This window comes from Pinus tabuliformis, chromosome 4_1 (assembly GCF_031772625.1).
Source record: "Pinus tabuliformis cultivar Carrire ecotype Pingquan chromosome 4_1, CPIR1, whole genome shotgun sequence".
NCBI classification, from domain to species: Eukaryota; Viridiplantae; Streptophyta; class Pinopsida; order Pinales; family Pinaceae; genus Pinus; species Pinus tabuliformis.
In genome coordinates, this window is record NC_142303.1 from 900540725 (window position 1) to 900612813 (window position 72089).

Here is a 72089-nt window from a genome sequence, read left to right on the forward strand (position 1 = left end):
ACATTAGTGACACGGAACAGAGCTAATGATTTTAGTGGAGGTGAAAACAATCTGTGACAGATGATTCAGGGTGGCGATCATGGATGGATGAAGGATAATGTATGGCAGTGGATGGGACACGGTTGACTCTTTCTGAACAACATCTCTTGAACATATAACGACACTGATGCGATGGATCAGTAGCATTACCCCAAATGTGGATGGTTTGGAGAGACCATGGTGAGGAGACCGGTGAATGAAACAACCCAACCCGATGTGATACGAAGGAAAAGTGTCATGTTCAAGAGCGACTTGCTACCATTAAAGCTTTGAGGTTCTCCCAATTTTTCCCCAGTCATTTCTGACCAGTACCTCTTTATTTTTGTCAAGCTTGAGGAGGATAACATATGCTTGTTCTATAACCTGCCCTTTGGGCAAGCCCATCGCTATGTTTTAACGAGCTTAGCGATAGGGAAACTCGTTCTAGTCTAAAGACAAGTTTGTCGCTATTTAATCATTTTAACGAGTCTAACGACAAGGAAAACTCGGTCCTTTTCATTTTTAGAGAGTCTAAAAAGGTACAGAAAGTTAACTCCAAAATTCCTTTTTCGTCATCTAATCCCCTGAAAAAGTATAAAACAATACAGAAGGGATGAGTTTTCGATTTTAACGAGCCGAATAAAACAAGCGCTCGACCTTTTTGTGCAATAATCCCTCAGGTCCAAAAAGATTAAAATCTAGAGGAGGGATAGCTCTTCCGGTCCTTTTAACGAGCTAGAAGGCCAAAACTCGGCAAACTTTTCATATTTTACGAGTCAATTGAAAAGAGCTCAAAGAAGACTCGTCTTTTGAGGAACGTGTGATAAACAGGGATAGTAGCAGATTCCAGGTACAGGTTGGAATTTTCCAATCATGGCAGTGTCACAAGGATGGCTAGGTGAAATCACTCTTCGCAGCTGTTCCTCAAAATGGGTAAACAATCATATGGAGGTGAACGATCGGCCAAATGACGGTGGAGGTGGCAGGTGCAAACACGACCAAGGCTTTTATGGCTGATAGATTTACGATCACAGTGGTTATTTACCGGGATAGGTTCATTTTTTAATGAGCTTGAAAGCGCCAAAACACTGCTCAATCTTATGTTTATTTTTTAACGAGCATGAACTATGTGCTAAAACTGCTCGGATCTCGCTTTTCTATTTTTTAACGAGCATAAATTCCGCGGTAAAACTGCTCGATTCTCATGTTTATTTTTTAACGAGCATGAACTATGTGCTAAAACTACTCGATTATACCAGTCATAAGATAAGAATGTCTCCTGTGAGATAGCTATTTTTTATGGAGCTTTATCTCACGAAGCTATGCTCCTTCTCATCCTTTCTTTATGCAAGTTCGGAAACGGCTAATCCAAAAAGCAGATAAGTAACCGCTCCTAGCTTGCACTCCAAAAGGTTTGCATGCCCCCAGGTATAAAATACAATTTCAAGGCTGCCCCTCCTCCTTCCCACCTCTGTTTTTCTTTGGGTGTTCACAGCTACTTGTCATCTTGCCAGTCTAATGTTAATGATACTTGTCTTCTCGTTATTTTTTAACGGGTCTTATGCGATCAACTAGTCCGTAATACCTATGGGTTAAGATTTTGGAAAGACAATTTGATTCAATTCAATATCAACATATTTCCAGAAACTCAAACACATTAACTGACTCATTAGCAAACTATGTGTTAGATAGACATTTGCAACATTTATAAAAAGGATACATCATCAAATATTGTACATATGGATCATATAACTCAACCTAAATAAAACTCGAAAATCAAAATATATATAAGCTGTTTATAGTTCATACATAATGTTCTGTAACCAAGACAAAATTGGTCATATGACCTAAAACTCAAAAGATGCTAGGGGGCACCCTAGCCTAGTGGTGCTCATGATAGCACGTCACGGCCTGTGCAATCATGTGCAAGAGACGAGTCCATCGTCTAGGCACGCCAGTAGTGTGTCGCTGCAGCTGTAAAGGTAACTCATCAATCCTCACATCAGGAATGCCGAGAGTAAGGCTCTCAACCTCCTCCTGCACAGCTGTAAGGGTCCCAGTATCGTCAAGGTCGCGGAGGATAGCTCTCCTAGCAGGCTCCACTTCCGGGGCAGCAACTAGCGGTCTCGGACGAACTGCTGGACGAACAGGACCAACATCTGCATGCACCCAAGAGTATGATTAAAAGTCTTGACATAATAAAGCACAACAACATTATGAATAAAACAGTAAACAGTGATATGGTCAAAATTCTTACCAATAGCGCCCCACTGTTCGCCATCCGATAACACCAAATCTGGATCACCTCGGAAATCCATACCCACATATGGATACTCGGAGAAGACCATCTCCTGGCGCTCGAACCACCTGAAGAAGGCCTCAGTAAAAGTAATCTGAGGTTGACCAGCATGCCTAGACATGTGATCAACCCACCTCTGCATACGTGGCTCGGTCGAAGAAGGCAAGTCGAGTATGATGTACTCAGGCTGCATCAGTGGGATTTTCTCCAAGGCGAAGGCAGTCAGAATGAAACCAAATCCAAAGTTCTTCATCTTCCCGTCCTTTACCTTGGTCAATTGACTTTTCATCTGAACAAGTACTGCATCACACCAGTTGAATACTTTCGGTTGGAGACACTCCAAGGCGTGCTGCATATAAGATCTGTTGGCAACATGTAGAGCTGCGCTACCGGCCATCCTACCAATGGTATACAGAATGGACCTGAGAGACCTGTCAGTAATCTCACGGATAACAATCTTGCCATCTCTGCTCGACTGAGAACCTTCCTTGCAATACTGACGGACATAATCTCTGGTGGAATCGGTCCCCCGGGCCGTACCTGACAAGGAAATGGGGGCACCTTGTCTTGACAACCCTGTCAAGAAGTACATGTCCTCTATCGTCAAGGGGATGGACTTTCCCCTAATCTGGAATACTTGGTTAACAGGATCCCAAGCATCAAGCATATACTGCAGCAAAGTAATCTATGCTCTCATGCTAGAGATATGGAAAAACTTCAGCAGGCCACAGTTCCGTAGCGCGTTCACCGTGACCGGGTCATGGAGGGCAATCATGTCCTCCTCTTCATGTTCTCGTTCTTGCCATGTAAGGGACATTTTGTTCAAAGTTCCCTGCAAAGCAAACAAGAGAAGGAGTAAGTTCCTGATTTTGATGAAAAACTGGCGAAAATTCATCAAAAAATGAGCTGGAAACTCAGTTTTCTGAGCCCAACGCAGGCAGAGAGTGTCCCACCTGCGCTGAGGGTCAGGCTACCTTAAGGCAGCTTGACATTCAGCGCGGGTTTCGAATGGGGAACCTGCGTTGAAGTTAGGGCGCCCTGGAAAAACCCCTGAGGCTCAAAAAGACTGAAAAACAGGCGTAAAACTGGAAAAGGAAACCATGAAAAGAAAGAGCTAGGGTTTAGCTCCTACCTAGTCCAGACGGCGCCGAAAATCGTCCGCAGAATCTCCCGGAATCAGCTGGTGAAAATCAAGGGGAAAGAGGCACCTCCAGAGCTCCAACAAACCAAAGGTAAATGAAATGGTAAATGAGAGGTAAAAACACCTTTTAATGGCTTTTTACGTAGTTCAAAGTGAAATATTAGGGTTATAATCTCATTTTCATGCAAATATTATTCATTTCTAACAAAGTTTGTTGCAGCAATTGAAAATGCAGTACTATCCTTGAAAAGAGAAAAGCTAGTAATGGTAAAAAATCAAAATTTGACCATATATTCGAGCAGTTTTAGCATAAAGTTCATGCTCGTTAAAAAATAAACGCAAAATTCGAGCAGTTTTAACGCGGAATTTATGCTCGTTAAAAAATAGAAAAGCAATTGTGAGCAAGAGTTTCCTCCAGAGTTCAAGCTCATTAAAAAATGAACCTATCCTGGTAAATAACCACTGTCATCATAAATTTATTAGCCATAAAAGCCTTGGTCGTGTTTGCACCTGCCACCTCCATTCCATTTGGCCAATCGTTCACCTCCATATGATTGTTTACCCATTTTGAGGAACAGCTGCGAAGAGTGATTTCACCTAGCCATCCTTGTGACACTGCCGTGATTGGAAAATTCCAACCTGTACCTGGAATCTGCTGCTATCCCTGTTTATCACTCGTTCCTCAAAAGACGAGTCTTCTTTGAGCTCTTTTCATCTGACTCGTAAAATATGAAAAGTTTGCCGAGTTTTGGCCTTCCAGCTCGTTAAAGTGACCGGAAGAGCTATCCCTCCTCTAGATTTTAATCTTTTTGGACCTGAGGGATTATTGCACAAAAAGGTCGAGCGCTTGTTTTTTTCGGCTCGTTAAAGTTATCGAAAACTCATCGCTTCTGTATTTTTTTATACTTTTTCGGACTTAAGGGATTAGATGACGAAAAAGGAATTTTGGAGTTAACTTTGTGTACCTTTTCAGATTCTCTAAAAATGAAAAGGACCGAGTTTTCCTTGTCGTTAGACTCGTTAAAATGATTAAATAGCGACAAACTTGTCTTTAGACGAGAACGAGTTTCCCTATCGCTAGGCTCGTTAAAACATAGCGATGGGCTTGCCCGAAGGGCAGGTTATAGAACAAGCATATGTTATCCTCCTCAAGCTTGACAAAAATAAAGAGGTACTGGTCAGAAATGACTGGGGAAAAATTGGGAGAACCTCAAAGCTTTAATGGTAGCAAGTCGCTCTTGAACATGACACTTTTTCTCCGTATCACATCGGGTTGGGTTGTTTCATTCACCGATCTCATCACCATGGTCTCGCCAAACCATCCACATTTGGGGTAATGCTACCGATCCATCGCATCAGCGTCGTTATATGTTCAAGAGATGTTGTTCAGAAAGAGTCAACCGTGTCCCATCCACTGCCATACATTATCCTTCATCCATCCATGATCGCCACCCTGAATCATATGTCACAGATTGTTTTCACCTCCACTAAAATCATTAGCTCCGTTCCATGTCACTGATGTGGGATTCATTAAGGCCCTCCTTTGACGGATCGCTTCTTGTCGAATTCAACTCATTATCCAAGAAGTTGATCTAGGAACAACCCCCTCAGTACTTTGAAACTTACATGCCTCAATGGCAAGTTTCTCACTTCCGGCGACAGGTATACATCAATGACCTTCGACCAGAAGATTTTGCGTGGTGTTTGATGCCAAGCCCTTTTTCACACCACGCGAATTGTACTGCAGTACCTTGAGGGTCACTATCATTATCGGTGATTCCTGTCGCGCTTGTTAACGGTTTACATCATTGACCAGTAATCAAGCGATGTCTTTCCATGTTCGACTTCAGCGCAATTCTCACATGGATCGACTTGTACTTAGAGTGAAGATCGAACGAGTTTGAAGACCACAGATCTAGTTTCATCCATCCGGGCTACGTTATATATTCAGGAAATATAAAGACATTTGATATGTACATCATTGCAGCAGATGATCATCCTACTCAAAGGATGGTAATTTCAGCAGAGAATTATCAGTCTATCATCAGACGATCGTCTTTTCTATGTACCAAAATGAATTTATAAAGCTGAGCATGGGAATGCCCGCCTCAGCTAGATCATGAAAGCAGAATGAAAAATAATTTATTGTATTGTATTTTATTACAGGTCACCTCTCAGCGATTGAATGAACTTCGGATCCTCCTGATAAAGCATTTCACCCGATAAACGACCTCATACTTTAGGGGGCAATTGTTATAGACATTTTTGTGCCTTACAACATGAAGCATGAAATGTCCATAATCTGAGGGATCCAAATTCCCTAAAACATGTTGTTCCTGCCCCTAGAGGAACAAGGTCAGCAAACCACAGCATTAAATATCAGTTCTCCACCTGAAAACACTCAAAAACAAGCTAATTCTGGATCATGTCAATTGCTCCACTGAGCATCTGCGCTGAATGTCAACTGCTCCACTATGTACCTGCCTTGAATGTCAACTGCAATGAAGGCTACCTACGCTGGGCGAGTTGGGACAAGTGGCACAGTCATTCCTCAAGGTGTCAATGCCCAGGAAGCTTCCAAAATGACACTTGGATCAGGGAATTCGACTGGTGATGAGTAAGAGGGTCTAGATCTCCAAGTGGAAGCAAGAACCTCCAAGTGGACTCAAGGACTGAAGAATAACTGAAGTGGGAGAGGACACTAGTCAGCTTCATGCCAGCTACAAGATGACTCATCCTTTCTCCAAAACTCCTATATATAGAGCTCTCTCATGAGGTCTAAGGAGGTTGGAATCTTGTGAATGTAAGGAAGTGCTGTTGGTTTGAGTATAGAACTATTGGGTGATTTTCTTTGAAGGAGGTGAAGAGGAGATTTCTTTCTGCTGGGAGGTGATGCTGGATTGGGCCTTTTATGGTTGTATCACTTCTTGAACTTTACTTCTTCCATTAACAAAGCATTTGAGGTTCTTCTATATGCATGTGTCTCAATGGTGTATTGTTATACTTGTGTATTTGATTTATTCTAATCCTTGAATCAATTATGAATGTATGCTTCTTGTAGTTTCCCTCTCTTGCCATTTTGCAGGATCTTGGTGTAGCTGGGCCAGTGAAAGAGCAAGGAGCTGGGAGCAAGCAACAAGGAGAGAAGAGATATTTATGGCTATAGTCTCTTCAATATTGGATAGGTTTCGCTCGGAATCCACCGTGTTTACAGTATTTCTTAGGAATTCAAAAACTGAAGGGTGATAAAGATCACTTTGAGTATCTTCTTCATATTCTGGAAGAAGGGAACGATGGTGGTGATCATTCCATGGTGCCCCCTCAATCACCATTGATTGTAAGATTCCTTCGTCAATCCCATGTACTTTCGACCAAGGATCTAATGGGTTTCCATATTCTCTAGACCTATCTACCCAAACGCTTGACGAGCGTTGATTTGGGTTCGCCGCCCATGCTTGAAACATTGATTGCTACAATATTTCTAAAGGGCTTGGGGGCAAAACAATTGCCCGATCCATGTCGACCTTCGTGGAAGATATCATGTTGCAGGTTGCTACAAACGGTATATTTCCTATGTAAATAGGGGGTGGTAGCGCGAAAGTTCCCATCAATGTGGGGTCTTTCAATAATCCTACTCCAATATCTTGAATTGAATGGTTGCTCTCATGGATCATGGGAATGCTTCCTGTAACTTGTGAACCATTAGGGAGGAAATTCTGTTGGTCGACGACCGTAATCCCTCCTTCAAACGGGAATGCGATCTTCCTAAAATAAGTCGACACAACAGCTGCCATGGCATAAATCCATGGTCTACCCAGTAGGATGTTATAGTCAAGATTTCCATCAATGACCTCAACATCAATTTCTATTGTTTTTCCTCCTAGTTCAACTTTCAAGTTATTAAGGATACCGTATGGGGTATAAGTCCTTCCGTCGAAAGCTTTTAATGTTGTCGATGATCGCGACAAGGTTGGAGATCCTAAAGTTTTCCAGCAACTCATCGACATAATACATGTTGATGCTCCCTCATCAATAATCGTTCTGTGAACAGTTTTGTTAAGGGCTTTCACTTGAATAAGGAAAGCTAGTCGAGCTGGTAACTGAGGATCGTATCCCTTGTGATCAAAGGATACAAGATTGGAATCCTTAGGATCAACCCCACCAATTGCTGATAACAACTCCTGCCTTTGGGATGGACAATTTTGTAATACCTCAAGAGTCGACATAGCAGATGGCGATTGGGCCAAATCTTCCACTATGTTATAATGCTACGCCACTCTGGCGCGAGGATTAAATGTCGACTTATGTACTACACCCTTTGGCGGTTTTATTGTTAATTCAGGAATGATGGGTGGTACAACTTCTGTTTAAGTTGTTGTCGAACTACTTGGTTGATCTTTACCTTTTTCGTTCGACAGCTGAGGATTCCCATAATCTTTGTTCCTTGTCGAAATCAAAGCATCATTCTGCTGTTTTGAGACCAACAACATAAGTACTTGCGACGGGGAAGCATTTCCACTATCAACCAGATTTTGACCTGGGTTGGGAATGGATCAGTTAACACAGCTGAGGTTTGGGAACTTTTAAAGAACCTCTTTAACTCAGCTTTGAATGGGCAATTCTTTGTGTTATGATCTTTATCATCACATATTAGACATGGATAATTTTGTTTCCCTTTCCCAGGAGGGTTTGAAGAAATTTTTCCAGGGGATGACTCACCCTGTTTCTTCTTCATCCCTTTGTTTTGCTTTTTCTTGCTTCCTGGTTGATTGGTTTCTTTGCCCTTATCTGCTGATACGGCATTTACTTCCGAAGCAAGAATTTCTTCTTTTGCATTTTGATCCGAATTCTTACGGGCTTTCTTGGATGAAGCCTTTGTCGATTTCGTGTTTGTCGTGCCAATCACGCCATCACTGGCATGAGAGTCACTATTGGATTTAGGAGGGGGAGGAATTGAAAATTCCGGTCTAAGACCGTCAAGTCCGTAAAATATTTCTGGTGCTGAAGAAGTGGTTGTTTCGACAGCGACAATTGTTTGAGGAACAAAACTCTCTGGACCGGTTACTGATGGAACTGGTTCAGTTATACAAGTATTTGCCCCCAGACTAGGATCAGTATTACTGTCCTTCTGTAGTTGTTGAACTTCTTCTATAGAGGCAGGGTTTCCAGAAATGTTTGGAGTAACTAGAACCTCAGATGTAGTTGGAACACTTGTTCTAACTTTTATAGGAGATTTTGAACCGGTTAAATGAGTTTGCTTTGTCCGTACTGTTTTCGATTCCGGAGACAAAGATGGTTGACTCGTAAGCCTCCGCGAACGACGGGGTTTCAATTGACTTTCTTCCACGATTGCGGATTACTCGATCAACCAAAATATTAAAAGGGGAAATTTGTGTTTCCGAATTGAATGAATTTTATTAGACGCTCTTAGACACAACTTGCTTTTTCACTTTTTAAGAGTCGAGAAAAAGCTAAAGATGACTCTAGTCTCCTTCGATGTTTTAACGAGCCCGAAGTGACAAATGCTCGGATGGACTTTTTCAGTTATAGAGTTTGAAAAAGGCCAAAAGAAACTACTCTGGAGTTCTAGGCAGAGGGTGTGCCAAACTTTTTGCAAAACCACAGAATACGTTTTACGGTACGAGTGGTCGATCTTCGTGAATGCCGTGTTCACTGCATTGCGATCAGTAGGGCGGCTGACACGGCTTCCTATGGATAAAGGCTTTGTTCCTATAGGGGTCTCCCAATATATACGCGACGGTACGTGGGAGCACAAGTCCGTATTGATACTTATCGCTTCACCGTGGAGGAATCACCCAACCACTCAACGCTAAGATATCACGTTTAACGACGCCGGAACACTTCTCTAGCTTAGACCTCTATGTGTTTGCGTTATGTTTCAATGCGTTGTTATGTAAATTCAATTTATTTTAAGGTTGATCTTGTTTAGCATTTTTCCTTTATGGATCACCATGAGATGTATAGTAACACTGCTAAATGCAGTCTAAGATGATAAGCAAGCTTTTCAATCTTTCAACTTTGAAAATCTTAACTACTGAGGGAAAAGAAAGAGATCATCTTTTCACACAGATCATAGAGCACACACTAATGCACTTTTCCCTAAATCAACATGCAAAACTGTCACAATGCACATGCACAATGCAGGTATTTCTTTTCTCTTTCTTAATGTTGATGTAATACAAAAAGAAAGCTGTTGTATAACTTTGAATTCAATTTCAAGTGAAAGCAAACAAGCTTGTCCAAAATCAAAAGACACCTTAAGATTTACTTGTTTCGACACTAGAAATATATAAATTCAAACCATATGATGAAAGCAAAAGCTCAATCAGCTATGAACAGCAAACAAACTAACTCTTAAGATCAAAACGACACTTATCACAGGTCTAAATCTAAGAGGCCACAGAAAGACTAGTTCACTTTCGTTATGGGAAATTGCAAATGATATAAGAAATACACAAAGAACAAATATAGTTTCTTTATACAACCGAGGCGGAATAGTGGCAAGGAAAGTTGGTTTCAGATAGGTACATTGACTGATAACAGGCTGCAAAAACAAGGATGAAAACAGGGCAATAAACAGGAGGGAACCCCAGTAGCACTAGGCAAAACTGGTTCAGCGCAGGTAGTACACTGGAAGTTTGACCTTCAGCGCAGGTAGCCCCTTCGGGACTTGCGATGAAATGCAGACTGCCTTCACAGTGTCTGCAATGAAGAGATAAACTTTCGTTTTTCTCAGTTTCCGGGTCACAGATTGCTAAAAAATTCACAGTTTTTGGCCAAATCAGAAGCTATCAATCAAGTACACACTAAAGGGTAATTAGGAGGATGAAAATCTATCACTAAGAGCTGTTCAGAGTCCTTGTGGAACAGCTCTTCAAATCATAAACTTGCCCAGAAACTGAGCTAGAGTAGCTGCCCTCTACTTTGTATTTGAAAGATCCAAATGCAGTTCGATTCGGTACTCCCTGTGTTTAGGAAATGAATAGAAAAAACACAAACAACCAACAAGATACGATCCCCAGCGGAGTCGCCAATTTGTTGTTGGGAAAAGTATCCAATACGGAATGACCCTATCCCACTCTAAGGGTGATAGTACCTCAGCAACAATCAAAGCAAAGCTATTCGAGATTACTTCTTTATGAGATGTAAGAGAGGGAAGAAAGAGATCCACTAACCGATGTCTTCCGCTAATGATTGATCCAATATTCTCTCTTTGCTGCTTGCTCCCAGCTCCTTGCTCTTTCACTGGCCCAGCTACACCAAGATCCTGCAAAATGGCAAGAGAGGGAAACTACAAGAAGCATACATTCATAATTGATTCAAGGATTAGAATAAATCAAATACACAAGTATAACAATACACCATTGAAACACATGCATATAGGAGAACCTCAAATGCTTTATTAAGGGAAGAAGTAAAGTTCAGGAAGTGATACAACCATAAGAGGCCCAATCCAGCATCACCTCCCAGCAGAAAGAAATCTCCTCTTCACCTCCTTCAAAGCAAATCACCCAATAGTTCTATACTCAAACCAACAGCACTTCCTTACATTCACAAGATTCCAGCCTCCTTAGACCTCATGAGAGAGCTCTATATATAGGAGTTTTGGAGAAAGGATGAGTCAGCTTGTAGCTGGCATGAAGCTGACTAGTGTCCTCTCCCACTTCAGTTATTCTTCAGTCCTTGAGTCCACTTGGAGGTTCTTGCTTTCACTTGGAGATCTAGACCCTCTTACTCATCACCAGTCGAATTCCCTGATCCAAGTCTCATTTTGGAAGCTTCCTGGGCATTGACACCTTGAGGAATGACTGTGCCACTTGTCCCAACTCGCCCAGCGCAGGTAGCCTTCTTTGCAGTTGACATTCAGCGCGGGTACATAGTGGAGCAGTTGACATTCAGCGCAGATGCTCAGTGGAGCAGTTGACATGATCCAGAATTAGCTTGTTTTTAAGTGTTTTCAGGTGGAGAACTGATATTTAGTGATGTGGTTTGCTGACCTTGTTCCTCTAGGGGCAGGAACAACATGTTTTAGGGACTTTGGATCCCTCAGATTATGGACATTTCATGCTTCATGTTGTAAGGCACAAAAATGTCTATAACACATAGATAGTCATCTAAGCCAGGGAAGATGACTCTTCATGCGAAGAATCACCAGTCTGCAACAGCAGATGATTATCTATTCTATGTACATGAAAATGAATTTATAAAGTTGAGCATGGGAATTCCCACCTAAGCTAGATCATGAAATAATATGATGATGATGTATTGTATTGTATCTTATACAGGTCACCTTACAATAAGAATACCTCGGATCCTCATGAATAAAGGATTTCACCTGACATCAGAAGATTTACGACCTTATGCTTTAGGGGGCAGCTGTTATAGACATATTTGGGCACTGCAACCCCAAACTCATATGTACAGAAACTAAGGGCTCCTTAAGTACCTAAAAGTGTTGTTTCACACCCTAAAGGATCATGGTCAACTGATTACATCATTTCCCAGAAGTTCCACCTGAAAAACTACTAAGAACTGGCCAAAACTGGCCCATACAGATTACTCTGGGCAAGGTGCGATGCATACTGACTGCCTAACTGGCTAGCTGCGATGCATACTCAAATGGCTTTCTTTGGGGTGCGATGAGCAAGAATAGACAAATGGCAGAGACAGTTTGCAAGGTGGATGATCATGGAATCTTCCAAAAACTTCTCCTGTGACACTTGCCTCTCTGAATTCTACCAAGGATGAGTAAGAGATCATGAAATATCCAAGTGTAATGAAGAACTATCAGTGGAATGACACTAATCAAAAACCCAGAGCTGACTCACACCCTTGCAAGACATCTATAAATGGATCCCTCATCTGAGAGATCTAGAGGCTAGAATTTTGTATTTTGTAAGGAAGTGTTGTTGGTTTACTGGTGAGAAGAGACATTGCATTGTTGGGTGATTTTATTGTTCATGAGGTGAAGAGGGCTTCTACAATTGGCAGGATTATGCTGGGTCAGACAGCTAGGTTGTAATACTCTCTTACATTACTATTAATAAAGTTCTTCGATTTTTCCTCCGTATAATCTTGTGTTTGTGAATCTTGTTTATGAAGCAATTGTATGATCAATGTGTTTCTGATTCTGCATTGTTTATGATGTTTTAGATAGAGATGTTTTAATAGTTTTCTATTACTTTGACTCTATAGGTACTCTTTGAAGTGGAACAAGTAGGAGAGGAGTGGCAAATTCTATCAAGGAAAGGAGAAATCAAGATAGGATGAAAGCGGAAGATCTAGGTTGGTCCCCTTTTCTTATCTTCCATCTATCACACTTAAAGGAACTCTTGAAAATATTTCATTGTTTGTTCTAACATAGCTATCTATCACACTTAAATGAACTCTTGAAAATATTTCATTGTTTTTTCTAACATAGCTACCCATCTTAGTGGGACTAGCAGTTTGAAACGACACTAGTTTTCCCTGAAATACATGCTCCGTTTTATGGTTAGGTTAGGTCTACCAGATGTTAACCAGTTGATGAGCGACCCCATAAACCACGATGCTGGTTGGCACTTTATACCGACTAAGCTCCCCTCAGACATCCCAAATTTTTAGGGTATTGTTGGAGAGGATCCTACCAACCATGTTCGATCCTCCACATGTGGCGTCCGTCTAGCTCCATAATCGATGAGTCCATTCGTCTTCGGCTATTCCAGCGCGTGCTCACGGGAGACGGAGCAAAATGGTATGTAGACTAGCCCTCCACCTCTCATTCCTTTTTTGTGACACTTGCTAAAGTGTTCTTGTCCTATTTCCAGTTACCCCTCCAGTATGACACTAATACTGAGCTTTTGACCACATTCTGTTAATCCTCCGCTAATCGCCTTTCTGACCATGTTCAAGAGTGGCGTCGAAGAAGGAGCACATGTTGTGCCCCACCTTTCGAAGACCGTGTTAATCTAGATTGGTTTCTCAAGAGACTTTTATCCCCAATCACGAAAGATGTCGTGTCCCATTTTCCTCAGACCGAGGAAGAAGCTCTCCAGACTGCCTGGAGATATGATCTTATCTATGCTCAATCGGGTTATGCCTATACCATTATTCTAGACCTCCCTTGTCCTAGCAATGCTAATGCATAGGGGGCATCTCATGCCATCGACAGTATCGTTGGATACCTTTCACACTCTTCGCCATATTCTCAGTAGACCTATGGCTATCCGTAAGGGGGAACTAGTTCCTCCAACATTTATGCACCTCCTGCTAGCAACATGTTTCCATGGCCCCAACCCATTTACCAAATTGTTTCTTGTTCTTATGCATAGCCTGGTGCTCCAGCCCCTCAAGCATTAGCATTGTAGCTTCCCATGCATCCTCAACACCAGTAGCCACCAGCCTCCCAAGGTCAAGTATTTGCACAGTAAAGTGATACTAATCGCCAATATTTGAAGAAAAAGAATAAGGGGAAGGGTAACAAGGGTAACCAGGGTAACCAAGGTAACCAACCTAGAAAACCCTAGGGGAATCATCCTAACACCAACAACCAACAAGAGGGCGGCTAGTCCATGAAAAACAAGACTATTCATACAAATAAGCCTTGTGCATGTTGTGGAGTACATGGCCACTATATGCATGAGCGTCCCCTTTTACCCAAGATGTTCCAACTATGGGATGCTTAAACACATTCTCGAGGTCAACAATTGCCTCAATCCTACGCCACCTCAACTGATGGTACTCACAAATCCTTTCCCTCAACAAAGATTCGTTGCTACTCAACCTCATCCAGGTCAAGTAGCCCATCTCCCCCAACCTTATGGTCCTGATGAATACCATATCCTGGTGATGAACTCTGATAAGGTTAACCCCTCCAATATCAACCTCCAAACTCAATCGCGCCAATAAGACAAGCCCTCCACTTCGTCAGCTGCCGATCCAAAAACCAAAGTGTCCGCTGAGCCTCTTACAACACCAGATGGCCCTTTGGAGATCCCTCAACCCAAAGTTGAGGCCATTCCCAAGATCCCAAAGGAACCGTTACACCGTAATTCTTTTCTAACAGAGCTACCCATACATATAATATAGTAGACGACTTGGGGTAATCACCTACCACCATGTCCACACTGGAAGTCCTCCAACGATGACCTTCCAAAAGCAAGGCTCTACTAACTGCATTGGGTGTAGTGGACCCTTCTGACGATCGTTTGATTGTCTTCCCAGCTGATACATTAGAGCACCCCCCATTACCTTCATATGTTGCTTTCCAAATAACAGTTAGAGTTCGTAATGCCATCCTCTCCAGATGCATTATTGACGAAGGTGCATCAACGTGTGTGATGTTCGCTACTGTTTGGAAACAAATCAAGTCACCCGAGTTGTCCCCCTCCACCATCACCTTGTGTGCTTGGGATGGACACTCCTTTGAGCCCCTTGGCATGTACCACAACTATCTAGTGACCCCTGCGGGTGAGACTATACATGTCAATATCAAAGACATCGATGCCCCTTTGGATGACAACATCCTCTTAGGTCGTAGTTACACATATGCCATGTCAGCTTTCACATCTGTGGTGTTCCGTAAGATGTTCTTCCCCCATGAAGGGAGATCGTTACCATTGATCAACTGAATTACTATGAGCCATCGTCCGTAACCTCCCCCAAGTCCAGCATCTCATTAGTATCTGATAAACAGTCGTCCACTCCTTGTACCACTATCTCACCTAGAGTTTATAAATATTCCTCATTGTTAGGTGCCTTCCCTGTTCCTCCCCCTCCCATTCTTGAACCTACTTCAATGAGTGTTTTCATGTTGCAAGCATCACGGACTGCCTTAAGCAGTCTAATATAACTTATCAACAGCCAACTCCCCATCATCTTGTTGTTACTCTTCCAGATGAACCCTATGGACCCACTCCCCTGGGACCTCCTCTGTTTGTGGGTGCCTTTCCTATGTTCCCTATAGGAACTTTTCCTCCAAGTAGGTTAAATTTTAAGAACCCCCCCTAAATTTATATTTATAATAAAAGGGCAAATCTCCATGGTATATAGGAAAAATGGAAGGTGATTTTATCAATAATATAATATGTATATATAATTTTTTGGCGAATATCTCACCAGGCATGGCGAATATTTTACTCAATTATAAGATCTTGTAAGATCTTGGCGACTCTTTCACTAAATAATAAAACTTTGTAAATTCCTAGTGAATCTTAGCATTTTGAACCGTTAGAGAATTTTTTGAAAAAGTATAAAACCATTTATGACAAGAGCCACATGGTGGCAATATCATTGTTTTTTTTCAAATTTCCACGACATGGAACTTGTTTATTAAATTATAAAAAAGCCAACCAAGTCCCTTATAATATGTAGGTAAGCTTATAACAAAGTCTGATACCTCTACTCTGCTTATATTCATTCAAGTGTCATAGCTGCTATACTTAACACTATGAATCGCAACTCTCTTAGAACTCAACTCTATAGTGCAATTAAAACCTTTGGAAATTGAATCTGACAACTCTATAAAAAGGATTAGTGAAATAGAAGCTTTTGTGAATGAGCCCACTAACTATCACTACTAAACAATCAATCTAGACTATGAAGTCTTCCATCTTGATCACAATCGTTCTCACGATCAAGGTATTGCGACCACCTGGCCTGGCATAATGGCCATCATAGCTTCCAATAATCAACAACCACCTTGCAAGGACATCCTAGCTCATGTCTCATGAATTTTATTCATCAATATTAACTGATATAAATCTTATAAAGATAATATTAGAATCCTCTCCAGAGTCATTGTTAATACATGGGTAAAGGAAAATTTTCTAGCTCAAGGCACTAGCTAATACCAACTTTGGTGTTTGTGACCCCTTTGTGGGGATGCACCTATGCTTCCCCGTTGGGTTTCTGCCTTGTAACATAGTTCAAGGATCACAAGACTTTCCAATCTTCCTACTCCATTAGACACATTTTATATGCTATACATAGTGAATGGAAAAGAAGCATTATAGAACACACAATTTCACAGAAGGAAAAAAAATCTTAGCCAATTCAATATCAAAAACTTAACCACTGATTAATAAAGAATAACAAGTAGTGTAATGAATTGTTCCGAGTTATTTATTTACAAGATGCAAAGAATGTAGTGGAGTGGAAAATATTACTTAGGCAACCCTTCAATATTTTCTACTAATATGTTGGTGCATGTACATATGAAATTAAGAGCATTGTTGAATACAAAGTTTCCTTTTCTCTTGCCTCCATTTTGACAAATCAGTGTGAAATCAGTGTCACTTTGAATCTCCTTTCCTGTGTGGATGTTTTGACAAATCAATGTGAAATCAAAGTCACTTTGAATTTCCTTTCCTGTGAGGGATCACATCCATAGTTGATTAGTAAAAGATAACCTACTATATATTATGTTCAAGAAACTGACTGCAATCTACAATGGAAATGAGACCTCAATTATTATTATGAATTTGAGTATCTCAGGACAACATAAGAGATAAAAATGCATATGGCCTTAGTAGCTAGAAAGCAATCACTCCATCATTACAAGACCACCTAGATTTCGGCACTTAATCTAAATAATGGCACTAGTTACATTGCTTATTTGCATTAACACCATGGAAAAGCAACAACAATGTTTCAAAGCACACTTACTAGAAAGGTTGTAACGTTCCGAGAATATTTAATGATATCATCTGAACCTCGTAGCTATGGTGAGGAAACTAGGGAACCCAAATCTTGGAAGATATCTCATACCAAATCTGAGAAAAAAATAAAAAAGGGAAAAAATAAAAATCTATAAATCAAGCAATGAATTGTTTACAAATCAAATACAATTCCTTTAACTAACAGTTAAATTGTGGTGATATATTTAAATATTTAGTAAGAGGGGAACTTCAAACCATGGAATATTACCTTTGTCATTATTTTCATCCCTCAGTGATTGAGATTACAAATCAATACTTATGGAAAGATTGTAAGAAATTATGTGAAATAGGAAAGCATAACCTCTATTTTCAAGCAACAAAATCAAGACATTGTTACATCAAGGGCCATAATTGATACATAATCAATGAATCATGTCCTTGTATGGCACATCTTTGTTTCACAACCTCTATTTTCTCAATAACAAAAACAAGATATTGTATGTGGTTATTTCCAAAAGGAAACTGCATTCTAATTTGGAAGAGGATCTTACCAAAAGACATGGATTTATTCAAAGCTACAAAGCCTAATGGGTTACTGAGAAATAAGTTGGAATATCGGATCATGATACTTAAATTGAAAAAATATGCTTTCCTTTTAGAAACATTACAGTTATACAATGGTTTTTGAAAGCATTAGAATTTGAAATTGGGCCTTTCTATCAAGATAAATTTTCATTAACGGAATATACTTTCCTACCTGAAACGTTGTAGATATCCAAGAAAAATTTGAAAAGCATAATAGAACTTAGCATAATGTACTTTCTTTCCTTCCTTAACATTCTTAAAGAGTTGAGGTTCCCCAAGTCATCAGGTAACTTTCGAAGGAAATGATAGTTAGTAATAGTCCAATTCACAACTAAAGATGTGTCACAAATATGAGGGGGCATCTCCTCCAAATCACAAAAGTGCTCCAGGTTAAATCTAGCATTATTGGAGCTTAATGCTTGACTGGGCGTTATTGAACCTAGACATTTTTCCAATATTCACTAAAAGCTTAAAGATAACTTCTCTAATTTCTACATGACTTTACTATGCTCTTCAAGTGGGGGCACATGCAGCCTCTCCAAGTGAATAGTCTTAAACTAAGTGAAGATAAGGCTGATAGATCATTCAGTGTTGATCTCTTTAACCCATAATTGAATACTATGTCTCTCTTGAACCCATAATTGAATACTATTAGGACTTTCAAATTTTTCATGGAACTCAAAAATGTTGGAAGAAAGTATTTGCTTCCAGAAAAGAGTAAAACTAAAGCCTCTACTTGAGGATAATTGATGTCACACCACTAATACTTCTCCATGGAATCTGTATAGGTAAACCACAAATGCAGAATTCCATTAGAATATTTTGTTTATTGAATACACAAATGAAATCATTGAATTTCTTTAAAATATCTTTTGAAATCAAAATTACCGAAATTACATATCGATAACCTAGTGGGTGTAGGATAAAATTCACCCGTGTCATTCATAGAAAGCATGAGAGAAAACCTAATACTATATATAAAACCAAGAAAAATTCAAATTCATCACTTCTAGGGAATTCGTAACCACCTTGCCAATACGCAAGTATGTTCCTGTTTGCAGTTAGAAAAATTACCCAAATTACTACTCGTAGTGCTCAGGAGCAAGAGTATTTCAAAGATATAGGTTTTTTACCCTAACCCGTATATTGGCTGTGGGGATAAAAAGATTACTGGCCTATTGAAGCATAGCCTCCATCATCTCACTAGTGTGTTTCTCTTTGGAGACTGGTAAAATAGATGGAAACCTGTATAAGTAACATGATCAAGTATACCATGTTTAAAAAAAAAATTATTTTGCCAATTTTGCTAAGGATTTGCACCATTGGAGTAGCTGGATTGTGGTGGTTCTATTTCTTCAAAACTATTGAACAAAACTTTATTTGGAAATTAAGTTGTTTACAATTTTCAAATATGACTGATCATTTGAAATTCTTTGCCATCTATTGTTAGTAAACATCAATGTAAAAAAGAATAGATCCAAGCAAAAACAAGAGAGCACTTACCTTTTAAATCATTCCATCTGCCCACATCACTTCAATATCCAGAGTAAAGATGATCTATGCTGGTTTAAATCCCCCATTTAAATAGGCTACATTCCACGTGAATACCATGGGTCAATACCATGTGCCATTTTTATTTTTATTAATACTAATATTAGGGTTAATAATGTTTTTTTCATGGTATTAATAGTAATCTAGCCCATGGTTTTTGGCCCATAGTATTTTGCCCATAGGTTTCACCTAAATATAACGCATTTTTTGAGTGTTTGTAATAAAAGGTGACTTATGGAGTAAATATAAAAAAAATGTTTTATTTGTTTACCATACCTCTCATGTATTTATATTTTTATTAATTTACCATACCTCTTTTACAAATATGGTATTTGGCCCATAGGTTTCACTTAAATAAAACCTCTTTTTTGAGCCTCATAAATAGAAAGAGGGTTATGGACTAAATATAAAAAGAGGTTTTATTTATTTACCATATGTCTAGTTTATTTCTATTTTTATTTATTTACCATACCTTTTGAGTAAGTATAAAAAGATGTTTTATTTATTTACCATACCTCCACTTTATTTTTATTTTTATTTGTTTACACCCTTGCATGTATATAATCTGACTTATGGAGTAAATATAAAAAATGTTTTATTTATTTACCATATCTCTCATTTATTTATATTTTTATTAATTTACCATACCTCTTTTATAAATATGGTATTTGGCCCATAGGATTCACTTAAATAAAACCTATTCTTGAACATTACGGCGAATGGAAGGTTGTAACTCCTAATTTCAAGGCCTAAATCTACCTTTTTTACCCTCTCTCTTAAAATAAGGTGGGCTATTTGAGGTGATTTGTAAAAATGTACTATAACACAAAATATTCGCCCACTAAAAATTTAAAACCCCTTAATTTCTCCAAAGGGCGAACATTCTCCCGTAAAATTTTCCATGCCTCCAAGTCTCAACCATCTAGGAGCTATTTCACTGGGGCATTATCTTGCCGTCTAGATACCTTTCTTATTCCCCCCTCTGGAAATTTTTCTATACCTGTTTGTTGAAGGCTCGAAAAATCGATACTCCAACAAGGGGGATAACCACCTGGTCCGAACCTTAAGACAACTCCTTTTCCGTTTGGAATAGTGGCTCCGACTGGGGATGATGGGACCAGTTTCCCATTCTATTTATGATGTGTGTGCTAACGGGATAATGTTTTTCTTCTTGGGGGATAATTATTCGAAATTTAATCTATTTTCTAATTATCATATGCAATTTATCATAATCAAAGAAAACGTCTAACTTTAAAACTATCCTGTTAGTAACGTTTATATATGCGATCTAAAATGATTTCTGAATGTAATTGATAATAAAGATCATTCAATCACAATAAAAAAAGAATCCATTTGATAATGATTGTTTCCTATAGAAAGTTAGCCGAAAGGATATGAAATATATATTGCATAAAGAGTCATTCACATATTCAACATAAATACTAAATCATCATCATACAAAAGTGCAATAATGATAACTAAGAATTTAAACTTTCATACATAGATAACTAAAAATGATTTACTGTTTGATACACAAGTATTAAGAGATAGAAGTACCATTTGTAATACGTCCTACTCATGTGCTCCAACAATATTGATCTATCTTCAAATCACTCAACATCAACTAAGAGTAAAAAGGTGAAATTTCAATAGCAGATGTTAAACTCAAGTAGAAAATAAATCTCTTTCCATTAATTTTACCAAAACCTCCTTAGTGGGGGGCAAGATGCACGTTTTGAGGAATCTTTTTGACAAAACTATTGACCCCTCTCTAAATGCATCGGAGGGGTTTGAATACTAATCTATGAAACTTAAAAATAGATATTACAAAAATAGATTGGGAGGTTTAAATGACCTGCATCATTTTAAGCAAAAATAAACAAAAACAAAAATAAAATATTTCTATGACTAATCCTTCGTCTGATCCCTGATATCGCAAATATCTAGCATCAGTTTTAAGAGTGTCGGTTGGCCTACTTCAACTTTTAGTTGTCCTACAAATATGACATTAGTGAGTGCTGGCAGTATTTTCTTGGTGGAAGTCATCAAGAACTTCAGGGTCATCTATTGGCTGTGTGGTTTCACTAGGTACTGCCAGTATGCTTCCAAGTTCAATCTGTTTACCTATTTAATCGCCTCTTCCCTTTCCTCCTCTACTTATTTCCATACTGCTTGAAGTTTTTGTGCTTTTGGAAGAAAACCAGGGGTGGATTCTACTACCAAATTAGCCTTGTGTAGATTTTCATTCACACATTCAATTACACTGCTTGCTGCTACTGCCACATCCTTCATTGCCTATTCTACCTCCCTTAGCAGAGAATCCCATTTCGTAAATAAAACTTCTTTATGTGATTCATCAACTTTGGGCATGTCTGCTCTTTTCCCTTCTTTGGATTTCTGCCAGTTTAAGAATTCTAAGACTTTCTTAAAAATTGAATCATATTCAATTCGTAATTCCAAAACTCGATTTGTTAAGTTATCGCTCATTTCGCAATGGGAATTCCACTGCGAAATCTTCTGGCATAGTTGTTCTTTCTGTTGTAAGAGCTGGGAATTGAGATCAAATGCCTCCGTGACAAACTGTTCAATTTTGGGATCATTTTTATGCAGCTCTGTTATATTTTGTAACTATTCTTATTTGCTAGCTAAACTGCTCTCATGTGCCATCTTTATTTGCTGGGAGTATCACTGTAGTTTTTCCAACTGTGTTTCCACTTGCTGGTTGATGCTGAGCTATTGTAACTGTTATTCCAATAACAAAATCCTATCTTCTTTTCCTTTAAACAACAGTTTTACCTCTGTTTCCTTGTCAATAGTTGCTGAAGCATATGCGCCTGTGACCTGCGACAGCCTAGTGAGATTTCTTGATGGATCTATAGATGGGTCTTTCCAAAGAACATCCAGAGGTTCATCCTTAGGAGCGAGCACAGAATCCAACTTTCTCTTCTTCCTTTGTCTTCTAACGACGACTTTATGTTGAGGGCTGTATACATCTAGAGGAGGAATTTTCCTCTATTCTTAGTACAATTTTGGATGTTGGAGCAATAGGAATATGCTACATTTCCTAAGTGATGATAGCTCTTTCTATTACCATTTCTGTGGTCGTCTCTTGTGGGTTTGTTTGTGGCTCTGCATTTTGTTCCTCTGTGTTAAGTATCTTATTAAAATTTCCCCATTCTCCTTCTAGATCAATTACAGGTGGCTTAGCTTGCTTTGTAAGGGGAGTTGAGGCTTCAACTTGTTTTACAAACGAAGTCTGCTAATCGGACTTTGTTGTGGACTAGGCTATGTCTTTTATTGACTCCTTTCTCTTACTGTGTTCATTCTCTGGTGTTTTTTCAGACTGATCTCCAGAATTTTCTGTTCATTCTTTTTCGAAACTTGTTTTGGATTTCTCTTTTGAATCTTCAATTAAAATTACACTGGAAGTATGATCTCTTAATGGTTCGATGATTAATTGGTCCAATGGGACCTTAGATAACCTCTCTTTTCTGTAATTATCAAAACTTTGGAGACCTTCTCGGTCAAAAATAATTTGTACCATATGTTGTACCTCTTTGAAGGCATGTTTCTGATAGAAAACATCATCAAAGGGAACTTTTTCATGAGTAAAAACTTTTATTTTAACCATTGTATTAAAATATTTTACAATACCAAAGGGATCATATTGCCTCCTTGGAACTTGAGTAGCTGTAAAGATAATACATTATTAACTTCTTTAAAACCATGTACTAAGTCATGCAATGCAAATGCTCCGCATGTTACAGGAAATTGAGGCCAAATGGCCTTCTTGGAATCTTTCAGTATTTTGCTCATTCCTCCCTCACCACATATCTAATAGGCTATCTCCCTAGCCATTAGTTTGTCTGGGACATAAAAAGGTACCACATGGGGTAAGGAAATACTGCTAAACACTTTGATATATGTGAATAATTCTTCCCCAAACCATCTCGCTACGGGGAGAATATATACCTCAGCTTCTTGTGAAAACCTTGGGGCATATCTGTTGTATATCTTTTCATGAATGGGAAGTATAACTGCATGACAAGTTTTGAAGAAATGTGGCACAAAAATATTTTCCCACATGACTTTCTGATAAATTTGAATGGGAAGTGGAGTTTGAGCAGTCCACCTCCATCCCATAATATGGAATTTGGAACCAAAACAAATAGCATCCATAACATAGGCACTCATGAAAAATGGAGGGTAAACCCTCGAAGCAACACTTCTTTTTCATCTGTACTCTAAAATTGTAGTGGCTAAATTATCTGACAAGATTTGAGCCCAATTCATTATTGTAGAATTGATGGCTACATCTACTAGGGGTAACCATTATGATGAAAACTTGTTGCTGTCTCGTTTACCAAATAGTCTACGTAACATAGTAGTAGCAAAAAAGAAAGGGGGACAAAGAGAACCAGTGGCGTATATACCGATTTTATCTTTCTTTAGTATTTCCTCATTGTTAGACCAATTCTTTGTGAATTCTACCAAGTCTTCATTTTCCTTGGCGAACTTCTTGAAAAACTACTTGTTGTAGATGGCCTGGGGCTCTGGTAGATGGTACATGAGTCTCAAGTTGTCTGGAGTAAACGATCCCATGACTTCCTCGCCTGCCGTCTTGAATCCTCTGTCTGATATGTCCACATCATCTATAATCGACTTCACCATGTCGGTATAAGGGAGTATCTTTGGTCTTGCAGCAATGCGGTGCAAGAATGAGCATGCAAGTTCAGTCAGGGACGCATCAGAAGAACCACATCCATTAGTTTTAACTATTGTTTCCATAATTCTCGATTATTCCTCCTCTAACAGCTGATACATAGTTTCCCATGTGGATGTCCTTGCATCTCGATTACAGGTAGTGTCTGTGAACAGTGGGGTCATTTCTGACTTCTCAGAAGCGTGTGCCTTTCCTTTCTTCACAATTTCTTCGTATGTTCTGCTCTGTGTGTTCTTCTTGAAAGTTGCAAGTAGAGAGCAAAATATGATAAAAATGATAGTGAATGCAGAAATAATAGATAGAAGGATGAAAATAAGGTGATGGGGGGTCTTTAATTCTAAGTCATATCAAAATATATCAACTTGCATCAAATGGTCCTTTAGAACTGATCATAATTGTTCTTGTAATAAATGTCCACTAATGAACTATTATGCTTAACTTTAATGTTCATAACTTCACATCGAAAGTCGTGAAGTACTCTCCTAGAACTATGAGCCCTTTGAGTTGTGATAAGAGCGATTTTGTGATTTGCTTCGCAATATCGCAGATTGCTATATCGAAAAACTTGTTTTCATTAAAACCCACCACCACATGAGTTGTTGCGATATGCGATTTGTGAGATGCTATCGCATTTCACGATATTTGCTTATAATTTATCAAGTAGCACCACGTGTTTGAAACTGCGATGCGATAAAGTTATAGGATTTTATGATCTCGCATTTTCACAGATCGCATTTTCAAGGGGTAACTTTTATAAGGGAGGCCCGCTGTAATTGTTTCGTGGTGCGAGAATAATCTTCTTAAATCAGGTCTTTTCAATTATTATTTCAATATTCATGACTTTTCGGGTATAAGGTTATTCTTCGGCTTTTTATCATGTGGTGCTCGTTTAAGAAAATTTTCATTTGTGAAGCTTTATGCACCTAAAGTATGAAAAGGTAAATTTCCATGATTCAGTAAGTTCCACTTTGACACCTTATTTTATTCTAAAAAATAAAAAGGCATGACTAGATGCTAAGCTTTGATTTAATTGGAAGGGTCCCCATTTATTAATGTTATTACTAACATAAATAAATGGGGGGTTGTTGATAGGCACAACAATTGGCGATTCACTTGGAAGAACCAAATATCTCTGAGGGTTTTTTGAATTTTCTAAAACTTCCAAAATAGAGACGGTTTTGAAAATAAAACTACATTGTACAAAATATAAGGTAAATAGTGCTTTTTATTAATAACAACATCTTGTTCTAACTATCTTTATTATTATTATCTTCTTCTCAAAGTTAGTCATTTTACTCACATCAGTGATTACTTGGTTGTAAAGATAAAAACAAAAACATCTCTTTAGATCAATTTTGGTGTACTCATTTTTCGTAGGTAGAGCCTCTGCTGCTAGTAGATGTTCATAGCCTCGACAGGGTTACCTGTTACCCAGCAATGATCCAGTGTCCCACTTGAGAAGAATGCAATTTTCAAAGATAAATCCTCATATACAATTATTGCTTTCTCTTTTATTTCTTAAAGAACAATGTCTTGGTTTGGTGGCCAAAATTGACAGTGCCATTCACTTGATTTATAACTTAACTGAACAAGCTGGCTCTTGATGAGACCCCTTGTCTTTTGATTGAAACAATCTCAAGCCATTACCTTGTTTAGATATTCAGTATGGTAATGTCAGTTAGTTCTAATATTTATGATCATGATAAGTTAGCTCTTGATGAGACCTCTTATTCTTTAAGTTTAAAGTGTATAATTGGATTATTCCTTGAATCTTGCAATTTCCTTGAGTGGGGAGAAAGTCATTGGTTCCTTAAGAATTCTCCTAGATGACAATTGTAGAGCTTAAAACTAGCTTTTCCACATAGAGTCTTTACTTTGTTATTGATACGTTTTATGACTAATGTAAGGAAAATTTCTTTCTAAGGTTGATCCTAATCAAAACTCACATAGTTCAAACAGAAGAACAGGCAAATGTTTTTGAAATAATAGCACTTACCCATATGTTTCATAAATAGAGATTAATTTTCATAGTCACTCCCACTTATACAAGAGAAAAAACAAAATTGAAATGAGATATTATTCTTTTCATGAAACCAAAGGTGAACATTTTCGACCTGTTTTATTATCCAATGAAAACTTAACTAAAACTATAATTTATAGAAAAATAGAAGAGATTATCCTCTATTGAAAATATTTCTTTAGGATCTGTCCATTAACAGGCAAAGATTCCCTTTTCCCTACTAAATCTTGTAACATGAATGTTGATGGGCCAATGAGTTCAACAATCTGGAATGGTCCAAGCCACATCCAATGGAATTTAGTATGCTTGCCTTTCTCTTCATGGGCTTTATCCCATTTTAATACTAAGTCTCCAAGTTGAAAATATTTTCTAGACACTGAGTTTGAATTAAAAGAGGCTTTTACTAATTGTTGATGAAGTGCATGGGTAATTCTAACCTTTTCTCTTTCCTCCTCAAGCTTAAGGATTTGAAATTGTGTTAATTGCATGGATGAGGAAGGAATTTCTCTGATGAATTGGACTAAGGCTAGTGAAGGAATAGCTAGATTTGTTGGTAAGACCACTTCTTTCCCATAAACTAAATTAAAAGGAGAAGTGTCGATGGAGGTTTTCTGAGTTATTCGATCTGCCCAGAGAGCATTCACTAAAGACTTATGCTGGTTTCTTTGATTTTGGTCAATAGTCCGTTTAATAATTCTAATAAGGTTTTTGTTCATTTATTTGGCTAACCCATTTCCTTGTGGATAATAATTAGTAGAATATTTAAGTTTAAAACCTCTTTTTAGAGAAAATTTTGTCATGGCATTGCCTGAGAAATATTATGCATTATCAAACATTAAGGTAGAAGGCAAGCCAAACCTGGTGACGATAAATTGATCTATAAATTAAATGATATTATCAGAGTTGGCTGTATTGAGTGGAACTGCTTCTACCCATTTGGTAAAGTAGTCAGTAGTTGTAAGGATGTATTTATGTTGTTTATAAGAATGAGGAACGATCTCACCTATTATATCCAATCCCCATTGTTCAAATGGTTAATCAATGTTGACCGGCTGTAATGGCAACGATGATTTCTTCTGTCTTTCGGCAGCAGTTTGGAAAATCTCACATCTCCTTATGTAACTATGTGCATCTTTAAATAAAGTTGGCTAGTAGTAGCCAGCATGCAAGATTTTATGTTTTGTTGCATCTCCTACATAGTGTCCGCCTGCTGGTCCATCATGGAGTTCCTAAAATACTTTTTTTGCTGCAGATTTCTCAAGGCATCTAAGGAGAATAGAATCATAATTCATTCTAGATAGTACATCATTGGAAATTTGATATTGTTTAGCTTTTAGCCTCAGGTCCCTTTTCTTTGCATAATTCAAAAGTGGAGGGACATATCCATTTTTCAGGTAGAACATGATATTAGCATAACTTTATTCGGAGTCGTTTAGGCTTACCTCATACATTTGTACTTCACTATCTGGATACTGCAATTTTGATATGTGAGATGCTCCTGCCAACATCCTGCAAAAACCTTGACCTTCTACAATATTTTCTGGTTTAATTTCAGTGTCATATTCTTGCAGGGCTGTGACCCAATTTACCCTCTTTTCGCCCACATCCTTTTGTACTAGTAGATGTCTTACTGCTATAAATGGTACTATTATTTTGGTATGAGTTTTGAGAAGGAAAGGTATGAAGTGTTTAATTGCTTTGAAAACAGCATAAGCTTGTTTCTCATCATCAAAGTAATTTATTTCAGCTCCTTGCAAGTTTGAACTGAAGAAACCAATTGGGGCTTTGGTTTTATCTTGATTCGCTTGTGTGAGTATGGCAGCATACGATTTCTCAGAGGTGAATGTATATAGAGTGAAAGGATCAGAAAAATTTGGAGTTGCTAGAGATGGGGCATTTATAGTTGCTTTTTTTATCAAACTGAAGGTTTCATGTTCTACATGACCCCATTTGAAGAGAGAGTTTTTCTTTATCATGGCTTGGAGGGGTGACACAATCCTTGAGAATTCAGTGACGAATCCCTTAACAAAATTGATCTAACCAAGGAAAGACTACATTGCTTTTTTATTATGGGGTAAAGATATCTCAGAGATTTCCTTGATCCTATCTATGTCAATATGGATTTTTGATTTGGATACTATGAATCCAAGAAGTTTTCCTTCACTCAACATAGAAAAAGATTTTTTGGGATTAAGCGAGATTCCATATTTTTGACAATGTTGAAAGAATTTTTTTAAGTCTCTGAGATGATTACTATGTTTTTTAGAATATATTGTTATGTCGTCTAAGTAGATTACCACTGACCTATTTACTAATCCCTTAAACGCAATGTCCATGGCTCTTTGAAACGTTGCACCGTCATTGATTAGCCCAAACGGCATCTTTTGATAAGCACAAGTGCCCCATTTCATTCTAAATGTAGTTTTCAATTGATCATTCGGGTGGACTAAGATTTGATTATACCCTAAAAATTCATCTAGAAAGGACATTAATTCTAACCTCGTGACTGATTATAATATCTGTTCCATGCGGGGCAGTGGAAAATTATCCTTTTGGCAAGCTTTATTGAGATTGCGAAAGTCTATACAAATCCGAATATCACCCTTTTTCTTTCTGACTGGGACAAGATTGGAGACCATCTAGAATGTCTGACAGGAAAAATAATCTTGGCTTTTAATAATTTGTTTAACTCAAATTTAATCTGGCTTTCCAAATTAGGATGTATTTTCCTTAATTTCTGTTGAACAGGCTTTTCATCGGAAATCATAGGAATTGTATGTTAGATAATAGAAGTGTCATAGGTTTTAAGATCATCGTAATTCCAACTGAAGACACTCTTGTATTGCTTCAACAATCAACAGAAAGATGACTTTTCCTTAGATGTTAGGCCAAGACTTAGGTTGATGTTCTGTGATTTCATGTCTATTCCCAGATTTACTAATTCATATCTCAGAGTTGAACTCTTGAGTTTTGAATTGGTGGATCATTTAAATATGTCCTTTAAGTCATATAGGTCCTCTAACTTGACTACGAATTTTGGTATAATGTTATTGTTGTTTTCTTGTTCCAGTTGTTTGTCATGTTCGTCTTCATCAATTATCTGATTATTGTAAGAGCCTTTTGAAGTCAGAAAACTCACGATATCAAGGTCATTGTTGAATACTCTCCAGTTGGTAATGTTATCATGAATAGAGGGACTAAAGATTAATTCAATCGAGAATTTGTCTGGGCTATAGTCCTATGTTGGAATAAGCTTGGAAGCTACATTAGCAAGGAGATCGGCACTAGCATTTTGGAGTCTTGGAATGGATGAAATATTAAACGCTATAAAATGTGAGGTCAGGTCTTGTACTAAAGATTGGTAGTGTTTCAAGTGTCCCGACAGACAATGTATAATATTTCTTACTTGTCTAATGACAATATCAGATTCTCCAAATAATTGTAGGTGTTTGATATTAAGTCTGATTACTTTGTATAACCCTTGAACCAATGCTTCATATTCAGTGGTGTTTTTTATGCAATCGAATTCAAGTCTACATGCCAACATGGTTTTTTCTACTTTTGGACTAACTAATATACAACCTGTTGCTCCTCCATTGTTGGGCTTAGAACTATCAAAAAATAATTTCCAAAACTAGGTTTTATTTACAGGTTTATCTACAAAATTGATGCATCTAGAAGTGTCAGTTTGAGAGAAATTTTCTATCTAAGATAAAATGGAATTTTCCAAAAAAGGTGAAGTGTGAGCATTGAAATTCCCTAAGAATGATTCAACAAAATAGTTTCTGATTATGTTGTTTTTATATGCTACAAGCTCATTTTCTCCTTCTAACTCTGTCACTATATACTTTTGATGTTTCTCTCATTCAACTTTGATCTGATTTGGTTTGGCATTGTAGGGGAGCCACATATGAGACCAGTCAGTCGCAAAGTAACTGTGAATATTTTCTAACCAATCCCTACTGAGGATCAGTCTGTAAAATTCAAGGATTTCTGTGATAAGTATATCAATAACTTGACATACCTTTGGGTTTGAAGAAAGTCTTATGGTCACTTGATTAAGTTCACCAATGACCTCTACCTGAGACTGATCTAGTTGTACTATTCATACTGCAGATTTTTGAGGCTAGACATTTAGCTTAGCGCAAAATGTCTTAGGTAAAATATTAGATGATGCACCAGAATCCACTAGATAGTTGTGAAAATTTTTATTGAAAACTTTAAAAGTAAGGAGAAATGGCAGAGTATGGGATTTGGATGTTCCCCCAATCAGAGAAATGTCGGCTGGGTCGATTTTATTTGCAATGCTAGTTGGAGGCCTTCCCATTTAATGAGAAGCCTGTGAAATCACAACAACGGGAAGAGGTGTAGTAGGCACTACATTGAGTTCTTCAAAAAGTAATTTCTTTCGATGCTTTAACATGCTGAGCTCATGAAGAGTAATGGTTGCTCTGGTTTTATTCATATCTTCAACAATGTTATATTCCATTTCATCTCAGATGATAAGCGTTTTAGATGAAGGTGTTGAGTCAAATTGGATTGGGTTTTTCTGAGTAGACTTTGGTGAGGATTTTTTACCTATGATTTTATCTTTGGGAGTTGGAATTGGGTTTTTCTATTTAGCACTGGATTTTGGAGGATCGAGATGATTTCTACTTCTAGTGGCAATAGGTAATGCATCTTGATCTTCCTCATCTAGAAGAATGAAGTCCCACATTCCTTGTAGTTCTATGACTTCTTCATCATCGGTTTGTTCCTAATTTGAAACTTCTTCTTCTTCCCCTTCTGATTCGGAATTTGTTATAGCATTTGGAGGTTTATGATTGGTTGGAGGATTCCTCTTAAAGGGTTTAAAAGGTTTCTTGGAAGAGGATTTTGCTACTTGTTTCTTTATATCAACCATTTAGTTGGACATGGTCTTTAAAACTTTTTGTAACCCTTCTAGATCAAAAGGATCTTTTGATTGTTTCTTCTTCAAATCATCTCTAAAAGACACTTTTTTAGATTTCCTTTCCACTACAACATTCTTCTCTTCTACAGCTAGGATACGTTTCTCTACAGCTATTGCTTCTTTCATGTTTTCAGCTAACATTGGCTTAGCAACTCTATCTACAAAGATGGCTAAATTTGAAGGTAAAGCAGAAATATACCATTCATTTTGGAATTCATCGCTAGGGTTAAACGATGTTGGTATTTTGTTCAATAATTTATTGAAGTGAGAGTTGAAATCCTTAATTGGTTCCTTTGGTTCGGCTTTTAAATTGGAGAGGTCATTTATTAAGGTTGTTGTTGACCTATCATCCCCAAATTTTGTTAAAAACTAATCTTGAAATGTATCCCAGTTATTAATGGAGCCTAATGGTAAAGAAAAATACCATGATCCTGCTGCTCCTTGTAAAGTATAGGGGAATAATCTTACAACTGCGTCCTCTTCTGTTACTCCATTCAAATTAATAGATAGCATAAAATTATTTATGTGTTCCTCAGCTAGTTGGCCATTGTCAGGATTGAATTTGGGCAACCATTTCTCACAGTAGGCATTCTTACAGCTCCTGGATTGGCCCATGGCTTGGGTGGTGGATTTCCTACCATCGTGGGATATGAGTAGAAGAAGGTGTAGCAGTAGTTGAAGGTGATTGGGTAGAGGAGAATGCTGCTCCTGTACCTGTATGAACCACAATCTGCAGTTGGGGGATGGATGAGTGACCTTGTGATGATATAGATGGGACGGTGGAAGAGAATGATGATAGAACCTCACTCTGAGATTCTGCTAGTGTTTTCCTAGCTTTCTTACGACTCGATAGAGGAAACTCAACTGGTGGGATTCCTATCTTTTCGCTTTATGCTCTAGTCAGTCATTGAGATGGGTTTCGATGAGAAGTAACACTACTTTGGGATATCTCATATTCTTCTTGAATATTGAAATCTAGTTTATGATTGATTTTTCGACGTAAATCACATGGTATTTCATTTGTCAACACATTTCGAACCAACCAGTGTATTTCATCATCAGTACAAGTTAAGGAGCAGATCAAGCTATGCATGTTATACCATATCCTTATAATTTTAACTAATTGATAGTTTTTTTACTTGTACCGTTATATAATAATAAGTTAATTTAACATTTAGATATGCGATTAATTATTTCTGGATATTTAAAATATTATTTTCAATTCCTTTTAGAACAACTATTATCTGAATAAAATTTCATTTTAAAGTAGTTAAAACCTTTATGTAAATTCATATAAACATTGGATTAAATCTCGATAATTGATTGAATAGGTCAACCTCTAGGCTAATTAGATAAATACTTATTTCTATTAAAATATGATCCTAACACCTGACTTTTATATTTTATATATTTATTTATTTAATACCTTTTATAACTAACTAATAACTTAATAATCATTACTTTATCTATATCTATATATATATAAAATTAAAATTCATATGCCCCTTTGACTTTTTATGATAATATAACTTTTGATTTGATAAATTAAATTAACTTATTTTTATCCCCCTGGTCCTAGTCCATCTAACTACTCCCCAGTCAAATTTAGCCGTTATAGCCATTGCCTGATCTTGAATTATAGCAATTGGAGGTCTGCTCTGTCTATTTGACATGCATAGCTTGATCTGCTCCTCAACTTGTCCTAACGATGAACCACACTGGTTGGTTCAAAACGCGTCGACAAATGAAATACCATTTGATTTATGCCGAAAAATTATCGTAAACTAGATATGGATCACAAAAGCCTCAATTCAACATATTGAAATCCCCTGTAACTTATGGATTAAAGTTTGGAATTAAGGGGGATCTGAAGAATAATGGTCTAGCTTGTTTAGGATTTCAGTAATGTGCTCTGTATTTCTCTTTTCAACTTCTGGTTCAGATATGGGAGATTTCGAATGCGAATGATAAGTTGAGGGTCATAGTGAGGGAGTTTTACTCTTAGAATGGCATGAATATGTATATTTACTTGCCATTCATAGTCAGCCCTCCTTCTAGCACCAAATCTGTTGAAGGCTCAAAAAATCGGGACTCCAACAAGGGGGATAACCACCTGATCCAAACCTTAAGATAGCTCCTTTTTCGTTTGGAATAGTGGCTCTGACTAGGGATGATGGAACCAGTTTCCCAATCTATTTATGATGTGTGTGCTAACAGGATGATGCTTTTCTTTTTGGGGTTTTATGGGGTGAATACTTATTCTAAATTTAATCTATCTTCTAACTATCATATGCACTTTATCATAATCAAAGAAAACATCTAGCTTTAAAACTATCCCAGAAGTAATGTTTATATATGTGATCTAAAATGATTTCTGAAAGTAATTGATAATAAATATCATTCAATCACAATAAGAAAAGAATCCATTTGATAGTGATTGTTTCGTATAAAAAGTTAGCCGAAACAATATGAAATATATATTGCATAAAGAGTAATTCACATATTCAACATAAAGAATAAATCATCATGATATAGAAGTGCGATAATGATAACTAAGAATTTAAACTTTCATAAATAAATAACTGAAAATGATTTATTGCTTGATACACAAGTAAAAAGTACTAAGAGATAGAAGTACCATTTGTAATACATCTTGCTCATGTGCTCCAGCAATATTGATCTATCTTGAAATCACTTAACATCAACTAAGAGTACAAAAGTGTAATTTCAGTAGAAAATGTTAAACTCAAGTAGAAAATAAATCTCATTCCATTAATTTTACCAAAACCTCCTTAGTGGGGGGAAAGATGCATGTTCTGAAGAATTTTTTTGATAAAACTCTGGACCCCTCTCTAAATGCATGAGAGGGGTTTAAATACTAATCTATGAAACTTAAAAATACATATTACAAAAATAGATGAGGAGGTTTAAACAACCTACCTCATTTTAAGCAAAAATAAACAAAAACAAAAATTAAATATGTCTATGACTAATCCTGCATCTGATCCCTAAGATCACAAATATCCAGCATCGGTTTTAAGAGTGTCGATTGGCCAACTTCAGCTTTCATTTGTCCTACAAATATGGCATTAGTGAGTGCTGGCACTATTTTCTCGGGGAAAGTCATCAGGCACTTCAGGGTCATCCATTGGTTGTGTGGTTTCACTAGGTATTACCAGTATCCTTCCCAGTTCAATCTGTTTACCTTTTTAATTGCCTCTGCCCTTTCCGCCGCTTCTTGTTTCCATAATGCTTGAAGTTGTTGTGCTTTTGGAAGAAAGCCAGGGATGGTTTTTGCTACCAAAATAGCCTTGTGTAGATTTTCATTCACACATTCAATTACACTGCTTGCTGTTGTTGCCGCATCCTCCATTACCTGTTCTTCATCCCTTAGCTAAGAATCCTATTTCGCACATAAAATTTCTTTGTACAATTCATCAATTTTGGGCATGTCTGCTCTTTCCCCTTCTTCAGATTTTTGCCAGTTTAAGAAGTTTGAGACTTTCTTAAAAATTGAATCATATTCAAGTCATAATTCCACAACTTGATTTGTTATGTTATCACTCATTTTGCAATGGGAATTCCACTGTGAAATCTTCTGGCATAATAGTTCTCTCTGTTGTAAGAGCTCGGAATTGAGACCAAGTGCCTCTCTAACAAATTGTTCAATCTTGGGATCATCTTTATGCAGCTCTATTATATTTTGTAATTGTTCTTCTTTACTAGCTAATCTGCTCTGATGTGCCAACTACATTTGTTGGAAGTCTTGTTGTAGTTTTTCCAACTGTGTTTCCACTTCTTGGTTGACGCTGACCTACTATAAATGTTGTTCCAATAACAAAATCCTATCTTCTTTTTCTTTTAGTAGCAATTTTACCTCTGCTTCCTTGTCAATAGTTGTTGAAGCGTATGCACTTGCGACCTGCGAGAGCCTAGTGAGGTTTGCCAATGGATCTGTAGATGGGTCTTTCCAAAGAACATCCAGAGGTTCATCTGGAGGGGTGAGCACATAATCCAAATTTCTTTTCTCTCCTTGTCTTCTAACAACGGCTTTATGTTGACGATTGTAGAATACGTCTAGAGGAGGAATTTCCTGTATTCTTAGTACAATTTCGGATGTTGGAGCAATAGTAATATGCTTCATTTCCTGAGTGCTAACAGCTCTTTCTATTACCATTTTGGTGGTTGTCTCTTGTGGGTTTGTTGGTGGCTCTACGTTTTGTTCCTCTGTATTAAGTATCTTATTAAAATTTTCCCATTCTCCTTCTAGATCAAATACAGTCGGCTTTACTTGCTTTGTAAGGGGACTTGAGGCTTCAACTTGTTTTACAAACAAATTCTACTGATCAGACTTTGCTGTGGACAGGGCTATGTCTTTTATCGACTCCTTGCTCGTACTATTTTCACTCTCTGGTGTTTTTTCAGATTGATTTCCAGACCTTTCTGTTGATTCTTTTTCGGAACTTGTTTTGGATTTCTCTTTTGAATCTTCACTTAAGTTTACACATGGAGTAGGATCTCTTAATGGTTATATGAGTAATTGGTCCAATGGGACCTTAGATAACCTATGTTTTATGTAATTATCAAAATTTTGGAGACCTTCCTGGTCAAAAATAATTTGTGCCATATGTTTCACCTCTTTGAAGGTGTTTTTCTGCAGGAAAACATCATCAAAGGGATCTTTTTCATGAGTAAAAACTCTTATTTTAACCATTGCATTAAAATCTTTTACAATACCAAAGGGATCATATTTCCTCCCAGGGGACTTGGGTAGCTGTAAAGATAATACATTATTAACTTCTTTAAAACCATGTCCTAAGTCATGCAATGCAAATGCTCCTAATGTTATAGGAAATTGATGCCAAATGGTATTCTTGGAATCTTTCAATATTTTTCTCATTCCTCTCTCACTGCATGTCTGATAGGCTATCTCCCTAGCCATTAGTTTGTCTAGGACATAAAAAGGTAGCACATGGGGTGAGGAAATATTGCCAAACACTATGATATATGTGAATAATTCTTCCACAAACCATCTCGCTACGAGGAGAATATCTACCTCAGCTTCTTGTGAAAAGCTTGGGGCATCTCGGTTGTAGATCTTTTTATGAATTGGAAGTATAACTTCGTGAAAATTTTTGAAGAAATGCAGCACGAAATTATATTCCCACATGACTTTGTGATAAATTTGAATGGGAAGTGGATTTTGAGCAGTCCACTTCCATCCCATAATAGGGAATTTGGAACCAAAACAAATAGCATCCATAACATAGGTGCTCATGGAAAATGGAGGGTAAACCCTCAAAGCAATGCTTCTTTTTCTTCTGTACTCTAAAATTGCAGTGGCTAAAATATCTGACAGGATTAGAGCCCAATTCATTATTGTAGCATTGATGGCTGCATCTAGTAGGGGTAACAATTCTGATGAAAACTTGTTGCTGTTTGGTTTACCAAACAGTATACATAACATAGCAACAGCGAAATAGAAAGGGGAACAAAGAGAACTGATGGCATACATATTGTCTTTATCTTTCTTCAGTCTTTCCTCATTGTTAGACCAATTCTTTGTGCATTCTACCAAGTCTTCATTTTCCTTGGTGAACTTCTCGATAAACTGCTTGTTATAGATGGCCTGGGGCTCTGGTAGATGGTACATGAGTCTCAGGTTTTCTGGAGTAAATGATTGCATGACTTCCTCTATCACCATCTTGAATCCTTTGTTTGATATGTCTGCATCATCTATAATCCACTTCACCATGTCGATATAAGGGAGTATCTTTGATCTTGTAGCAATGCGGTGCAAGAATGAGCATGCAAGTTCAATCAGAGATGCATCAGAAGAACCACGTCCATCAGCTGTAATTGTTGTTTCCATAATTCTCGGTTGTTCCTCCTCTAACAGCTGATACAAAGTTTCACATGTGGATGTTCCTGCATCTCGATTAGAGGTAGTGTCTGTGAACAGTGGGGTCATTTCTGACTTCTCAAAAGCAGGTGCCTTTCCTTTCTTCACCATTTCTTCGTATCTTCTGCTCTGTGTGTTCTTCCTGAAAGTTGCAAGCAGAGAGCAAAATATGAAAAAAATGATAGTGAATGCAGAAATAATCAATAGAAGGAAGAAAATAAAGTGACGGAGGGTCTTTAATTCTGAATCATATCAAAATATATCAACTTGCGTCAAATGGTCCTTTACAACTGATCATAATCATTCTTTTACTAAATATCCACTAATGAACTGTTATGCTTAACTTTAATGTTCATAACTTCACAGCGAAAGTTGGGAAGTACTCTCCTAGAACTATGAGCCCTTTGAGTTGCATTAAAAGCAATTTTGTGATTTTCTTCGCAATATCACAGATCCCTATACCGCAAAAGTTGTTTTCGTTAAAACCCACTGCCACATGAGTTGCTACGATATGTGATTTGTGAGATGCTATCGCATTTCACGATATTTTCTTATTCTTTATCAAGTAGCATCGCATGCTTGAAACTACCATGCGATAAGGTTATAGGACTTTATGATCTCGCATTTTCGTGGATCACATTTTCAAGGGGTAACATTTATAAGGGAGGCCTGCCGTAATTGTTTCGTGATGCGAGAATAATCTTCTTAAAGCAGGTATTTTCAAGGCTTATTTTAATATTCACGACTTTGCGGGTATAAGGTTATTCTTAGGCTTTTAATCATGTGGCGCTTATTTAAGAAACTTTTCATTTGTGACGCTTTATGTGCCTAATGTATGAAAAGGTAAATTTCCTTGATTTACCAAGTTCCACTTTTACATCTTATTTTATTCTAAAAAAGAAAAATGCATGACGAGATGCTAAGATTTGATTTAACTGGAAGGGTCCCCATTTATTAATGTTATTACTAACATAAATATATCGGGGGTTGTTGATAGGCATGACACTGTCATGGCTTTGCTAGTCCTTCCTAACATGACTTTGAGGATCCCAATATGGTACATCGATCCCACTGCAAACATTCTTCCTATTCAGCCAAGACCATATCACACTTTGAGCCCGATTTAACCGGTGCCCATGACCCCTCTTGATGCTTCAGTACCATCACAACCTCAACAGGAACCAACTCCTATTGCGAAAGTAGCTGGCTAGGGGGCAAAACCAAAAAGAAATATTCAAGGGACAAGGCTCCCCAAGATCCTCCAGCCCATAAGGCCCCAAAGTTGTGTGCTTTGTTTGAAGTCATTGGACATGCCACCAACAATTGTCCCGAACTTCCTCAAGTTAAACCTTTGGTTCATGAAGTGTTCCCCAAGTCAAATATTCTATAAGTCCATGTTGACATACCGATTCCACCTAAGAAACTCAAAACGCTTCGCACAAACCACCCTTGTGCCCTTTGTGATCTTCATGGTCACTATTCCCATCGTTTCCCTCATCTTGACGAGTTTCTCTATTGCCTTAGGGCGATTTGTGAATATGACGCCACTCGTAGTAGCGCCATTACTCCTCTACTTGTGGATTTTGGTATCATTAGTCAACCAGGACAGACAAACTCTGGCCCCTCTATTGTGATCCCCTCCCCTGATGTAGAGATGATGGACAACACAAGCCCCATTATTTACCTGTCATCATCCTTGAGTTCCTTGTCGGCAAACCTTCCTCAGGTTGCTGTATGCATTTCTATAAAACCCTTTTTGACAGAATCTGAGGTCTCAAAATCAATACACCCTCCATCTACCAGCCCGTCGTCTTCCATCCAAGACAATGCGTATGTGAAACTTATTCCTAAGGTTGATGCACTGGGTAATATCGCTGCATCATGTAGTCAAACTTCCTCCTATTAGCCCATCTCCCAGCCCCATGAGGACACCATGGTGTTATATAGGAAAATGACCTCCTCATCAGCTCAGAGGGCAAAGACATGATGACTGAAGCAATGACCAAGTTCACAAGCCTTGTTTCCAAGCTAATGCTACCTATACACTAGCAACATGCTTTATAAAGCTTCTCAACAGGCCTACAGGTGCATTAGTGACCTAAGTAACTCTACTTCATACCTCAAGAACAGTGTTAGTAAACCCTAATGATTTTCTAAAGGTCAAAGGAGCGGATTGACTAAGAAATATCCCTATATTCTCTCCTAAATCATCTCAAAAAAGAAAGGAAACATCAAATTTCGACATATTTGGGGGATTACTAATCTTGATGGAGTATGAAAATGGGAAAGAGATCAAAAGAATGGCAACATAATTGCTTTTACCTAAAGAAACTCATGGAGAAACTTGGCAACCCTAACCTAACATGCTACATAAACAGAGCTAAGGCTATTTTGAAAAGGGTCAGATCATTTAAAAGGATAGCTTACTTGATTGTCAAGTAGAGTCTCACACTTAAGCATAAGAAGTTGGTAATAAGGGAGAGAGGGAGGAGCTAGAGGGGTAAGGGAAGGCTGATGGAACCAATGGCTGTAATCACTCTTTCAACATTAATATAGAACTGCAGTTGTACTGTCCACTCCCTGATGTTGGTACTATAATTCATTTATATGTTTATTCAATGTCTTTTAGCATGAGTGGCTTAGTTATGTGCTACTAGATGTATTTTGTATGTTTATGCATTGATTATCAAGGTTTTATGTTGTGATTACGCTTGTCTTTTCTACATGCAGGACTTGATCTGGAGCTAGCTAAGGGGACTTCCACCTAACTGCATTGCGCTCTCCAGAAACACCACATGAAGGCTCGAGGTAATGAATCCTTCTCACTTTGATAGTTAGTTGTTGAATATGTACATGCATGTATCTTTGTGGCAGTTGCAGATAATCTTATAGTCTTACAAGGTTCCCAAGAATACCCTTGAGGGTTCCTTCATCATCCACACAATGTGCATTGATCCCTATAGCAGAATTGACGACTCCACTGGAGACTACACTTACCTCCTGGTTTTTCGCATAAATTTCCTAGAGCTCTCCTTCTTCTAGACCTTCTTGTACATATTCATTCCTTTTCCTAACCACTCAAGACCTTGCATCACTCTTCTTCCATTGCACAGCCTTGGATCTGATCCCTAGAACCCTTTTCTGAAGTACTTTTCCTCACTAACATAGGTTACTAGTGTAAACAGAGCTTTATAAAGCACTGTGGCTGAAGTACTTTTCCTCACTAACATAGGTTACTAGTGTAAACAGAGCTTTATAAAGCACTGTGGCCTCACAACCATAGCGGTTGTGTCACCAGTAACTCTCTGTGGCCTCTAGCATAGAGCGTTAGTCACCAATTTTTTGATAAACAACAGTGTCTTTGACCTCAAAGGGTTTGGAAACCTGCTTTTGGACTGACAAGGGATCTGTAGTTGTGCTTGTTTGACTGATCTATGTCGTGAACAATTTTTTTTTAAGAAAACAACTTTCCTTCTTAAAGTTTTTATTTTCATAAAAGAAAAAATGAAAAGTTTTTATTATTTTCTGCTTAGCTGGTTAAGTTCTGCATTATTTGGTTTCAATAGTTATTAGTGAGCATTGAAGTTTTGTCGGTTACGCTAGTGTTGTACTAAATAGGATGCATGGAATGAATATTGATATATGAATGAGTCTCCCTTTGTAGAAGAATCTTTTTCATCGAAAGTGAAAATTTACAAGCATTGTTTTTGCATGATTTGAGTCAAAGTCCCATATAATTTCATACATCTACACCCCTACCAAAGACTCTAACAAAGTACATTTAAAATCTAGCTAATAAAATCAATCAGCAACACTTTCTAGAGTAAACACACATTAGTTTAGGCTATGACCTTGGGTTAGACAGTGTGAGCAAACAACCCAAGATCATACACTAAAACTAGTGTCATTTAAGATAGAAATCATTTTGCACTCATACTACCGAGACCACTCCAGTAAAAGCAGATCTAAATACGAGACAACATTAGACTGTAAGTGGAGGTAGCCCACATTTGCTTACATCTCCTTTGGGTATTCTATGTATCGAGGATCCCTTCGGGGATATTGGAACTGAGTCGGGGACTCAGGGGTCCTGCCCACACAGCATACTATCTGCGCCTGTGTCCTCCCCCAGTAGTGTCTATGGTCTGAGGTATCCTTAGTGGCCATACTTTTAGGGACTAACACAAGGTGACTGGGATGGGCTGCCCTGGTACCTAACATAGATGGACCTACTCTATCTGTAGTTTTTGGGAGTGTGCTTGTCTTCATCAGGGTACTTGGCCCCTCAATCTAAGGTTTGGGTGAAGCTCTAGAGTAACCGAAACTGTAAATTTGGCCAGTTCTCTCTGTTAGTCATTGTGATACTGGGTTTCATCTCTAGTGACCAGTGCTTATTAGATAGGGTCATTTCCCTCTCCTTATTAATTGATTTACTTAGTTCATTTTTTATTTTTTAGGTGCCAGAGTGTTGGCATTGAGACTTTAATAAACATCACTGTTAAATTTACTGATAAAAATTAGCGGCTACTGTGGCTACATCTGACCCTCGTCATCAATCTAGACGGTTGTTAGGTCTTCTCCCACTCATTGTGGAAGATCTGCCAAGCTCTAGTTGTTGGGTCCCTATAATACTAGTGATTACCCCATTACTATTGTAGTTATACCTCTTACTTATATTGTTGTGCTCCTATTACCCCCATGTTTTTATTTCTGTGCCCCGTAGAATCCCTCTATTGTTATTTTTGTGGCTTTATATTATTATTTTTAGTTTGGCTGGATTATATTGTGACTCCTTAGACTCCTATATATACAAAGGAGGTTTTGTCATTTGTTCATCCAAGAATTTTTCATTTATGTAATGTAAAGGAGGTTGCCCCCTCGAAGAGGCTGAATTCTAAGGCGTTGATCTATCTTTTCTATCTTCTCTTGAGCTGGTTTCATAACATTTGGTATCAAAGCTTTGGATTATAGGGTTTTGCTGCTCCAAACAGGTCATCGTGGCATTTTTGCTATAACGTTTTTTCTGTGACGTTTCAAAAGTCGCAAAAAAAATGAACCTTGGGTCCGAATTTCAGAGCTTTTCGTGCGATATTTGTGGAGATATGATCTGAGGAAGTTGGTCTTTTTGCAGGCTCCTGAATTACATTCAAAACAGGTGACCTGGGGAAAATCGTCATAACTCTCTCTCTGAGGATCGGATTGAAATTTCGTAAAATGGTATAGAAAGAGGACGGACTGTAGTTTTTCGTATGTGTGTTTTAGATTCAAAGGTTGAAACAGTGACTCGTGGCACGTCGTACAAGTTCGCTCTACTGAATTAGTCTAAAAGCAAGTCACTGTGGGAGATTTCACATAACTCTTCCTTGGAGAATCCAATTTGGGTCAGACTTGTGGCATTGGAAAGAGGACACAGAGGGTTACTACACATCACAATTTCAGAACTGGATAATCTGAAATTACAGAGATACATCAGATTCAATATCAAGCTTCTGTAAAGTTAAAAAAGGTGTGCAGTATTTTTTTAAATTTTTGTGTAAGCTTGGTTTAACGGAATTCAAAGGGCATAGTAAAGCATTATTATCGGTAACTGATGCCCCGAAGAAAGAAAATGCAAACAACTAGTAAGGAAATTGAAAGCTCTAGCATGACTCATGAAGAAGGGGAAGAAATTCTACATGATATATCAAAATTACAAGAACAAGTGCAACAAATGTCACGCTCACAAAAGCTAACAGAAGCTAAGATAAGTGGCGTGGAATCTAGAATAAATGGCGTGGAATCTAAGATAAATGGCATGGAACCTAAGATAAAGGGCATGGAAGCTAATATGGATGATTCGAAGACAGATTTGAAGAGAGACATGGCAGATTTGAAGACGGATTTGAAGACAGACATGGCAGATTTGAAGACAGATATGACAAATTTCCTACAAGAAATACTTACTAATGGTGAAAAGGATGTAAATGAAACTCGTGATGTGAACAAAAGTAATGTTAATCATGATTCCATAGACGCTAATGTTGGATTGAAGACCCACCATATTCCAAAAATCGATATGAGGAAGTTTGATGGCAAGGATCCCGCCACATGGAAATTACAGATGGAGCAGTTCTTCGATCTCAATAATGTGAAAAACAGACAAAAGGTACGTATGACAACTGTATATTTAGAACCAAATCAATTTGTATGGTATCAATGGCTTTGCTCTCGTAAAAAAATTATCACTTGGGCAATTTTTATGGAAGAATTGATAGCACATTATCAAGATACAAAAAGCAACACTTTTTTTAGCCAATTGATAAGTCTCAAACAAAAGGGTTCAGTAATGGAGCACATTGAGGAGTTCCAAAAATTGAACATAAGGGTAAAATATATTCCAGAGGAGCATAGGATTGATGTGTTCATAGGGTCTTTAAAGGATAATATCCAACATGATGTTCGCCTTTGGGAACCTGATTCATTAGAGAAGGCATTTGGGTTAGCAAGAAAAATGGAAAGCAAAATTATGGCAACCAGGAAGCATACCACTCACAACTATAAAGATGGAAGTGTTGTTGCTCCTAGGCTTCCACAACCTATAAGGTTGACACCACAACAATTGGAAGAAAAAAGAGCAAAAGTGCTTTGTTATAGTTGTGATAGCAAATACACTAAACGTCATAAGTGTGCTGAGAAGAAATTATTCTACATAGATTGTGAAGAGGAAGAAGAAAAGGAGCAAGAGAGGTCAAAAGAAGAAGATATACTCCAGGAAAAAAGCCTAGAGGAAGAACAAATAAATCCGACCATATCTTGTAATGCATTGGCAGGAATTACCACTCCTCAATCCATCAAGATAGAAGGACAAATCAAGAAGAAAAAGGTAATAGTGTTGATTGATTCAGGAAGCACCCACAATTTTATTCATTGTAGGGTAGAAAAAGAATTGAATTGCTTCCTATATCCAGCACTAGAGTGTCAAGTGATGATTGCAAATGGAGGAACAATAAATTGCTCTGGAAGGTGCCATAATATCAAGCTATCCATGGGAGAATATGTATTGACTAGCCCAATGCTTTCCATTCCAATGGGAGGTGCTGATGTTGTACTAGGAGTCCAATGGCTACAATCCTTGGTTACAATAGCTTTTAATTTTCAAGAACTTTTCATCAAATTTTCTACGGAAGGAAAGGAAGTTGAATTAAGGGGTATTGTAGGGAAACCAAGAAAGATAATCAGCTCTAATGGTATGACAAAGCTTCTAAAAAAGGAGCAAAGAGGTGTAATTGCACAATTATGTTCGCTAGATGTTTCCACATCGGAATCATATATTTCTCCAGATATCCAAAATGTGTTGGACAATCATTCCAAGGTATTTGAGACTCCCAAAGTTCTCCCACCTATGCATGATCATGATCATGCTATTCATCTGATTCCAGGAAGTGTTCCTCCAAACATCAGGCCGTACAGATATCCATATGTCCAAAAAAGTGAAATTGAACGTATGGTTGCAGAAATGCTAGAGGCTGGTATAATTCAACCAAGTCAAAGTTATTTCTCTGCTCCAGTAGTATTGGTGCACAAGAAGGATGGATCATGGTGCATGTGTTCGGATTATAGGGAGCTCAACAAGCTCACTATTAAAGATAAGTTCCCCATTCTTGTCATTGATGAATTACTGGATGAATTGCATGGATCAATTTACTTCACCAAGTTGGATCTTCGTTCAGGATATCATCAAATCAGAATGAAAATTGAAGACATTCCGAAAATGGCATTTAGAACTCATGAGGGTCATTATGAATTTTTGGTCATGCCTTTTGGCCTTACTAATGCACCTTCAACATTTCAAGGTTTGATCAATTCAATTTTCAAACCATTCCTTAGAAAATTTGTGTTAGTATTTTTTTATGATATACTAATCTACAGCAAGTCTTGGAAGGATCATGTTGAACATGTTGACAGGGTGCTACAACTATTGGAGGAGAAACAATTATATGCAAAAAGATCCAAATGTTTCTTTGGAGTCCGGGAGGTGGAATATTTGGGTCATATTGTATCTCATGAAGGAGTTAAGGTAGACCCTAGAAAAATTAAAGCCATTAAGGAATGGAAAATCCCCACATCCATAAAGCATCTGCGAGGATTTCTTGGGTTGACAGGGTATTATCGCAAGTTTGTTAAGAATTATGGGAGAATAGCAGCACCCCTAACAACATTATTGAAGAAAGATGCATTTTCATGGACTCCAGAAGAAACAAAGGTCTTTGAACATCTTAAAGAGGCAATGTGCCAAGCACCGGTCTTAGCTACACCGGACTTCACAAAAACCTTTATTGTGGAATGTGATGCTTCATGAAATAGAATTGGTGTTGTTCTAATGCAAGATGAAAGACCCATTGCTTTTGAAAGTCATCCAATCAAGGGAAGGTTTTTAAGCAAAGCTATTTATGAGAAGGAAATCTTGGCAATACTCCATGCACTTAAGAAATGGCGACCCTACCTAATTGGAAGACATTTCAAGGCAAGAAAAGATCACGATAGCCTTAAATACTTTTTAGAACAAATATTATCCTCTGAAGAGCAAAAAAAGTGGGTCACAAAGATGTTGGGTTATGACTTTGAAATCATCTAAAAAAAAACGGAAGCAAAATGTGGTGGCAGATGCACTCTCAAGAAAGCATGAGGATGTGGAAGCATTGTTGTGCGCCCTTTCTATTATCCAACCGGACTGGATAAACGAAGCAAGGGAGGAATGGAAGAATGATGAAGAAGTGTGGGCACTTATTCGAAAGCTACAACAAGATTCCAGTACGTCTGATACATTTAGCTGGCAAAATGATTCATTATGGTACAAAAATTGCTTATACCTCTATAAGAATTCCCAACTAAAACAAAAGATTCTTATGGAATTGCACACTTCTCCCTTAGGAGGGCACTCGGGATTTTTAAAAACTTACCACAGGGTTAAGAAGGAATTTTTTTGGGATGGTCTTAAATCAGATATTCAAAAGTTTGTGGTGGAATGTTTGGTTTGCCAACAAAATAAAGTTGAAACAATTAAGACACCAGGTCTATTACAACCTTTATCCATTGCAAGCCAACGTTGGGAGGAGGTTTCAATGGATTTTATCACAAGTTTACCCAAGTCTGAGGGAAAGAGTGTCATCATGGTGGTAGTTGATAGACTTAACAAGTATGCACATTTTTGTGCATTATCACATCCATTTAAAGCTAGTACAGTTTCTACTGCATTTATGGAAACAATTCAAAAGCTACATGGAAACCCAAAGATTATTGTAAGTGAAAAAGATCCCATTTTCACTGGAAATTTTTGGATAGAATTATTTTCTTGTCTTGGTACTCAGTTAGCTCATAGCTCCTCTTATCATCCTCAATCTGATGGGAAAACTGAGATAGTAAACAAATGTTTGGAAGGATATCTTCGTTGCTTTGTATCTGATAAACAGACACAATGGGTCAAATGGTTGCCTCTGGCTGAATGGTGGTATAACACTTCCTTCCATACAGCAACAAAACTGACCCCATTTATGGCACTTTATGGGTATCAACCACCATCCATCACATCATATTTAAGAGAAAATTCTAAGGTTTAGGTAGTGGAACATCACATCGAACATCAACAACAAGTCCGCCAACTCTTAAAGGATAACCTCGTGTTGGCACAAAATAGAATGAAACAACAAGCATATCAACATCGCAGTGAAAGAAGTTTTGATGTAGGTGATTGGGTATTCCTATGGCTACAACCATATAAGCAAATGTCCCTAAATCAAGCTAAGAAGGATAATAAATTATCACCAAAGTATTATGGTCCGTACAAGGTGTTGCAAAAGATTGGTACTATGGCATACAAATTGGAGCTTCCTGCAGCTTCTCGATTGCACCCAGTTTTCCATGTTTCATGCTTAAAGAAGGTTATAGGTGACAAGCTCCTAGTGCAAACAATATTTCCAGAACTTGATGAGGAAGGAAAAATTATATTGGAACCGGAAACAGTCACAGAAACAAGAACTCGACAGCTACGAAATCGATCAATTTCAGAGTATCTTATCAAGTGGAAGAACTTATCTGCTGAAGATTCCACATGGGAGGATGAGAATTTTATTCCCCATCTTCAGGAAATCAGTCTCCTAGATCTCACATATAATCAACTTATACATCCAACGATTCAAGCTTACTAGTGGATTACTTTACTAAAAGATTTCTTCCTCCATACAATCCTCCGATCACGAATCTGTTGGGCCCACTTTTGGTTCTAGTTGCACCTATATTTCCTTTGTCTTTAGTTGGAACACTTCCATCCATCCCATCGATGACTAATGGGTCATGGGCTTTTTTGGACACTTTTGGTCCCCGTCCACTTCCCCGGTCAATAGTCAATACCATGCCTTTGATGACAAACCCTGCTATCCCAGTTCAAACCCTGTGGTGACACTGTCCATGAGTGGAACCCAATCTATTTCGAGTTCCACCCCTTTAGTGTCAAACCCTATACCTTTGACAAGTGCTACATATAGTTCTCCTTATAACGCTAAATATAACACAGTTAGCGTGGGTCCCTTCAACCAACAATATGGTTGGCATCCATTGTATAGTTATGACCCCCAGATTCAAGTATATTGGGGTACTCCCAATATGCATATACCAGCTGGGAGCATAACAATTCCCCCTTCGTTTTTAGACATGCATGGTCAGGCAATGATTGACATGAACACTCCTTATGCTAGTCAAGGACTTATGGTTAGTTCAGTGGTGAGTGGGAACCCTCAAGGAGGTCCCAATCAATCCATGGGGGCACCCTACTCACAACCTCAAATGAGTCAAGGGGGCACTACTTATCCTTGGGGCACTTCTATCCCCCAGCCTAACAATCCCAATGGAAATCTACAATACAATACCATACCCCAAGGCACCTAGTATACCACGCAACCTGTGTATAATATTGGGAACAACATGATGGGAGGACCGCAAGGATCCTCAAGTCATATGTCATCGCCTTGGTTCGATTCAGGGGCATCAAACACTTTGCCTTTCTTCGAAACGCTTGCTACACTCATCTTGTACAAACTTACAAATGGTCCCATCTATCATAACTTACTTTGGCCGCCAATCCCAAATAAAATATTGACAGACATCCCTACATTTGAAGGGAAACAAGGGGAAGATCCGGGTACACACATCACCACCTATCATCTATGGTTTGTTTATAAATCCATGGTGGATGATAGTATCTGCTTACATATTTTTCCCCACACCCTTATTGGAAACGCAACAAAGTGGTACATTGAGTTACCATGCATGTCAGTTAATAGCTTAGGCGCTCTAGTGATGGAACTATTAAAGCACTTCTAGCTACCCATCTGCTATGAAACTGGTATGGAACTCCTCACTTCATTACATCATGGTACCGCCACCCGCATATCTAATCATATACATGAATGGAAATGTAGGCAGAGGTTAGTCAAAGCTCCCCTCCCAGACTATCTCTTAGCGGATTGGTTATGCAAGTCTCTACTCCCCAAAATCGCTAAGGATGTTACCTTAGGTGGTACAGTCACAAAAGGCCAATCCATTTGTCATGCCTAGCACTTAGATCTAATATATTCTTCGTCTAGCACTCTATATGATGTAATTCCCAATGCCCCTCACAACTCCAATGCTCCGGCTACTCAGCAACTCGGACCGCATGCTGATGGGATTATTGGCGCAACCTCCGAAGTAGTTGTAAAACAACTTAGTGGTCACATTTTCCACATGTCAATGGATCCCTCTACCAAATCGACTACTCTTCCTACCACCGTGATCAACTCTTTGCAGTCTACACAAAAACCCAGTGGGAAGAACAAGAAGAATAAGAAAAAGACCTCTCCATCCAAGGAAAATTTTAAGGATGGAAAATTTTCTTGAAGTTTAGAACATTGGCGAATCTCACTAATCCCTAATATGCAAATTATAAATGTTTATTGATATATTTGTAAAATTAATCAAATTTATAATTATTTTATATATAGTCTCTATATAATGTTGGCGATTTTTAAGGTAAAATAATTTTATATTCTAAAATTTGGGCGAATCATCTTTTATAAATTTGGAAATTGGCGAATCTTTTTTGTGGAAAAATCCTGGAAAATTAGCCCACTGGGCGAACATTAGCCCCTAAAATTTTCCATGTCTCCATCTGAAGAGAAATCAACAAAGAATAAAAACCCAAAGCAGAAGGGTGTTGTGCCCACTGAAGATGGAAAGGATAAACCTGCCAGATTCCCTTGCAAAATCTTTCACAAAGACCACATGACCTATCTCTTCCCGCATCTTCAAGAGTGCATAGATTTCATTCCTAAAAAGGATATTTCCAGGACCCCTGCTATCCTAAATAATGCTTTCCCCGCTCAGTAGCACCAACACCTTATTGCAAACCAACTCCAACCCCTGCAAGGGGGCAATGGTGGTTTGCAACATCTTTTAGCTAGTTAAGGACCTTCTACCCTTTACACCTTTGAAACGATACACCTACAAACCGGAGCCAAATCTTATCGAGCTTTTGTTGCTCATGCAAAGGAACCCTCCTCAAGTCAAAACCCACTACTGTCTTGTAAGGACTCTGGACACCACATATCTCCACAATGGTATGATATTGTCCACTTTGGGCCTAAGCCCTCATGGATTTGTTTTTGGGCTTTACCCCAAAAGGCCTCATACCAATGGAGATATTTGTCCATCCTTATATACCCATGATCCTTCATACTTCTAGTTAATGTGGGACTTTGGTCGTATACCCAACAATCCTCCCCTCGAGAAAAGGACCATCGAGCCTCCCATCAAATAATTATCCATCCATCCACTCTCTACCAACCAGGATTCCCAGCTGCAATGCTTTGGAAGCACACGCCTTACATGGAAGCACCACCTGTCTCGAGAACTTGCTCTAACCGAGCTCATCAACAGATCCCATTGTGATATTACCAAGGCTCACCACCTTCGTTCGACATTACGAGAATTCATCCATTTGGCTAACTTCGTAACCTAGCTCTGATACCACTTGTAAGGACTCTGGACACCACATATCTCCACAATGGTATGATATTGTCCACTTTGGGCCTAAGCCCTCATGGATTTGTTTTTGGGCTTTACCCCAAAAGGTCTCATACCAATGGAGATATTTGTCCATCCTTATATACCCATGATCCTTCCCACTTCTAGTTAATGTGGGACTTTGGTCGTATACCCAACATGTCTAATGACCTTCATATCGAAAGGCCAGTTGTTGACCTTATGATTTGCCCCCCTAAAGGGGCACTTCAATGCACAATGCACAATACATCTACACATGCAGCCCAAAACTACAACATTGTAGAAGACTTGGCGCAAGCGCTACCAACTATGTTGGTGCTCAAAGTATTACAAACATGTCCAGCACAAAGGAGAGCTCTGCTTTCATCCATTCGTGGTATTGACACACAGGATTCCATTCTTGCATTTTTTGACATGGAAAAATGTAAACCTTCCCTTTCTCATCAGCTTGTATTTCAGGTGCAAATCTTTTCGAAAGGTAAAGGTATACATAGAAATGTCATTGATGAAGGTGCTTCTACTTGCGTAATGTCAGCTTCATGTTGGCTCGCTTTGGGTTCTCTAACCCTATCCCAATGGTTGAATTCCCTTAAAGCTTTTGACGGCCACACACTCATCCCAAAAGGTTACTTAGCTAGCTACCCAATCACCTTGTATGGGGAAACGGTAACAGTGGACATCGAAGTCATAGATAGAAATCTTGACTATAATATCTTGTTGGGTTGTAGTTGAACTTACATGATGACTGCCATTGTGTGTACTATCTTTCACATCATACTATTTCCATTGGATGGAAAGGTAGTCATAGTGGAGCAACTATCCTTTTTGACCTCTGATGTTTCCCTATTACCAAGCCACTCTGTGCCCTTAGTGGGTGGTGTACTTGACTCTTACATCAATATCATTAACATTCTACTGAAGGGCTCTTCCCTGATGGGTTGTTTCCCTCTTTTGTGGCCAGTGGTTCCACAGATGGTCAATATGGTTTCATTCATTGCTCACAAACTGACCAGTCCTTGGATCCTATTGGCCCTTTAGACACTGACATTTATGGAGAACAAATGTCATTGTCACCAATTGAATTGGCATACCAGGCCATTAAATATGCATCTGAGTCGCTGGTCACTTTGGTCATGATCAACGGTACCACTGCCCCTCCCATAACTGCTCCTTTTGATCCCTTCAATCAAGTCCTACCTACGAACGAAGTTATTATAGAGATCATGAGTTTAGAAGAGCAACCTTGGGAAGACTCACACCCTCATGTCTCGATATCTAATTCAGACATGAATCTCTTCAAATCCTATCACTCGACACACCTGAAATCGTTTCCTCACCATATACGACTATCCAAACTTTGGACTTGAAAGGAAACATTGGAAATATTTCAAAGACATTTCTCATCGATATTTCTATCACGACAGGCATCGTGGAAAACATCCAGGTTGGAGAAGATTGCAATCCTTATGAAATTGCAAGATTCACCTGCCTTTTTAAGGAATTTCGTGATGTGTTCACTTGGTATTATGAGGAAATTCTCGGCGGAGATCCATTTATTGTCGAGCATGAGATCAAGATATACGACAATGCTAAACCTATTTGCCAAAGGCTTCAACTAGTCCACCCCCACAAAATAGCAGCCCATCAAAACTGAGGTGAAGAGTTTGCTACATGTTGGATTCATCTATCTCGTTCCCTTAATGGAATGGGTTTTCAATCTAGTTCCTGTCGATAAGAAACAAGGAACCATCCACGTATGTGTTGACTATCAAGACTTGAACATCGCATGACCAAAGGATAATTATCCGACACTGTTCATCGACCAAATCATTGACGACTGCGCCAATTTTGAATCATTTTCGTTCATGGATGGATTCTCAAGCTACAACTAGATTCCTATAAAACCCAAAGACCAACATAAAATTGCCTTCATTTTCCCATGGGGAAGCTTTACCTATCGAAAACTCCCATTCGGTTTAAAGAATGTTGGAGCAACATTTCAAAGGGCCATGGACTATGCATTTCACGATATCAAGAATATCGTTCAAGCTTACGTGTATGACCTTCCAACCCATTCCAAAAAGCAAGCGTAGCACCTAGATCATTTAAGAGCTATCTTTCTTAGGTGTTTGTTTTATAACATATGTCTGAATCCGCATAAATGTGTTTTCTTTGTCAAGTCTGGAAAATTGCTTGGATTCATTGTCTCCAAGTATGAGATTAGGGTTGTTCTCGATAAGGTAAAGGCAATTATTGAATTTCCCTAACCACAATCCATTCTGCACATCCAACGTTTGCAAGGGAAAACAAAATTTTTAGGATGATTCATCGTAAACTATACTGAGTTGACGAAAGGCTTCATGTTTCAAGTTAAGAAGGGAGTGTTGTATCTGTGGGATGATCAAGCTGAACTATCATTTAATGCCTTGAAAAATGCGCTTATATTAGCCCCACTCCTTAGCACTCCCAATTATGGATGCGACTTTCTTCTATACCCGGTAGCCTCGCCATCCTCTCTAGGAATGGTCTTGGTTCAAACTCATGATGACTGGCGTGAACATGTGATATATTATCTGTCAAAAGGCATGGTTGGGCCTGAGCTCATATATTCATATGTGGAAAAGTTGTCCTTGGCAGTTGTCTTTGCTATCAACTACTTATGACATTACATACTGCTGTGACAGACTACTATCATTGCCTTGGAGAATCCCATGAGACACATTTTGTCTCGTCAAGTAATTGGAGGGAAATATTCAAAATGGATCATGATCCTCCAACAATTTGATTTGGTTTTCACTGTTGCCAAGGCAAAAAATTCCTTAGTCTTCGCCGAACTTTTGTCGAATCTTCCCATTGTCGATCCTAACGAGATAGCCCATGATCCTCTTCCAGATGAAGCTGTCTATCTTATCGACACTACTGAACCTTGGTATGGTGACATTCTTGTCTACCTCCAAGCACAACGGTTCCTCCCTGAGCTAACTTCAAGTGACCATCATCACATTTGCCACCAAGCATGACACTATTTAGTGCTTAACGATACGTTATATCATCGTGGTGTAGATACAGTGCTTTGATGTTGCCTCACTCATGAAAGGTGGGACATGTTTTAAATGACTGCCATGATGGGGCATGTGGTGGTCATCTTTCTAACATATCTACTATACAGAAAATTTTGCGTGCAGGCTACTACTAGCTGACCTTGTTAAAAGATTGTATCAAGGTTATCTGGTAATACCATCCTTGTCATGTGGTTACAAAGAAAATGCGTGCTCCTCTGGCCCTATTGCACCCAGTTATCTCCGTCGGTCCCTTTTCCAAATGGCGGGTAGAATTCATAATTTGCAACCCCGTTTCCTCTATTGGACACAACTATATTATTGTAGTTGTGGACTATTTCATGAAATGGGCTAAAGCCCTTCCCACCTTCTAAGTAGATGGGGAAACCATAGCGCTATTCCTATTTAATCAGGTCATCTGTCACTTCAGTGTTCCACGCATGATCGTTATAGACCATGTGTCTCATTTTCAGAATCACATGTTGTCTGACTTAACATCACTGCTAGGTTTTCGCCAGGATCAATCTTCCTCCTACTACCCCCAAGCTAATGGTCAAGTAGAGGCCGTCAATGTCATCTTAAAATCCATGATCTATATGTTAGTAGGGTATCATAAAACCCACTGGCATCAAATGTTATATCATGCACTATGGGTATACCGAACATCAATTAAGACTACTACAGGCTTCACACCTTTTCAACTGCCTTAGGGCCTGGAAGCAATTTTACCAATTGAGTGTCAAATTCCTTCCTTACAAATCGTCATTGAACTCTTGCCCGGCATGACTGCTGAAGAAGAGCACCTACAATACCTAAATCAACTGGATGAAACCTACTGAGATGCTGAATTGCCACTCAAGACCCACAAGCGCCGAGTGAAGGCCCAGTACAACAAAAAGGTCAAGCCTCGTTCTTACCAAGAGGGAGATTTTGTTTTACTCTACGATAAAAAACATGACCTCTTGGGGGTAGGAATGCTTGAACCCTTATGGTTTGGTTTATATGTTGTCAAAAAATCCCTCTCAAAAGGGGCATATGAACTTCAAGACTAGGAAGGAGTCCAGCTCGTTGAGCCCCAAAGTGGGCTCTATCTAAAAAAGTATTATTCCTAGTACTGCACTATGCATGTGCTTTGTAATTTTATATATTTATAAGTTTTTCTTCTTTTTTGATGTGATTGGATTGTTTGGTATTTATTTAAGTATTTGTCTCATACATCTTTCTCATAATGAAAATGCCTTCATTATCCTTAGCATACATATGATACGAAGATGGTGCCAGTCGTCACACACGGCACGTTGCATCAGCTGCTTGGGTCATTCACACACTTGAGTTAGAACTATTTTGTTCTGGGGGAGTCTTTCTTGGTACTTCCACCAACAATATTATTGAGTACATGTCTGTAATTTCACTTCTCACTGAAGTGTAATCAAGGGACATCTCCAACCTGGTGGTCAAGTTAGACTCTTAGCTTGTTGTTATGCAATTGAAAAATCATTATCACATTCGTAATCCAACCTTGTTATATCATTATTTAAGGGTATGACTCTTGGAACGTCAATTTGAAGTTATAACATATGAAAAAATTCCTAGAGAATTTAATACATTTGTTGATTTCTTGGCAAGCTATGTGTTAGATTGGCATCTGTCTCATTCACTATAGATACATGTACGAAAACTAAATATTTACACAATTAAAAATTTACAAAAACACTTAAAAGAAATTTACATCATAAAATAACAAAATATCTGTAGATATATATATCGAATCCAATTTTCTACATCAAAATATTCCAAAACTTGGGTGTTTCAAGTACAAAATGGCTACTAAGCCTAGCTATAAACACTTGCTGGCTATGCCAAAGTGCTTGCTAATAGAGCCTACTGCTCATGAAACGATAACACTACTCTACCTATCCTACAACGAGGAACCAAAAACTACTCAGGCACACCGACTGTGTGCTGCTGCATATGAGTGAGGATCTCCCTGCTAAGAACGAGGGGCACACCCATGCTCAAGCCCTATAGGTTCCTCAAAACCTTGCAAAGACTTTGAGCATCACCCCCACCCCCATCAGGTAGTTGGCCTCCCTACCTCACGTGGTGAGGTTCGCCTCGAGATCGTACTGGCACCACATCTGTGTCAAGAAAAAAGCTCATGTTAGTACTTGTTCACCCATAAAATCAACAAAAACATCACATAAATATTCAAAATCTTAAAAATACTTTAAGTACTAAAATAAACCTTCTTACCTTGTGGCCCCAAGTTAGTACCAGGCACCAAAATCATGTCAGGATCACCGGTGAAGTCCATGCCCTCATAGGCATAGTAATCAATCATCATTATTTGACCGCTGAGCCAGTTGAAGAAGTCCTCTTTGAAGAAATGTCTAATGGATCCTCCTCCTGTGCGAGGATTGCGCGATGCCCATTGCCTCTACCTAGGCTCCCTTGGATCTAATGGACTCAGGATCATCCAGAGACTCATAACTGGAACCCTCTCAAGTATGAAGGACACTAGGAGAGTACCATATCCAGAACTCTACTGGGTCTGGGTCTTGCATGCAGTCATCTCTGCCTTCAACTAGCGAAGGAAAGCCTTGCACCAGTCAAACATTTGTAGTTGGACACAATCAACTGCCAGCAACAGTTGCACCTTTGTCGTGACATGGGGACTTTTTGGCCCTTGCAACTGCACAATCATCCATAAAATTGCCTGCATAGACTGTGATCTAATCCTCTCTATCAGAACTCTGTTGCTGACGAGGCCACGCTTAGGGATACAGTAGGTTCGAACCAGATCTATAGTAGATCAAGGATCAGGCCTCCCACCAGTCAAGTTTTCCTATGCTCCTCTGCATGATAAACCGGTCAAGAAATATATGTCATCCCAGTTAATAGCAAGCTCATGGTCCCCGATTCTGAATACCTACTCATGTTCGTCCAAACACTAAATAATCGAATGAAAAAGGTCCTCCTAACCTTTCATCATGTCGAATTGTGCATACTTCATCAAAGCACAGTGGTGCAATGCAAGTATGCATGATGGATCATTTGATATCAGCAATTCCTATCTGTTGTCGGCCCATTCTCTCCATAGGCTAGTCATTATGGCTCGAAACCTCCACAAAATAGCCCAAAAATTAGTCCAAATGGGGCAAAAAAGCTTCTGAAATCACTGCTTGGGGTTTTAAAATGCGCCTTGATGCTTTAACGCTCCCCCTAGTAGTACACAAGGAGGATTAATGCCCTCCAGCAGGTCGTAAAGGGCGTTTAACATTCCCTGCAGGTTTGCTAGAGGGCGTTAGGTGCAATAACTAAATTAGGGCTCCCCAGATCTAAAAAATCTTCCCAAGAAACTCATAAAGAAGGTTAATAAAGAAAGACTGACAGAATGTTGAATGGTTTCCTAGATCTCCCGCAATCATCAGTGGAAAATCTGCTCCTCTTTGGCTCCAAAATGCTCTCACAACGCTCAAATAGTGAAAATGGTGAATGTGAAAGCTCAAAAACTCTCTTATATTTATTTTGGAGACATGGCTTATTTTAGTTGAATTCATTAAAGAGGAAGTAGTCCATTCCCCATGATTTTTATCATGCATGACCCCATATTGACATAAATTGTTGCTTTTTTATGAAAGTACTTTCAGGATTGAATGGCAGCAATCACCACATGCAATTCTCAATGAGCACTTTCTCTTATGGGACATTTTCTCACTTTTAAATTGAAAAATCCCAGAGATTTTCATCATTGGGCTCATTAAACAACTACAACAATGGTCTAAGCAACTCTGTTTCGCTCTTTTTCTAGCTCATTAAATTGAAAAATATCACTTGAGCATTCTTTTAAGGTGCTTTTTTCTTGCTCATAAAATTGAAAAAATCCTAAGTTTTTTCTTCACCCTTGTTAAAAACCTTTGAAGATGATCTGAGAATTCTTTTAGGAAGTTTTCTCGCTCGTTAAACTAAAAAATCTTGATTTTCGTCACTAGGCTCATTAAAAATCTACTACAGCAATATGAGCACTTGTTTTTTTGGGGACCCTTTCTCGCCCTTAAATCAAAAAATCCCTGAGTTTTTCCCTTCTTCGGGCTTGTTAAATCTATGAAGAAGGAATGAGTAGTTCTTTTACTTCTTTTTCCTTGCTCACTAAACTGAAATAGATACTTTGAGTTTTCTTCATTTGACTTGTTAAAATTCGATGAAGGTATTGAGTTTTTCATTGCATGACTCATTAAAAATTCATGACGAATATCGAGTTTAGTTCGTCTCCTAGTACTCGTAACAAAATGAGGTCAACATCTATTGAGCATAGGTTTGTCTTTATCTGGATTCAGTAGATTAACTCATGGAAAAGTAACTATTCTAGGTATACTATTAAACCTTTGTCAGACCCGGTTAACAAATATGACAAAAGGACCACCCTCGATTCATTCTTTATGATCTTTTTAGACTCTCTAAATATGAAACGACCACCGAGTTATCTCATCTGGACTCATTAAATTACACAAATGTGAACTAGTTTCTCTTTTTTTATGATCCTCTCTAGACTCTTAAAACATGAAAAGATCATTGAGTTTTCCTATTTAGACTCATTAAACTAATTAGATAGGGTGAGACACTCTTTTTGTAGTCCTTCTCAGACTCTTAAAAATGAAAAGATCGATTAGTTTACCCATCTGGACTCACTAAACTAATCAGATGGGGAAAGTGGAAAATATAACTATGTTCAATATTTGAAAGCCGGTTTTGGCAGCAGTCGTTCCCTTGAACATGGCACTTCCTCAGATAAACCTTCCTTGTGACGGCCTCTCAATATGAACCTTACCATCCTATGAGTTTAGCCTATATACCCTGATGTTCCTGCATCTCTGTATCCTAACACTCTTTGGTGTTCACGAGTCTAGTGCTACCTAGTTAAAGCCATTATCGTGCCTTCTATTGTTCAAGGGAAAAACCTTTATCTTATGTTTCCTCCATCAAACCATCAAGCATATTCTTTCATCCTGCCCTCTGTCATTTTGACCCAATGCTCAAAGATTCCTCAAGAAACAAATAATTCTTGTCCCGTTTTGTGTTGATTAATGTAGCACACATTATTGCCTACCTTTCGACAGGTCTCTTTCTATCGACTTCAACATTCTATCTAGGAAGATGATCCAGAAACACTTCTATGCCTCAGTACTTGTAGACATCAGTGGCAGGTTACCTTGTGTTTGGTTAAGGGTTCTCATTATTGGTTCCTGGTTAAACAATTCTATGAGTGTTCAATGACAAAAACATTATTCATACTCACTATTTGTATTGTGCATCTTGGATACCATCACCATTATTGGTGGCCATCCTCACATCTATTAACGGTCTTCATTAATGGACAGTAATCATATGATTTCGTGCATGTCTGACTCCAACACCTTTATTCACATGTATCGATATATGATGCTCGGTGAAGTGGAAATCGAGACCTTGGGTAGAGGCTTGCATCACTCAGCCTTGTTTCCTCTCCCAAGTTGTGTATATTCTTTTTTGGAGACAACTGATCAAAATGATCCTATTATGACATTAGATCCGTATTGTGCTTATCGGCAGCCAGACTTGTCATACCTCTTCAGTGAGAAAATCACTCTGACATAGCTACTGAGCATGGGAATGCCTGAGTTAGGACATGATTTTAGTTGTTTTATATATGTGTTGCATCAAGTTTCCCGTACCACCCGAAGCTCCAATCCTCTCTCTCTTTTTGTCAAGAAGAACAGAACAGTTAAGTATAAAGTATTTTGGCCATCATCATAGCTTCTAATCTCACACTTTAGGGGGCATCTGTTATATAGGAAAATACCTCCTCATCGACTCAGAGGGCAAAAACATGACGACTGAAGCAATGACCAAGTTCACAAGCCTTGTTTCCAAGCTAACACTGCCTAGACACTAGCAACCTACTTTATAAACATTCTCAACAAGCCTAAGGGTGCGTTAGTGACCTAAGTAACCCTACTTGTTACCTCGGGACCATCGTTAGTAAACCCTAATGAGTTTCTAAGGGTCAAAGGAGAGGATTGACTAAGAAATATCCCTATATTCTCTCCTAAATCAACTCATAAAAGTAAGGAAACATCAAAGTTTGATCTATTTCGGGGATTACTAATCCTAATGGAGTATGCAAATGGGAAAGAGCTCAAAATAATGGCAACATCATTGCTTTTACCTAAAGAAACTCATGGACAAACTTGGAAACCTAACCTAACATGCTACATAAGCAGAGCTAGAGCTATTGTGAAAAAGTTTGGATCATTTGAAAGGATATCTTGCTTGATTCTCAAGTAGAGTCTCAGGCTGAAGCATAAGAACTTGGTAAGAAGGGAGAGAGAGTGAGAGAGAGGATATGGAGGGGTAAGGTAAGGCTGATGCAACCAATGGTTGTAATCGCTCTTTCAACATTAATATAGAACTGCATTTGTATTGTCCACTCCGTGATGTTGGTACTATAACTCATTTATATGTTTATTCAATGTCTTTTAGAATAATTGGCTTAGTTATGTGCAACTAAATGTATTCTGTATGTTTATGCATTGATTATCAAGGTTTTATGTTGTGATTAAGGTTATCTTTTCTATGTGTAGGACTTGATCTAGAGCTACCTCAGGGGACTTCCGCCTCGGTGCATTGCACTATCCAGCAACTCCACATGAAGCCTCGAGGTAATGAATCCTTCTCGCTTTGATAGTTAGTTGTTTAATATGGACATGCATGTATCTTTGTGGTAGCTGCAGAAAATCTTACAGTCTACTAAGGGTCCATGGAAGACCCTTGAGGGTTCCTTCATCTTCCATACACCATGTGTTAATCCTTATAGCAGAATTGGCAACTCCACTCGGGACTACACTTAGTTTCCGTTTTTCTCTAGAAAGTTCCAAGATCTGTCCTTATTCCAGACCTTCCTATACTTCTTCATTCCTTTTTCTAACCACTCGAGACCTTGCAACATTATTCTTCCATTTCTCAGCCCTGGATCTCATTCCCACAACCCTTTTTGAAAGTGTTTTTCCTCATTAACACAGGTTACCAGTGTAAAAAAATCTTTATAAATCACAGTGGCTTCACAACCAGAGCGTTAGTGCCACCAGTAACTCTCTCTGGCCTGTAACACAGAGCGTTAGTCACCCATTTTTTGGTAAACAACAATTTTTGTGACCTCAAAGGTTTGGGAAACTTGCTTCTGGACTGAGAAGGGATCTGTAGCTGTGTTTGCTTGATTGATCCGTGTCCTAAAAAATTTTTTTTTTAATAAAATAGCTTTCCTTGAAGTTTTTATTTTCTTAAAAGAAAAAATCAATTTTTTTTTATTGTTTTCTACTTAGCTAGTTAAGTTCTGCATTATTTGGTTTCAATAGTTGTTAGTGAGCATTGAAGTTCTGTTAGTTATGCTAGTGTTGTATCGAATAGGATGCATGGAATGAATATTGATATATGAATGACTCTCCCTTTGTAGAAGAAGCTTATTCATCGAAAGTGAAAATTTACAAGCATTGTTTTTGCATGATTTGAGTCAGAGTCCCATATAATTTCATACGTCAACACCCCTATCGAAGACTCTAACGAAGTACAATTTAAATATACATAATAAAATCAATCAACAACACTTTCTAGAGTAAACACGTTTAGGCTAGGTTCTTGGGTTAGGCAATGTGAGTAAACAACCCAAGGTCATACACCAAAGCTAGTGTCATTAAAGAGAGAAATCCTTTTGCACTCATACTATCAGGACCACTCCAGTAAAAGCAAATCTAAATATGAGACAACATTGGAATGTAGGTGAAGGTAGCCTGCCTTTTCTTCCATCTCCTTTGGGTATTCTATGTATTAGGGATTCCTTCACAGATATCGGAGCTGAGTCGGGGACTTAGGTATCTTGCCCACACAGTGTACTGTCTGTGACTATGTCCCCCCCAGTAGTGTCTGTGATCTGAGCTATCCTTAGTGGCCATAATTTTAGGGACTAACACAAGGTGATTGGGGAGGGCTGTCCTAGTACCTAACACAGATGGACCTACTCTATCTTTTCTTTTTGGGAGGGTGTTCATCTTCACGAGAGTACTTGGCCCCTCAATATGAGGTTCGAGCGAAGCTCTAGAGCAACCGTCACTGTACATTTGGCCAACTCTCTCTGTTATTCATTATCATGCTGGGTTTCATCTTCAGTGATAGGTGTTTATGAGATAGGGTCATTTCCCTCTGCTTGTTGATTGATTTACTTAGTGTATTTTTTATTTTTTAGGTGTTAGAGTGTTATCATTGAGACTTTAATAAACATCACTGTAAAAGTTACTGATAATAATTAACGTCCACCGTGGCTACATCCAACCCTCGTCATCAATCTAGATGGTTGTTAGGTCTTCCCCCACACACTGTGGAGGATCCCTCGATCTCCAGCAAACCAGATTCCCTGTCTTTGGGAAATTAGTCTCGGAGATCTCACACAGAATCAGTTTGGACATCCAACGATTCAAGCTTACTGAAGGATTTCTTTACTAAAGGATTTCTTCCTCCATACAATCCTTCGATCATGAATCTGTCGCGCCCACTCTTGGTTCCCACTGCATCTGTACCTCCTTTGTCTTCAGTTGGAACACTTCTACCCATCCCGTCGACGACTAACATGTCATGGGATTTTTTGGACACTTTTTGTCCCCCTCCACTTCCCCAGTCCACAGTCAATACCACACCTTTGATGGAAAACCTTGCTATCCCATTTTTCCCAGTTTCAAACTTTATGGTGACACCCTCCATGAGTGGAACCCAGTCTATTTCGGGTTCCAACCCTTTAGTGTCAAACCATGTACATTTAACAAGTGCTACATATAGTGCTCCTTATAACACTCAATATAGCACTATTGGCACGGGTCCTTTCAACCAACAATATGGTTGGAATCCATTGTATAGTTCTAATCCCCATATTCAAGTATCTAGGGGCACTCCCAATATGCATATATCGGCCGGAAGCATAACAGTTTCCCCTCTGTTTTTAGGCATGCATGGTCAGTCACTGATTAACATGAACACTCCTTATGCTAGTCAAGGAATTATGGTTAGTTATGTGGCCAGTGGGAACCCTCAAGGAGGTCTTAATAAATCCATGGGGGCACCCTACTCACAACCTCAAATGAGTCAAGGGGGCACTGCTTATCCTTAGGGCACTTCTATCCCCCAGCCTAACAATCCCTATGGAAATCCACAATACAATACCATACCTCAAGGAACCAACTATACCATGCAACCTATGTATAATATTGGGAACAACACGACGGGAGGACCGAAAGGATCCTCAAGTCATATGTCATCTCCTTGGTCCGATTTAGGGGCATCAAACACTTTGCCTTTCTCGGCAATGCTTCATATCCCTGACTGGGACGAACTTACAAATGACCACATCTATCACATCTTACTGTTACACAGTAATTTGTCACTGTCTTCATCCTAGTCTTCTTACTGTGTCATGTGTCCAAGTTGTACATGCTCATGTTAGACAAATGCTCTATGATGTTGCCAAATGACCCACTTTTCCAAAGGTTTCTGCCTCATCGTGTTTATTGGATAAATAAACGTGCTGAAGGGTGCTCCAAAACAGCCCGGAAGCACTACCATCGTGGAAGTACACCTCATTCCCGCGATGGTCCGATTTTATGTGCCAGTGCAACTATCGCTTGTAATCTTTGGCGATGACCTGACTAGCTATCCTACTCAATAGCGATGTCAGTGCAGAAGACCAGTTATGTGCCTGCGATGATCCAGATTGGGCGAATTTGTTCCAACAGTCGGCCTTCCAAATGACTCCAGACCTGGTTGTTGGCCTAGTTTATGTCACCCTCCTTTCTCTAGTGTGGTCGTTCCATCATTTGTGCTACCTTCCTTGGAGATAAGCTAACTCTCCCACCTTTCATGGAGACTGCTTCTCCTATTTAAACTCTCACCATTGCTATGTGCTGCTAGTTTGGAGTTCTTAGTCTCGGGAATGGTTGCTAATAGTGCTCTTAGTGTTTGTGAGTTTGCTAGATAGCTGGTGTGAGTGTGACAAGTGTGGGATTGTTGATAGTTTGAGGAAGGTCATGAAGTGCCCTTAATCTTGTGTAAGACTTGTGAGTGAGAGAGACTTGTGTGTTGGGAGATCCATCTTCAAAAAGTGAATGCTTGAGGAACATGCTGGCTGGATCCCTCTAAGAAGGCTTATGACGTCAAGAATTTGGTTGTAAGCTTACTATTATTTCATTATTAATGCAATCAACGATGTTTTCCTATGTGTTGTATGTAATGTACTTGATAGCTCATGACTGCTTGACTTTGTGAGTAAATAGATCATTATTGTTTCGGTTACGTGCTTTGTTGTATTTCCTTTGCATTATTTCAGGTTGATCACTCATTAGGAGAAGGAAGCGGAAGCTAGAGCGGCGCAACGAAACTCCATCGACCACCGGTTGAGGTAGGCCTCCAACTATGACTATTTAAGGAAAGCTATTGTTGATCTGTACTTGTTTCTGACTAGACCCACTCTAGGGCTAGAGGGAACACTTTCCTTCATCACAAATTGGCGACCATACTGTGGATTTTTGGCCTTTCTTCTTTTCTTGTTTGCTCTTGTCTTGATTTTTTTTTTTGGTCTCTTTTGAAGTATTGGGGATTAGTTACCAGTATTATGAGTTTCCTGGCTTGATCTAGGAAATGCCCTTATTTGATTAAAGATTGATTGTCTTTGATTTGAGAGTTTTTGGTTCTCCTATTGCTGTTTTGAACATCATCACGGCTTTTAATTTAATAGTTGCACTGTCATCATGTCACCCCTTTTGTAGTATCTTATTCATCACGTAATTACGCTTAACAGTTGTGATGGTTTTGTAAATCGGACCATCGCGGAAAAGTCGCGTACTTCCACGCTGACATCGCTTTGTTGCTGTGATGTGATGTTTATCAGTGCTTGTTGCTTGTGTATCACCCGTGCTGATTGCTGTAGAATTGATTTTTTCAATTTTGCCTCCTGAATCCATCAATCTTACTAGTCCCTTGCTGTTCTCACTTGTTTGATAACTTGTTTTTCACCGTTCATAGGTTGAGGCACTCTCTCGTGAGCTTTGCTGAATGAATCTTGTTTTTCTTGCTTTGTGACCTAGTTTCATTATTTCAAGTCTTTTGGATCAGTTTCGCTTGGTTGCTTGGTTTCTCAGAGATTCGTTTGCAGCTTGTTGTTGGCTTGATTGAGCCCTTCCCCTTTTCTTGCTTTTGGTTCATTGTTTAGTGATTGTTATTGGACCAATCTTGGTATTGATTCTATTTCTTTTCACTACCCGGACATAAATTACAATTTTTTGGATCAACCGTTTTTCCACATTTGTTTATTGGTTATTGGTTTCTTTCAGATTAGAGACATCAAAATCAAAAGGATTGCATTTCATTTAGTCTACGAAATTGAAATTGAATTTGCATTTCAAGTTGCATATTGAAAAGCGAATGATTACATCTCTCATTAGTAGTATCCGTGCACTTTAGGAATTGATGTCCGTTTGCATTCATTGACTGTTTTGTTACCTTGGTTTTCTTGGTTTGGGAATGATCTCTCTACCCTCCCATAGGTAGTTTTTCATTGAAAAAAAAGGGGATATTTCATTCATTCTATCTGCATCCTAGGATTTGTTATATACATACGATAAGGTTGGAAAACTGAAACATAATCCAAGATCAACTCTAAAATGAATTGAATAAATCTAACGCATTCGAACATAACACACATTTAGAGGTCTAGGCTAGAGACGTGCTCCGACGTCGTTAAACCTAGTCACTTTTGTTTCCACTCAAGGTTGGGTGATTCCTCCTTCTGTGACTCAACAGTGGTCTAGCACGGAATTGTGCTCCCATGTACCATCGTTTATATGTTGGGAGACACCACTAGGTTATCATCCTTTATCCATAGTTAGCTGTGTCTGCCACCTTACAAGTTGTAATGCACTGAACACAACATTCAGGAAGATTGACTGCCGTAAGGAAAGTCCTTGGGTTTCATATGACTACCAAGGTGTATATACAGTTTTACGGATTTTTCTGGTAAAACTTTTGCCTAGTTCTCCAGAATAGTCACTTTCGTTCCTTTTCAGACTCCCTAAAAGAAAAGGTCCATCTAAGCACTTGTCACTTCAGGCTCATTAAATATTTGAAGGCGACTAGAGTCATCTTTCATCCTTTTCTGGACTCTTTAAAGATGAAAAGGTCAAGTTTTGTTCCTGTGTCTTAAAATTTATCCGGCCACGATTCACATTTACCCTGTTAGATCTTGTTTGTGTTAGCTTGAGTGGGGACCTTCCTCATTAGTTTTCCTAGGATTCTTTGAATCATCATCCTAGCAGAATCACTGGTCCTGTCTCCCATTCCGAGTGACCAAGGGTCTCCTTCTTCCGTTGCTCCTGAGGTACCGGTTGTGAGTGATACTCTCCCTGTTATTCCAAGTATCCAACCGATTAACTCTCGCGCTCCAGAGGACGAGACTTATGAGATTCACTGGAACCCCGTTTGGGAGCCTTCCGAAGAAGATATTCTCGGTACTCCTCCTAGCGTTTCAGACCCAATGTCTTCTTCTGATATTGAGGACACATCCCCCGTCACATGTGAAGAATCTGTTGCGACGAGTGGTGAAATTCCCACCTCAACGGAAACTGCACCTTTTCATATCACCCCTCTTGGTGTTACATTGCCTTTACGTTATAAGGCTTTGAGGGATGTTATGTCTTCGAGGACCCCCTCTACAAGTTCTATGTGGTCACACAACATCACTCCAACCTCGGAGTCCTTTATTCCTCAAATTCACAATGTGTCTATCACTTTAGTCCCGACTATTCCAACTGTCTGTGTGGCTTCTTCAACCCTCGTTGTCGGTGTCGTTATTGCATCCTCAGTTATGACTGCTGCTACTGGACCTTCTTCAAGGTCAGCTACTAGTGGCGCATCGGCATCTGTACCCGGAGTTGTTGATCCTACACTAATTTCCCCACCTTCTTCTAGTTTTATTCCAGCAGGGGGGCGTACGATCAATATCCGCATGCTCTTCAGAATCCAGATCCTCAAAATCCATTTCATTATTATGATTCTAGAGGGGCTCATCTCTATCTCCGTGGACCTTTTGTGCAACCTTATGGTAATCTGGGACAACCTTACATCCAACAAGGTCAACCTGGTATCTAGCAAGGCTACCATTCTGGGCAAGTCAGTCAACCTTACGTTCAGCAACGCCAACCCACTGTCCAGTATGGTCAACCATCTGGACAAGTCGATCAACCTCAAATCCAATAAGGTCAACCAACTGTCCAGTCTGCCCATCCATCCAGTCTATTAGGACAACCCTCAATTTTGCAAGGATAGCCCAACACCTAGCAAGCTCAACCTTCTGGGCAAATGGGTCAGTCTCCATCTCAACCAGGTCAACCTTCTAGCCAGATGGCTCAGCCTCAATTCTCTCAAGGAAATCCTTCTGGGCCTGCTCAACCGAGCACTAAAATGATTGTTGCTTCTCAAGCTCAACCCGGTTTTCAGCCCCACGCTGGGCTCCAAACCCAATCCGGTCTTCAAATGCAGGTTAGATCTCAATCCCAACCGGCCTATCAAACGGAGCCTGCCTCCTAGGCTTAGTTTGGAGCCTAGCCGCCTTATGGTTTCCAACAATCCCAAGGGAAAACTGAATTTTCCCGTATTGAAATTATCAACAACTGAAGGTGAGTCCTTATCAAAATTACCAGCAACCTTATGTTGCTCCTGCAGGCCAAGTTGGTAATCAATGGAATGCTGGGGGGCAAATCCAGGGTTAGCCATCCTATAACCCCTATGGACAAAATCCCTACAGACAAAACCCTCTGGGGCCAAATCCGTCTGGACAAAATCAATGGGGGCAACCAGCAGCTGGTTGGAACTCTGGTACTACCTCCTACCCGCATCCCAGATGTCCTTTAACCCTCAATTACCCTTTTTAGCAACGTTGGAATTACCAGATGTGTCCAAACTGACAAATGATCCTATTCTTCATAATCCATATTGGCCCCCGGTTCCAACTAAGATTCCCAGTGATTGTCCCAAATTCAATGGTAAAGTTGGAGAAAATCCCCAGGCTCACGTCATGACTTACCATCTATGGTGTTCATCGAATTTGTGGCTTGATGATTCAATCCGACTCTGCCTTTTTCAAAGGACTCTCAGTGGCTTTGCTGCTAAATGGTATATTGAGTTATCTCGGGGATCTTTTCAGGATTTTAACTCGTTGGCTATGGCATTTTTAACTCATTTTCAGTTGCCAATTCGATATGAAACAGGCACACACCTCCTAACATCCTTAAAACAGACAACAGTTATGCATATCTCTAATCACATCCATGAATCGAGATGACGTCATTGTTTGATTAAGTTTTGGATTCCCGATCAACTTCTCACTGACTGGTTCACTACCTTATTCGTCGGTCCGATAGCACGGGACATTGCTATGGGGGCATGTGTAACTTAAGAGCAGGCTATTATACACGCTTAGTACCTTGACGTGGTTTACTCCCAATCGCGTACACTATATGACTATTTGCCTGACGTATCGAGACCTGAAACTTCCAAAGCCCCACCAACACCATCTATTGATGGTATCATTGGTTCCATTAATCCACCTTCAAAGAAAACTTCTGCGAACCGTGGGAAGCAAAAGTCGAATGCTCCAAATGAAAATACTTCTCACGTTGTATCCAATTTTGGTAGTACTTCCAAGGTTAACGTCGTTCAGTCCACCACGACGGACAAAGCCTCGAAAGGAAAGAAGAAGGTAAAAGGAAAGAATAAAGCGGATCAACCTTAGCAGGATTCCCCTAAGCCCCCACTCGAGGAAGGCACCAAACACTAGCCCAAGTACCCTTGTCTTATCTATGACGAGGATCACTATACCAAAGACTACCCAAGGTGGTCTGAAGTTAGTCGTTTGTTGAAAGGTGCTCCCAGGACTCCTGTTGTGCTTAAAGAACCTTTTCCCTCACAGTAAACACAAATGGTGGCTGATCCATCCCAATCCTCTTCTCCCTTTGGTTATAAAGTATTTATGGCTGGGATGATCCCCGTCCACATTAGTACTCGGGCAAAATAGTATCCATCACCTGCTGGGAAAGAGCCTGAGGTCCCCTCTAGCGCTCCTCCGTCTAGTTCTGGTCCCCTCCATATCGAGAGACCTAGCACTGAGACGCCCGTCCGACCCCCTCCTAAAGGTGTACTCCAGAAATATTCTTACAACCCTAATGCTCGTGCTGCCCTGCACTACAGCATCGTTGAGGACTTAGCCCAGGATCCATTGGCTATGTCTGCCTTAGAAGTACTCCAGAGTTGGCCCTCTCAGAGGAAGTCCTTACTATCGGCCATCGATGGCATAGACTTGGCTGACTCAAATCTGATTACCTTTGACCTAGAGAGCCATATACCGAGACTGCCTCATCAAATTTCCTTCCTCATTCAAGTCATCATCAATTCCAAAATGATTCATCGTACAATCATTGATGAAGGCGCTTCAACTTGCATCATGTATGTTGCATGTTGGAAGGCTATTGGTTCTCCGACTCTGAACCAGTCTCCTACGACCTTGGAAGCCTTTGATGGGAGAGAGTCTCACCCTTATGGTATACTTCAACGCTTGCCCATTACTTTGGAAGGGAACACGGTCGAAGTGGAAGTTGAAGTTGTTGATGCTAATCTTACCTACAACCTCCTTCTAGGACATAGCTGGACGTATGCCATGTGAGCCATGGCTTCATCTCTATTTCGTGTCATTCGTTTCCCTCATCAGGGGAAGATCGTCACAGTAGGCCAGCTATCCTTCTTCACCTCCTCTTCCAAAGGCAACGTTCCATTTGTGGAGCATACCTCCATCCCATATGAGAGTGTGGGAGCTGGAATTTTTAAAGACCTTGCCCTAATGGGTGTTTTTTCACTCCTACCTCCTAACGTCGCTCCTATCAATATGATTTATGTTCGCTCTGATCCATGGGTTCTTCCACCAACTAACCAAGTAGACTCTTGGGGCGATGAGATGCTGTTGAGTCCTGCCGAGCTCAACTACGTCAAAATTGTTTCTGCATCGGCTCCACCTCCTAAATCTACTCCTTCGAGTAGAGCTCTCGACTCGTACGCTCCTTCCCCTTGGCTTGGAGATGATGCTTCTTTAAAGGAATATTTCCTTCTGATGAATCCATCATTGAGACCATGTCTCTCAAGGAACCCCCTTGGTCTAATCATCACCATCGTTCCTTATTTCTCCCTACCCACCAGGAAATGCTTACCTGTCTCGAGCGGTTTTCTCCTTGTCTCCCATCCCAACCCCTTCAGACACCCATTCAAGTTTATCAAGTGTTTTCTGAAGGAAATATGGGAAACATCACACAAACCCAACCCATCGACATCTCTGTGAAACCAGGGATTGTCGAGCATATCCATGTTGGAGTAACTTGTACTCAGGAGGAAATTCAGCTCTATACTGATCTTTTTCATGAATTTCATGACGTCTTTGCTTGGTCCTATGAAGAAATACCCGGTATTGATCCTAGCATAGTGGTGCACGAGCTAGCTACGTATCCGGGTGCTGAGCCTGTTCGCCAGCATCTACGCCCCGTGCACCCCCGAAAGGCTGTGGCTATTAAAGCAGAAGTTGAAAAGCTTCTTAAGGCTAGTTTTATTTACCCCATACCACTCATAGATTGGGTCTCCAATATCATCCTTGTGACTAAAAAATAGGGTACTATTAGAGTCTGTGTTGATTATTGTGATATTAACTAGGCCTGTCCCAAAGATAACTTCCCCACACCCTTCATTGACCAGCTCATTGATGAGTGTGCTGGGAGCGAAATGTATTCATTTATGGATGGTTTTTCTAGGTATAACCAGATCAACATTGTGCCCGCAGATCAACACAAGACTACCTTTATCTGTCCATGGGGCACTTTCGCCTACAAAAAGCTCCCTTTCGGTTTGAAGAACGCTAGTGCTACCTTCCAACGTGCAATGTCTTATGCATTCCATGACATTGGACACATTGTACAACCGTACCTGGACGATCTACCAGCTCATTCAGCAAAATGCCAGGATCATCCTGCTCATCTTCGTGAAATCTTTATCGGCTGTCGACACTACTATATCAGGCTTAATCCCCATAAATGTGTCTTCTGTGTTGAGTTAGGTAGACTGCTTGGGTTTATCATCTCCCGAGAGGGCATCTGTTTGGATCCACTTAAAGTCGAGGCTATTCTAAATCTTCCTCCCCTGCCTCTTTGCAGCAATTGTAGAGCTTGTAGGGCAAACAAAATTTTTGAGACGATTCATCCCGAACTATGCCGAAGTGGCTAAAGGTTTCACGCGGTTATTAAAGCGAGATGCCCCTTTTCAATTGGATGCCGCTGCTCAAGATTCCTTCGAGCGTCTCAAGGGTCTCCTTGTTTCTACTCCATTGTTGTGTCCTCCAAATTATCATCATGACTACACCCTGTATTTGGTCGCTGCCGATACCACTATTGGCATGGTTCTTATTCAAGATGACGATGATGACACTAAGCATGTCATATATTATCTCAGCCACAATCTCCTAGATACGGAAACTCGATACGCTTACGTTGAGAATTTGGCATTGGCCACCATTTGTGCCGTCCAATGTTTCCACCATTATATCTTATTGCACACTACGACTATGGTTTCTAATTGCAACCCGATGACGTACATTCTGTCATGTCAGCTGTTGGGGGGCAAGTACTCGAAGTGGGTCGTTATCCTCCAAGAGTTCGACTTGGAATTCACCACCACCAAGTCTAATAAATCCCTCGTCTTTGCTGAGTTACTTTTCTCTTTGCCATCTCCTACCGCGCCCTCTCGGTCAGAGACCATATCCCGGACGAAACTCTGTTCCTAATTAGCACCCTCGATCCCTGGTACGGTGATATCATTGTATATCTGCAGACGTCCTCCTTTCGTCCCGATGTGTCTAAGGATGCTTGACGATGGATTCGTCATCAGTCTCAGCCCTATCGTATTATCGGGGACACCCTGTACTGTCTCGGCACCGACTCTGTTCTCCGCTAATGCTTAGCATTCGAGGAAGCTGAGCGAGTTTCGAATGACCGCCATTCTGGCGCATGTGGTGGTCACATGTCTGGATATGCTACTGCTCAAAAGATCCTCCGCACTGGTTATTTCTAGCCCTCCATCTTTAAGGATTACATTCTTACCATCCGCTCCTGTCACAAGTGCTAGATCTACCAGCAGAAGATATGTATGCCTCCCGCTCCATTGTACCCTATTGTTACCGTCGGCCCTTTTGAAAAATGGGGCATTTATTATATGACCTGTAACCCTCGCTCAGCCGGGGGGCATGGGTATATTATCATTTCCATTGATTACTTCACAAAATGGGCTAAGGCGATGTCCACATTATCTGAAGACAGTCACAAAGCGGCGCAATTTTTGTTTAATAATGTTATCTCACGGTTCGGAGTCCCTCAGGCTATCGTCACTGATCATGCTAAGCACTTCTGTAATCATATGATGACTGAGCTAACAACCTAGCTAGGCTTGTGGCATGATAGTTTGACTCCATACTACCATCAAGCCAATGGCCAAGTAGAAGCCGTTAACAAGGTTCTAGTTATGATGCTTTAATGTACCATTGGCATGCACAAGTCTAACTGGAACTTGATGTTGTTCTCCTCTTTGTGGGCCTACTGAACTTCTGTGAAGGATGCCACTGGTTTCACTCCATTTCAATTAGTTTACAGACTGGAGGCTACCCTCCCAATCGAGTGTGAGATCCCTTCTTTGAAATTGGTTGTCAAATTACTCCCCAACACTACTCCGGTAGAAGAACGCCTTCTTTACCTAGAACGGCTGAAACGAGATCCGTCAGCTAGCCTCTCTAACTATCGAAGCAGAGAAGAAGAGAGTGAAAACTCACTTCGATCATATTGTCCATCCTCGTTCTTTTGTTGAGGGAAATTTAGTCCTGCTCTACGATCAAGCGAACGATAAGCTGGGGGCAAGCAAACTCGAGCCCAAGCGGCATGGGCCTTATATTGTAATGAGA